Below are 72089 nucleotides of genomic sequence, written 5' to 3' on the forward strand. Positions count from 1 at the left end.
CTGAATGAGACTCTCTTCCAGGAATTGAATCTCATGACTGGGCAGAGCGTATCCTTGAAGAGGATTGAGGTCAAACTCCAATGGAAACTGCCACGCGGGCTCGGGATCCCAATAGTACTCCTCCTCAGGCAGAACGGGTTCAGGCTGTTGAAAAAGCATGTTCAAAGAGAATCCATCCAAAGGGTCAAGCATGTCTGCCTCATAATTAGCCATTCAGGCATCATACCAAGCATGGTTAAATGGGACATATTCGGGGTTCTGGGGGAAACCGTCTAACTCTAGCTCCATCCATTCATTGATTATGGGGGCTGCATAATCATCATTATCGGCGATAGCCCATCCTACCGCTTGCATATCAACCTGCCGTTCTGGTAGAAAAGGGGCAGCAGACCTAAAGCGGCTTATCAAATTCGGAGAGGAGTTTGGATCCGTCACGTCAAAATACGGGCTGTCCAAGGAAGAAGCAGAGTTGAGCTGCACAGAGGGGATGGACCGATGAAACAGGTCGCTGATGGAGGCATTGAACACAAACGTTCCATTCTGCAGGCGTGCGAGGGGCACATTAGGATTGGACGACTGTCCTTCTTCAAGATGGATGTAGAAGATCTCGGCCTCGGGCTGAGAAGGCATGGGCACGACCGGCCTGAGTTGGTCTGTTGAGGTTATATGGTCAGTGGGGTTGAATATAGTGGAGCTAGGGTTGATATAAGTGGAGCTGATGGATATTTGGTTGATGCGGGGAGCAGCATTGTGCTTTGGCAGGGAGTTGGAGAGGATGTTTGGTTTTTGGGTTGGTGGAGGTGGAGCGTGGAGAGTTCCTTCATCTATGAGATCCTGGATCGCATGTCGGAGACGAAAACAGGAGTCCGTAAGATGACCAGCCCCTTGGTGGTAGGCACAATAAAGGTTAGCTTTGAAGTTGGGTGAAGGGTTCTTAGGCAGAGGAGTCGGGTCAAGGGGTTTCAGATGCCCTGACTGGATTAACTTCTCCATGACAGATGACAGTGGAGCTTCAAACGCGGAGAAACTGCAGGACTGACCGCGGGGCCGGTTATTTTGTGGGGTTTGCACTTGGTTAATCTCAGCGACGCGATTGGTTGTATTGGAAGAGGAAGCATTAGTGCCGCTAGTTGCTGTGTTGGAAGATGTCCCACTGCCAAACAACGCATTGGTGTTTCCTGAGTAGACCTGAGGCTTTGGTTTCGAAGGGTTAGAAGACTCCCCTCTTGACAGAATCCCGCTTTGTAGCGCATCCTCGATGGCTAACCCAGATTCAAAGAAAGTATCGAAGTTAGAGGAAGCTTGGACAAGAACCAAATGCCTAGCGTAATCAGGTTGAAGATTGCGAGAGATGATTCGGAGCTGATCTCTCTCACTCGGGCGATCGGTCATCTGAGCAGCCTTCGTTCTCCATCTTTTGACAAAATCCGCAAAGGATTCCTTAGCTTCCATTTTCGTGGACTCAAGCTCTCGGGTTGTCATCTTGAGCTGGGAGTTGTAACTATACTGCGAAATAAACGCAGCACCGATATCCTCCCACGTCCTCCTTTTAGCGATGTCGAGCGACAAAAACCAGTGAAAAGCGGGTCCTGAGAGAGTCTGAGGGAACAGCTGGGACATGGCCTCGGGTTCAACAGCCAAGAGTTTCATGGCGGCATGGTAGCCATAGAGATGAGTCTTCGGGTCGCCACTCCCATCAAACTTGGCGAGATCAGTCATTTTGAACTTGTCGGGGAGCTTAGCATTGGGATACAAGCAAAGGCGATCTAAATCAATTCCCCCGCGCTGATCTTTTCAGACTTGGACACAGATTCCTCCAGCTTGACGATCTTCGCCATGAGAGCAGTCATGTTAGGATCCAGAATGGGTCTTGCCACAGCGAGATTCAGATTCGCTGCCTCCAGGTGAGCCTCTCTCGGGTTAGGCTGAATTATGATCCGCCCTGCATGGTTAGGGTCTTCAACAAAGATTGGTTCCGCATGGTCGTCCTCATCGACCTCGCCTCCCACTTCTGCAGCTGGCGGAAGACGAGTGTTGATAAGGTCATTGAGCCTAGTGAGATTCGCATCAGTCTGAGCACCCCTTTGCTGCATGGTGGTGATGCTGTTCTGGATGTTCATGAGTATGGTTTCGAGACTCAGTGGTTGCGGATGATCTGCCATAATGGAGGTTCCGGATGAACTTGACGAGGACGGGGAGGTTGGCGATGCCGGAGACTCAATTTCCTGGATGACTGACGGTGATCCTGATCGTAAAGCGGCCAAAAGGGAGCCCGGAGAGTCTTCCGTTGTGACTGACTGAGCTTGCAACCTGACTAGCCTTTGAACGGAATTCTGATGCAAACGTTCCCAAGTGGGTTTGGCTTTCTGCCTCGATACTTTCCTTGGCGGCGCAATGGTTCAGAATTCTGCTTTGCTTTGCTGTAAGAAAAGGTTCGATAAGGGCCCTGCAGCAACCTTACTCTAAGCAAAAGACTTTAAAGTGATAATGCAGCCATCGTCGTCAATGTCGCCCTTAGACTCTAAGACTACAGACGAGTCTGTCTCATGATGTTCGGACGCTGCCAAAATCCTCGGATTTCTTTTCGAGAGTGTATCCTCATTTGAATCGAATAATACTAAGAGATGTCAAAAATAGTCTAAGCCTTTGACTTTTCCGTTCTTGAAGTTTCAACTTTGAACTTGGAATAACTCGGGGTGGATGACGTGATACCTTAACCGGGGCGACGTAGGCAACACAGTGCCATAGCCTGAGCGGTGTACGTGCTGCGCACGATAACCAGGGTGGTGTGAGCATCACGGCATTCTCTTCGTCGTTCCTTGTTTTTTGTTTGAGACTTCAATCGGGATATAGACAAGGACTTAGAAAGTTTTGATTTCCCAAAGTCTTGTTGATCCTAGGACTTTTGAAAATCTAACAACATGCACCGCGAAGATGCATGACTCTTCATCGGACCTAGCAGCGTCCTAATAAACATAAAACAGACTCGAAAGAGAGACAACCTAGAAGCCGCCCTAAACATGCCCCTACGCAAAGCGGTATGTATGTACAGTGCATGCGATAGGGAAAGCAGTAACACGTAGACAGTATATATGGGGGTTAGATGCAAGTAGATCTTAACCTGTAGATACCTGTCCTAGTTTGGAGAGTTCTAATGCTTTGTATATGCAAAGGCTGGTTTTGGTTTGTAACGGGTTCCTCGGACTAGAGCCAAGATATACCTCCCGCTGCCCGCATAATCGCAGAGCAACAGTCAAACGGTAGAATGACTCATCATCGTCGAAGGTTGTTGGTCATTTGGGGTCCCCGAGCTTCGGTAAACCGTGCCGGATTGCCAAAACGATCCAACGAGGCTTTATCCCACATCGATGCAAATGAAGATGCTAAAGAAGTTGATTAATGAAAATAGAATCGCAAATTCGCAAATGCCCTTTTCAAATTCGGCTCACTTTATTTAGTCAATGCTTAGAAGAAACTACACAAGAGAACAAACGGAAAAGTTCCAGATTGATTTGGCCGGACACAAGGTCCCGTTAAATCACCACTCCAACCTTCGGCAGCGCGAAGCTCACCGTTTTGACAAACTTTTGTGGGATCGTTCTTCAAGTGTATTGAAATCTAAACATAGACAACTATTGGTTCGATCCCCAGCAGAGTCGCCACTGTGGGCAGCGTGCCCTTCGGAATTTCCGAATTCCGAGACGCGAGATGCCCGGGTCGAGGGAGCGCGAGCGGGGAAGCAAGCGCTCGCCAAAAATACAGAGTCGCCACTCGGGTTTGAAGGTCCGACACCCAAGGAACCGTATTTCGAAGCACTTGCTGCGCTGTTTGATTTGAAAAAGTTAAGGAACCAGTCCATCATAACCATATCTGGGTTCGGGAGCCAGGTTACGAGAGGGGAAGGGTTTTATGGCACCCCTCTCGCCCAATCCAGAGATCGGTCTCTATTAGGCATTTGCGAAAAATGTTTGTCTGCAATTCTGTTTGATTAGTCAATTCTTTAGCCATTTAGGGCGGGAGAACAGTTTAAGGGATTAAAACTGTAACAGTTTGCAAGATGTGATAGATAGCATGGATGAGTGAGATGACAAGTAATAAATGGAATGAAGTTCAAAACGTCGATCATACATCAAGACAGCGCTGTGTATGATTTTGGCACAAACAAATAGCCAGCTTGCATGCGTGAGTTCATCCGCATGCAAGCAAACCATCGCGCGACATAACCATATACTCGCGCGAGTATTGACGCTTCACCAATGGTTTGAATTTCACCCCCTTCTGGGCTCTGGAAGGACCAGTGCTCACCCAGGTGCAAACCAAGCAGTTTATAGGTACTTGAAAGTAAACAGTACTACAACAAACAGATGGAAATATTATAAAAATGCAACCCCTAAACAGTGGGGGTGTCTAAACAGAGGCCAAGGCCAAACTGCTCATGCAAGGGCAGTCCCTGGAAGACAGAGAACCATCACGCGACAGAGTGACACAGGCGCGCGATTGTTCAGACTGGACTTCCAGGAATTGCTTTGCATACTTAGGGCTCTGAGACATGTTCAGGAGCATCCCAAGAGCATTCCAAACCAAGAGGTGTTATAAACTAAGCTAAACAATGATTTTCAAAATGCAAAACAGCAAAGCAGTGAGCTAAAGCTCCTTAAAAGACTTTAAAAAGACTACAAACACAATAATAAACTTAAAGACCAGGGTCCCTTCCCCACGTGGTCCAATCTCACGCAGACAGAATTGTCGCGCGAGTATATGGGACCATCGCGCAAGGGTTTCCCAGGTAACAGCTCTTGAAACCCTGCTAGCTTTAGGGCCAGAACTGGTATCGATTACCAGCCTTGGCCCTGCCAGCCCCCCTCAGGGGTTCGAACAGTGAGCAGAAAGATATTATACCTTTGCTTGAGTGTCTTGGAGATGGCTTGAATGATGAGATGGTGAGATTTGGAGGGTGATTATGTGGGAGTGAGTGGGGTGTGAGATGTTTGTGCTTGAGTTTGCCTTCTTCTTTCTTGGAGAGAGATTGGTAACCCTTTGCAAGGAAGCATGGGGGGGTATTTATAGAAAAAGGGGTTAGTTGGTGGCTAGCCAAGGCCTTGTAACCAGCCAACAATGCTGGTTACAATTGCTTGGTGGAGGAGTGGGGTGGCAAAGGTGATGGGAGAATGGGGGGTGAGGTGGTGCAAGGGGAGCCCCCCCAGAACGCTGTTCAGCCGAGAAAACGGGGTCACATAGGCCTGTAGCCCCCTGACCACCACGCAATCTGGGTGAAAATGACAGGTGTTGACCATCGCGCGATGAAGTGAGAGCATCGCGCGAGGGTCTAGCCAACCCCGCGAGGGTCAATGGTCAAAGCTTTGACTTTGACCACCACCTGGCAAATGGACCATCGCGCGAGGATCCCAGTGTGTCACGCGACATTCAAACCCAAGGTCCAGGTTCTGATTCAAGGGTTTAAGGGCTAAGAATGGGTTCCTCACATGCCAGACTCAAGCCATTCCAAGTTCTCGAGACTGTTTTCGACCTGATTCATCATCGGGGAATCAAGAAACCGAAGAACAAAGTAAAACGATCGGGAAGTCAGATCGGGGTGTCTACAAATATATAGTTTAGAGGCTGAAAAGCCCTACAAACTAACAAAACACCCCATAAATAGTGTGGGGACAAAACAGAGGCCTAAGGCCAAGTTACCCATGTAAAGGCCACTCATTGGTCAGAGGTGGACTTGCGCACGTGGGTAATCCATTGTCGCGCGGGTATGAGCCTACAAACCAGTGTTTGGTTCTACACTTTTTTGGGTTCTGAGACATGTTCAGAAAGGCCCCAAGGGTATCCCAAAGCAGCAAATATGCATATTGAACTAAAACTAATAGTTTTAACAAAAGAAAGTAGTAAACTGGTTGTTAGCATGCTTGCAGTGGCCTATATGTTAGTAAATACATAAAACAACAAGACACCAATCCCCATGCAGACCTACGCGTGCAGCCACGAAGTGGCATGCACATACAGACGGCCTGTGCACGCTGGTTCCTACCATGACAGTTTTTGAAACCCTGCCAGCCCCTCTCAGGGATCAGAACAAAAAGCAGTACAAAGGTGTTATACCTTTGGTTTTTGAGTTTGAATGGTGTTTGAACTTTGAGGCTTGAGGTTGAATGAGGTGTTTGGTGATTGTTGAATGTTTAGAGGGGGAAGAACAAGCTATGTTCTTGGGATTTGGGTTTGTATGTCACCCAAAATGTGTATTTTTGTAACCTTTTGAAAAAAACTTGGAACCCAAGGTGTATGGATTTTTCTAACCAAGGTGCATGGATTTTTCTAACCCTTGAAATTTTTTGTCTCCTTGAGTGGAAGACCCATGGGGGGTATATATAGGAGGTGAGGTGGTAGATATGGTGGCAAAGAGAGGAGTTCAGCCAGTCCACGAGGCTGGCTTTGGGTTACTTGGTGGCTAAGCTTCCCAACCCATAAAGGTGATGGGGATAGGCTTTGATCGGCGCACGCGTGTCATACCAACACACGCTTGGGTCAACGGTCAAGCTTTGACTGTTGACCACCACCTATCCGTTTGATCGGCGCGCGTGGGTTTGGGTGAAGCACGCGCATGTACCACCTACTCACGTGTTGCTCAACGGTCAAGCTTTGACCATTGACCAACACTTGTCAAGTTGATATGTGCATGCCAGCTCCAAATCAGTGCATTTCGGTAGGGTTTTTGGCTAAGGGTAAGGGTTCAAGGGTTTTTCAAACACTCAAAGCTCAAATACTTTTCATTCCCGGGGTGTTCTTGATCCATTTCATCATTGGGGAATCAAATACCGAAAGTAAACTAATTTGGAAGCCCAGATTGAGGTGTCTACACAACCCTTCATTCTCCTTATTATAGGTAATGGGGTTAACACTTCCCTATGGTATGACCATTGGCACCCCCTAGGTCCATTGTTGAATAAGTTACGTCCATTGTTGAATGAGGTCAGACAATAACTTCCCCCACTGTATGGTACAAGGGACCAAGTTAGATGGGTTCTTACCTCAAATGGACAATTTAGCATTGCATCTCTATGGGAGGTATTGAGAGAACCATTTCCCAAAGTAACTTGGCATAAGGCTGTTTGGTTTTCTGGTCATATACCTAAGTGCAATTTTATAACATGGATTGCCATCCAGAGTAGGCTTTCCACTAAGGACAAATTCGTCCTTTTAGGATTAAATCTAATTCTCAATGCAGCTTCTGCATTGGTAGTGAAAGCCATGATCAGTCGTTTTTTAATTGTGTATTCTCCACACAAGTTTGGAATGCTATCTTAGCAAAAATTGATGAGAGGTGGTCCCCACAGTCTTGGGCAGCCTGGATTTCTCACTTCTCCAATTTTAGGGGGAAATCTCTTAAGTATGTTGTTACTAGATTGATATTCACTATTATAGTGTATCACATTTGGATTGAAAGAAACATGAGGAAGTTTCAAACTAAATCTAGCACTTGGGAAGTGGTAGTTCACAAAATATATAACATGGTTAAGAATATACTACTGTCCCTACACATGCTGCCCAAAGGCTCACATGATACTAGATTTATCAGAGAATGGGGTATAAATATGGAATAGTCATCTATGTTGCATGGTCATAATGTGCATGTGTGAGTGTGATTAGCTTGACTTGCATTTGTTTTCCAAATCCTCTATATATGTGTTTCGATTGGCGGGTTGTATTGGGCTGCTCCATCAGGCTTGGATTTGAGGGAGCTAGTTCTTCTAAATTCCATTGTGGTTCCATTGGCCATGAACCAAATTCTATTACCCTGAGTGTGCCACTGTATGTGTGAACCCGTGAGTTGTGGGATTGAGCTCAATCTTCTTGTGAGAGGAGGTAATAGATAGTTGGAGGCTTTTTGTAAGGGAGAGGCGAGGGAGTTGTGGTCCTTTTGCTTTTAGTGTGTTGGTGAATTAGGCTCCGAGGGAGGAGTAGTGTGAGGAGATATAAGCAATGCTTTTGAATGTTGGATGTCATTTGCCAAGAGTTTTGGTTTGTTCACTGTGTGTTCTGTCCAGACTCAGCTGCTACTTCTGTAGCTCGAATAGTACTGACTACCTAGTATTCATTCTGTTGTTAGTGCAGTTGGTTGCTGGATTGTCATTGTGTTGCTGACCAGTTTTGATGCTATATTTGTTCGACTAGTTGCTGTTTTTTGCAGTTCTTATGTCATTAAACTGGACTGTTCTATTATGGCTAGAATATTTGTTCGACTAGTTGCTGTTTCTCCTGGGGTATGCCCCTTGTAGGCTATACATTCGGTTAGCCTCTTTTTCAATTTCAAGCTATTTTACCCAAAAAAAAAAAAATTAACATGAATCAAGGTGATCTAAATAATATGAAATATATAAAATACTAACACCCCTATTCCCACACAGGTCTGCGTGCGCAGGTGTGCTAGCCACACGATTCTTGTAACCTTGCCAGCATTGGAACAAGGACTGGTATAGAATACTAGCCTCGGCCCTACCTGCCCCCTCAGGAATCAAAAACTGTAAACAGTAAGGTGTTTATACCTTTGCTTGAGATTTGAAAATAGATTTGAACTTGGATATTTGATGGCTGAAAATGTATGTAAAGGAAGTTTGTGTAGTAATGAGGAATGTGATTTTAGATGTAAAAGAACTAGGGCTTGTAAGTGATGATTTTTGCTTGGAAGTTGTTAACTTATAACTTAAGAAATTATAATTTTTGTAACCCTTTCAATGGAAGAGGAATGGGGGTATTTATAGGGGGGTTGGAAGGTGGTGAATAAGGTTGGGTTGCTTGATGGAGAGGATTGTTCCAAAAGGTGATGGGAGTGGTTGCGTGGGTGGTGCACCCCAAACCTGCTGGTATACTATTCAAGCAATGAATAAAAACAATAATGAAGTTAAGACAAACCCAGTTAGAAACAGTATTAACTACTTTGAGGATGACCTAACACACCCAATCTCAATATTAGGTAGCGAACTAGAGATTCCATTTTAAGGTCTACCTAACACATTCGAACTAGATATTAGGTGGCAATTCCAATTTTCAAATAAAATCTGAGTCTCAGCCGTCAAACTCCTAACTCCGTCGCATTTAAACTTCGAGATTTTGAAAGTGCAGCATTTCCGCCCTAAAAAGCGGGGAATCAATGGCTAGTAAAAATCGGAGCACAACGGCTGGCCTATATGGCTCCATACTACTTTTTCAATAGTGTGCTAGTAGCAGCGTAGCCAATGTAGCAATTTCCCCCAGACCACCAACTCAAAATCCATTACACTTCACTGTAAAACCCCAAGTCAAAGAACATTTGATTTCCGGAGAAATACTTTAAATCATGCCATCAAATTAACACTAAAAATCACCAAATGAAGCTCAAATGCTCTAGTTCCTTGCATTATCTGTACAATAGGTAGCAGTAGTACAAGCATCCTAATCAAGACCTTCCTCATCTTTACAGTTAAATGTCGAGAGTAAAATAAAGTACAAGTAAAATTAAAAGTATCACATCACCTAACCAATTAATCGCGCATCTGAGAAATCAATTCTTCTCTCCTGCATCCTTGGCCATATCCCTACCACCATGAGTAACTCCTGGCTATTTTCTTTACTTTTTTGAATGCGGAAACGTAGATAACTTAAGTTAATGAAACCACAGAACAAGAGAAGACTGCAATACTGAATTGCTTTCCCAAAAATTCAACCTAGACTAGAGCTAGCCCCTGATACATTCTTCAACATTGGATGACTGACAGAATTAGGCTGAGCATTCGCTACAGCATTGAACAGGACATTAGGAGCAACTGATGTGGATGGGTGTAAAGCTGAAAGAGGCAGACGGGGCCCAAGTCCATACATTTGTTGCCGTGCCATAAACTGGGGATGCATCTGTTGGTTACTTCCAAAACCAGATATAAACGGCTGTGAGGATGAACCAGTGATGATTGGTTGCCTGTTATTCAGAGAGTTGGTCACCATGGAAGGACCCACACCTGGTGGGTTCATCAATGAACTCACCCCGGCGGGTCCCATCTGAGCTGATACCGTGCGGGTCCGCTCATTAGCAATCCTCTGCCTAGCCTTTTCAACTTGTTCACATTCTTTCATTAACAGGGTTTCCACCTCGGCAAATTGCTTCAGCTTGAGTTCTAGTCTCTTCAACTGTATCAAACAGAGAACCAGAAAGTCGCCAAAAAAAATTGTCAAAGTTATTAAACCAGGGAAGGAGCCAATGCGCGATTAAGATAATGTTTCTACACAAACTGAGAATTGACAACAATGTGAAACTTTTGAAACTATGGGCAGTCAATCAGAACCAAATAAACTCTGAATGGAATAGGTTCCTTTGTCCAAATACACGGTTAAACAAATTATGAACAATTGAAACAAAATCATAACGAGGTTAGAATAAACCAGAAATTTTAGATGACACAATCTGTCAGCATACCCTATAAGCCAGAAGTAACATTCCCTCGGTACAACAAAGCTTGAACAAATTGTTATATGCATTCGAAGTTAATAGGAATCACTTGTGATATTCGTAAACTCTCTGGAAATATCTAAAAGATCCCTTCCTTGGACAAATACTCCCTCCGTGCCATGTTTGTCTGTCCCCAACTTTACATGCAATTGATGTAGTGAAATTCAAAATTGAAGGAATTTTTTCTAACATTGACTATTTATTTCTCACTTTCTCACATATAAGGAATGCTTATTTCAGGAATAGTTATTGAAAGCTTGCATACTTCATTCTTTACTTCTCAAACGGGGCAATCTTCCTCGGGAGCTGAACAAACAAAATGGTGGCGGAGGGAATATATCCTTGGTATCATCACCTTAACCTTAACCTTCGGAGGGGGGGGGGGGGGGGGGGGGGCTGAAGTCTTAAACCGTCTGATTCCCCTAAATGATAATTCAGAAGAAAATCAAGTTCCAGTGAGTAGTACGGAGTTTATCCAGAATCGTTATTATCTCGACACAAGAAGGATAAATTACGGGCCAGTCTAAGTAATTGGCCCATATTACCAAGAAATCCAGACCAATCTAAAAATGCACCATCAAGCAGAGGCCCATACTTTCCTACCTAGAATCACAAGTAAAAATGGGTCATACCCCTTAATGGAAATTAGGGAGCAGTTTTTGGACTGGCCCGTAATTTATCCACACAAGAAAGGGTTGTGGCATTGTGGCAAATTCCTTTTCTTTTGTTGAAGACTAAGAAGAAGAATAATCCCTCCCTCACACTTCCAACTCGGAATCTCTTCAGAACCCGCTCCCACCAAAGAATTAACCACAATCCCAACTACAGTTATACCCCTCATTGCTCTCAAGCACATGAATCTAAAAAAAAATTGAAAGAAGAGCTTACAAGTAAGAGAACTGTACAGAAACCATCAGATACTAGAAAAACATCAACTCAAATTCACTAGCGTCCTTAGTATAACCATAAATATCATATGGTAATAACGAAAAAAATTGGTAGTTGACACCAATTCAAAAACAGTTCATGCTTTAATATATGTAGTAGAAGCAATCAGAAAATATAAAATTGTTACGAAATCATATTTCTATTCACCGAATATATAAGCTTCTATAGACGCTCCCAAACTTTTCTATCTGTTGCTCCCCACCTCTGCTCCTGCTTCGTGCAATTAAGTTATAAAATCAACAAAAAAGATAACCTACTACTTAAAACTGATTCTAAAGACAACATGGCCCACCTACAAGAGTTCAGGTCAATGTATATAGAGTCACAAACTCGGTCATGGTTGTCAAAATCGCACCATTCACGATTCACGCAAAAACGATACGAATCTATAGGTGAATCAAGATTTGTATAGAATCGGTGGTGAATCGCACGATTCACAATTTGATTCACGATTCACACATAAACGATATGAATCTATAGGTTAATCAAGGTTTGTCACAATTGTTGCGTTCGATTTACATGTAACCACATTTGCAATTTGCCTTAATTTTTCTTATAGGAAAGCAAGAATAGATAATAGACTGTTAAGTATGAAAATTCTTATTCCCATGCAAAAAATTTTAATATTGTTATTTATTCTGCTCTGGAGCATGTTAACCATTTTTTCCTCATTCTTCTTGAAGATTAAAATAGTCATTCTAAAGATGTTTACAACTAAGATAACCTTATATTGATGAGTTATTCATTTTATTTTGGTTAATTTTTCATATTTACTTATAATGTGAGTCAATAGATGCGATCAATGTCTTTAAAATGTTATTATTTTAATTTGCTAGATGGTAATTATACAAATAATTGTAAACAGGGGAGGACCCACCTTGGGGCACGTGGGGTCACGAGCCCCCATGCCCTTTAATTTTTTTTTGATTTTGTATATATATTATATATGTCGAATACATGCAAGTAGGCATTAACAGTGGTAAGGTGCTAGCTTTGAGAACAAGAGTGTGGGTTCGAGTCTCCTGTACATGTTTTTTTGGTTTTTTTTCCCAAAATCCTGGCAGTAATGCATACCTTGTTTTTTTTCCCAAAATCCTAGCAGTAGAAAATAGTAGTGCGTACCTTGGGAGGAAACGAAAAAACATAAATCTTTCAAACAAGCCACACCACTTCTCCAACCTATCCTAACCAAGGTTTCCCCCCGAATCCCCGATCATTTGTGTAGTACACAATATGAACCCGTACATGGCATTTGTATACTTTTGGTCCCCAAAACTTGTACTCGTTAGAGTTAATAATAGGAAAATAGATGATGAACATGTGATAATGTTGTTTTAACACAGATAGTCGAGGTGCGCAAGTTTGCCCAAGTAGCTGGTTCTTAAAATACATATATACTTTAAAATTGTTAATTTATTATGAATGCTAAAATTATTTTGGAGTAAATGTGCTTTAACTGTAACTCATATATTACGGTTACAAAGAAAATTGGTGCCCCCACTATGTCAAATTCCTGGGTCCGCCACTGACTGTGAATATTGTTGAGGATAATATCTATGTGGATGCGTTGTCTCACAGATCTATCTATTTAATTCGTATATCCTACAAACCCACATATGTTGCCATACAAGCTAGTTTAGTTTCGTACCTATCAGGGTACGAACTTTTATTGTGTTAAAACTAAGCTTTTATTTTTTATAATGAATCTTCAACATCTATATGCACATATCCATTTTACTATAGTATTTATTTTCCTACTAATTACTACTCCATGTACAAGTGTCTTTCCCATTAGATCATGTGATCATCAACTAATAATAGAAAACAAACTTTAATGTAGATAAGCTTAAATTTCTTTTAATTTTACAATGTATCCTTATTGTGAAGGTGCGTAGATACATTTTCCATTGTATTTTCAAAATTTGGACCGAATAGTTATGATTCACGATTCGAGAAAGGATCAATTGTTTCTCAGTTTGTTTCACGATTTGACAACCTTGGACTCAATTCGTAGCAGGGCCCCACATAGTCACTTTTCCATTACAACAAACATCCATTTAAGTCAGCATACATGTCTAGGAAAAAACAACCGAATCAGTACATGAGACGCAAATTTAAATGATAAAATGTTAGTCTTGAAAATGACAAAACTAGGATACACCATTTCCAAACAGTTCATGCTCTAGCATATATTAGAACCAATCAGAGAGTATCAATTTAAGAGAATCATTCCTATGTGTTTATATAGTTGCTCTCAACCTTAAACTATATCCTCTAGCTCCACTGCCCCAACTCCTCCTTCGTGCAACTAAGGTTTGTAGTCAACAAAAAAGACAACTACTAGTTAAACTGGTTCTGCAGACACCCCCGCCTAACAGTTCAGGTATAATGACCAGAGTGACAAACTTGATCAATCATGGGGTACCACATCTAAAATCACATTATTGTTACAAAACAGGCATTTAAGTCATTAAACACATTTAAGAAAAAGTACCTCAATCATCAGTAAATGAAACGCGAGTTAAACATTAAACATCAGTCCTGAAAGTAGCATAAATAATTCACACGGGGGCATTTCAAAACCATCTGATACATGAAATCCATAAACTTCTCATATATCTCCTTTCAAAAAAATATTTAACTTCTGAACCAAGATGGCCTATGCGGCTATTAGGGCTGCAAACGAACAAAGCCACTCGCGAGAGGCTCTTAGCTCGGCTTGGAAATGGCTTGACAATTAGAAGCTCCCGCTTCTTCCGCTTGGTTGGCTACAAGTCTAGTCTAGCTTTCTCTGTCAAATAGTTTGTTCCAGTTTAGGCTTTCCTCGAGCTAAGATTTTCAGCTTGTTTCGTTAACGAGCAGAGCTCGAGCCAGCTAAAGCTTGGCTCGAGTTGGCTCGCAAGCCAAGCTTATATATATTTAATTTTATCTGTTTTATATCTCCCCTCTTTCATCTATATTCCCTTTTTTCCCCTGTGTAACTTATACTCGAAATGAGAGTTCATGGGTCAGAGGATGAGGGATGAACGGTGATTGCAATCTCCACCAAAGGTTTTATAGAGCTTCAGAAGTCTCAGCAACTTACTTTTGTCGATGTGGGACAAATGCAAAACTTCCCTTTCTCCTTTAGTCCACTTCTTTGAGTCCCACATTGCTCCTGAAGGTAAAAGGGAAGTGTGAACTTCTCTATAAAACCCAACATTCACCGTCTCTTCCAGTGTTAACGTCGTTGCTTTTGCTCCCGAGCCATATGCGAGCCGAGCTCGAGCTGAGGACTTTTTGCTCAAGCCGAGCTCGAGCCGAGCTTGAACACTTCAAAACTCGGCTCAGCTCGGCTCGTTTGCAGCCCAAGCGGCTATGCAATCAGTCCTGAACCTATTTGAGCCACTTCAATGAACCTTACGAACCCAAAGCCGAACCAGCATGGGACTAGTTTGCTGGGAGAAAATTGACCATTTAATATTAAAAAAGGAAAATCTAAGAAGTAAAGACATACATACAATGATATAAAATAATTTCATTCGTATTGGCAATACAATTTAATGACTCATCAAAATTAGGTAACATGGAGTCCGATTAAATTGAGTCGTTACCTAATTTTAAAAGCAGATGATTTGCCTTCAACATGTTGGTTCTCCTTCAATGAACATTGCGCAGCCTGCCTAAAATGTTGGTATCACATGTTGAAGGCAAATCATCTGCTTTAGCCAGAAATTTAAACGAAGAACACAACACTATAACAGTGGAAGTTGCAACACCACCAGAAACCTAATGCCGTGCCAATTAAATTGTTTTGATCAGGTAAAATGCCGACGCAATTAAAACAATTGACTATTTATTGAAAACCTTCAAATTTTTAAGAAGCATAGGATAAGAAATTAAGAATTTCCTAAAATATACACCTGATGATTTATGATATTAGCAGATAGCCTTTGGATTTCACGCTCTTCGTGGTCTGCAAAAAGTTTTGCCTTTGTTGCAGCAGCAGCAAGACCAGCTTTAGCAGCAGATCTAACCTTTTCATCAGATAAGGGAGCAACCACACCATTCCGAGTCACTTCAGAGTTATCTTCTGAAAAATTATATTGCAGGAACCGTTACCGTTAGGGAGGAAATAGTTAAGGCCAAGGCAACAAAATTGGTCGTGTAGCTCCCTTTGGGAGTGAGAGGTCACAAGTTCGATTCCTATGGATAGGAGATCGACCCCTTGTGGTAATACTAACTTCTAACACACCACCACCCCCCCCCCCCCCCCCCCCCCCCCCCCCCCCACAAACCTCCGCTGATATATACAATGTTGACCCAAAAAAAAAGGCAACATAATTGTCCTTCTACCTTTTCGTTGACTTGAGTTTGTATTGTCCCCATGAGAACTTGCTTCATTAGTATGTGTACGGTCCAAATTCATCCTTCATAATGTCAAACAAGAAAATTGTAAGTTTGTTTTCAAAATTTCAAGCTGTGGACTACATAAATGCAGCATTTCCAATCCAGAGGCTTGTAAGAAGCTTGTGAGTTATGACAATGAGGTTTTCTCCATACTTCCAAATCACTTTGAAAATCTCCCTAAAGAAATTGGCATCAGAAAAACATTCTTTGAAGAATTACTTAGCAGACCAGCGTAATAAAACTGCCAGAAAAAAAGGTGTAAATGTTTGCCTTTGAAATCTTCTGCTATGTGCTTCCTTCCCTGCAAATTTATGATGATAAATAGACACTGAAACGTAGTCCGTAAATGTTGAGGCCAAAACACTTACCTATTACCCAGCCTAGGTGCTTCCATCTGCCCAGAAGCCTTCTGAGAATCCTCAGACAATACTGTCAAGGCTGCATGGGCACATGCTGCAGCAACTCTAGGTCCCACGGCACAGGCCAGAAAGGAAACCTGGTGAAATTTCCCAACCGTTAGATTTGCAGAAGTCAAATGGAGTGAAAAAGCAAATAACATTTGTCTACGTTAACAAAAACAATCGACTTTCGGAAGGGACAAAAATAAAAGAAAACATCACCCTTAAGCATACTGTTCCATTACTTCAATGGGCACCATTCCAGAAAGAACATAAAATTGGAATTCTAAAATGTTCTAGTAATAAGATAATAATCTGGTACACAAGATTGACAAAAAGACCTAAGGAAATAGCTTATTGCACCAAGCAAAATAGGACAGCAAATCAACATAGCTGGGCTCAGCAGGCTAAGAGGCTTCTTCAATTTCATTTTTCAAAAACAAGTCAAGGTAATTGAAAGGGCAAAGTCCACTTTCACCCCCTGTGGTTATCGCCATGTGCGAATACCACCTCATGGTTCAAAACTGACCACATAACCTACCTGTGGTTTTGAAAATGTGCGGATAGACCCCCTGCCATCATGTTTTCCATCCATATTAACGGAGGTGTATCTCACACACCTCTAGAATGTAATCTGAGTCGTTCATAATGTATTAAATAAAGAATAGAGTACCTCTGTAAAAAATCATCTCGATCAGGCATCAATAACCCAGTGATCTAATTTTTAGTAAATTCTAATTTGAAATTCTAATTTCATAAAAAATCGATTCGACCATGAGCTTTTCATTTTTTGATTGATTTGAATTATGGCATAGATGTAATACTCGTCAAAATTTACAATATCAACGGTTTGGATTCAATTTTTAGTATAGGGGATGGTATGGTTAGATTTTAAAAAGAAGAATCAAAGGACATGATGAGGGTATATCGGTCTTTTAATATTGTGTCCGTTAATATGGATGGAAAACATGACGGCAGAGGGTCTATCCGCACATTTTCAAAACCACAAGTAGATTATGTGGTCAGTCTTGAACCATGAGGGGGGTATCCGCACATGGCGATAACCACAGTGGGTCAAAGTGAACTTTGCCCTTATTGAAATCTCGTCCTAGAAAAGAGCCAAGGTTAAGCAAGGCCTAAGCTCCAAGCTATGATGCACGGACACGGGAATTCTAAAAAAATGGGGACACGGGCACGGCGGGGGACATGCCACGTGTATATTTATTTATATTTGTTTTTCAATTTTTCCCAAGTTTAAATGGCAAACTGTGGACTACGAAAAATCCATAGTTCCAATACCATTCAAACAAAACAAGTCATCCATAAGTTCAATACAACCCAATTGAAAAAACACAGTTTGACCCCTAAATTTTTAAAAAATAACGATGACCACCAAAATTTTAAAAAAAAGTACACTTCGACCCCCACCGTGTCCCCAATCCCCATCGGTGTCCCCAGCCGTGTCCCTCTCAAAAATTTAAATTATGGGACGTGTCCCATGTCCGACACTACAATATATCGACCTCTACAGGTATCGGTGTTTCATAGGCTCCAAGAAATTAAGCATGTTTCTTTACAACAAAAGTTAATCATAAAGCCTAGTGTTGATAGTTGTCAGCGATCTTTAACGATACACAGTTTGACCCCCAAAAATTTTAAAAAATATAGTTTGACCCCAAAATTTTAAAAAATTACACTTTGAGCCCGCAATGTTCCCCCCCCCCCCCAAAAAAAAAAAAATTAAATTAAATTATGGGACACGCCACGTGGTGTGTCCCATATCATACGTATCCCCGCTGTGTCCCCGTATCCGACACTGCAATACGTTGACCTCTAGAGATGTCAATGCTTCATAGGCTCCAAGAAATTAAGCATTTTTCTATACAACAGAAGTTAATCATAAAGCCTAGTGTTGATAGTTGTCAGCGATCTTTAACGATACTATCAATGGAAAACATTCTTACTCTATTACTCTACCGTCCGCAACATGATTATTGAGAACCAAGTCAGATATGAGGTGTTTGACAAGGCAACTCCTACAAATTGAGATAGGGACATAACTTGATATGCATGTGTATACTACTCTGCAAATCTACGTGAGATAGACTTGTCAAAATACATAAAGTACCAAGCACATCAAGTACACTTGTCGAACACTTGACACCTAAATAAAGGCTTGGGATGTGTCTGATATTCATCTTAAGACACAAATTGTATAAATGTATTTGACGCTATCACATAAACGGGAAAGGTTCCTTCGTTGACACCATGTTGCACATCACAAAAAACATGTATACATATATACATACATACATACATATGTTATACATCCCTTTTCTTTTTGTCGATTCAGTATACCCTTCATCTGGAGATTAGATGGGCCAGACCCCTAGACATGCAACCGCATCCAACAGGGCCAACACACATAGCTGCAGATAAGGGTAACTTTTTTACAAATCACACTATTTCCTCAACAGCAAAATTGCAGAAATGGAGGTGAATTTTGTCATTAGCATCAGATTAAATGAAAGCATTGTATCTGAAAGCACTGAAATACAGAAGGATCACTTGTAGCATCATATTAAAGCTAGAGGGGTACTCAAGAAATCCAACTCTTGGTTCAAGGCAAGCTAGCAAAATGACGAATGCCTCCCTCCTCCCTTCTTCTCCATTCCTCTTTTCCTATCTAGAGACACCCTGTGATGTAGGGCGGTTTAGAACACTCAGAATATTGCCGCCTACAATAAGAATCGTGGTGGTTTTGGGTGGGGAAATAAGATTATTATTTGAATAAGTGTGCTTAGAAGAAGGAGAAGGAGAAGAGTGTGCGCAAAGAAGAAGAGAGATAAGAGGTGCTTCACCCTCGCAAGGGTTACACGGTTTCTGCAAGGACTGCAGCCCAAACCCCAATTACAATGGCCTCAACCTCGTAAAACTCAATTCATTAATAAACTCTGTTCCAAAAGAAAGATTACATCTCAATTTTTAATCCATGAGAAAGACTCTTCGAATTCCTAGAACTCTAAATAAAATGAACCTAATTAATGAATACATTCGAAAAGATGTGTGAATGAACCTAGATATAAATGCATACATTGAATCTACTAACATGTGTTTAATGCATCTCGATGAATATTAATGCAAGCACTAAATTAATGATCACCCTTTAACTACCAAACTACTATGGATGATCCTTGATCTACCAATCCTTGTACGAATCATGCAGCTCTTGATTAGAGTCTCAGCAACTACCAAAATACCCTCATCTAGCAATTTATTAGCTTTTGTCATCTTCATCATTCTCCCTTGGTTGGAGAAAACTCGACCTCAAGTTTTGTAGTGTCTCGGTATGAAAATTGAGGAGTGTTCGAGTTTCAACCATTCAAATCGATCCTTCTAAAACAACAAAGAGAAGACCCACGATGCCAAACTTTTTCATCTGCCCATTGGCTCCATCGAACTTATGTGGGATAACAAACTCAATGTGAACATTTTTCATTCCCTAAAAAGCATACACTGCAGAAGTATTATTGACTCTTATGACTTCCTTCAGCGGGCAAATCTTCGCCACTATGCTCGCTCATGCCTTCTTTGACTGCAATATCAAATTCTGCCTTTGTTTGTTGAATGCCCTCATGAACAGCAGTATGCTCATAGTCTATTTGCATAACTTCTTCAAGTACATGATCAACTTTATAAGCTTCATAAGCTCCTCCTAGAAGTGCAACCATCAATTTCTCTAGTAATGCTTTTATCTCCCGCACATCACTTTGTATAGTTGCAATATCTTCCTGAGTAGCCTGAAGCACCTTGGAAAGAGCGTCAACCTTGGAATTAAGTTCGCTATTTGTCACCATTGTAAATAGATCAACTTTGAAGATGCAGGAGCAGAAGCTCTGATACCAAACTGATGTAGGATGGTTTTAGAACACTGAAAATATTGCCGCCTACAATAAGAATCGTGGTGGTTTTGGGTGGGGAAATAAGAATATTATTTGAATAAGTGCGCTTAGAAGAAGAAAGGAAGAATGAGAAGGAGAAGAGAGTGCGCAAAGAAGAAAAGAGATAAGAGGTGTTTCACCCTCGCAAGGGTTCGGCGGTTTCTGCAAGGAAGGACCGCAGCCCAAACCCCAATTACAATGGCTTCAGCCTCGTAAAACTCAATTCATTGATCAACTCTGTTCCAAAAGAAAGATTAAATCTCAATTTATCATCCATTGGAAAGACTCTTTGAATTCCTAAAACTCTAAATGAAATGAACCTGATTAATGAATACATTCAAAAAGATGTGTGAATGAACCTATATATCAATGCATAAATGCATACATTGAACCTACTAACATGAACAATATCTACCTTTCAGAAAAAAAAAACCTACTAACATGTGCTTAATGCATCTAGATGAATATTAATGCAAGCACTAAATTAATGATGACCCTTTAAACTACCAAACTACTATGGATGATCCTTGATCTACCAATCCTTGTACGAACCATGCAGCCCTTGATTAGAGTCTCGGAAACTACCAAAATACCCTCATCTATCAATTTATTAGTTTTTATCGTCCTCACCACCCTGACCATGTTCGTTTTGGGTTTTGAGGTAGTTTTTTGGGGTAATGAGTGGAGAGAGATAGATATAGAGAAATGAGAGTTAAAATTTATTAGGTACCATGCGCAAAGGGAAAAGTTTGAGTCTAGAGTCCCAAAACAACCATGGCCCCTAAGATTCTTCTGTTTTTTTCTTTTTCCCCAAGTCAAAGGAGAGACACTGAATCAAATGGTGCACCAAAACATGTTAGCATGCAATCTGAGCATGATGAAATCACACCAACAGCCCAGCCCCCCAGCCCCCGTTAGATAGCTTCATTCAAGTCTCTTTGTTTGCATTTGTTCTCCGTTTGCATTCTATTTCTCCCCTTATTCTATTTCACTCTATCTATGAAAACTTGCATCTTTGCGTGCAAGACAGGGTTGCATGTGAGGGAGGGTGTTAGATGGTTTGATATACATTGTTGGGCCTGTTTCCGAACTTAAGCTTTTGGGACTACTAGTAACTTGACAACCCCACCCAACCAAAAAAAATATCCCTAAAAATATCATAGCTTTTTTATCAATGTTAATATATGAAGGATCGATACACTGCGAGATTGTTTAGATTTTTCATTTCATGTTTACTTAGTTTTCCAACTTTAGGTTCCCTAAATGTCAAATTACAGTTGCTTTACACACGAATTTCTCTCGTTCAATGGCTTAGTGTTGCAGTTGGAGTTGGTTGGGGATTACCAGCAGAAAATGAAGCAAGGTAGAGAATGAAAGTCGCAGTTAACTATCTCTATATAATCTTGAGAAGGGGGATCAGACCGAAGTTTTCAAAGGCGAAAACGCAAGACAAGGTGATGACATCTCATGAGGAGGCATAAGGCTCAAGGCATCGAATCGTCAGCCTTTTGATTTTTTATTTTTTGTTCAAATAAAAAAGAGGGGATGGTGTTTACACACAAAGGTGCCTTATTAAAAAACATCATAAGGCATAAAGACCTAGTGCATTAATGGATCCAACCTTTAAAAGCACTACAAGTTGTCTTGCAAATACGCGAATACCCTTCTTCGCCCCAACATCTTATAATGAACCTACTCTACAATTGCCAAATAAGAAAAGAACCGACACTTCTAATGCGTTCACCTCCGTCATCTACGCGAAAAGGTGTGAAAAACGTACGTCTCCACAGGCCTCTGATGAATGGGCCAATGCCTTTGCGGTTCTCTCCTCAAAGCCTAGGAGCGTTTTTACCGTGCCTCGCCTCAAGACGTGCCTCAATGCAAACCCCAAAATCGCATTTGAAAACATTAGATCAAACAGTTGCAAAGGAGGTCGACCTGTGGAGGTGACATCGAAGCCAATGACGAGGGTTCCTCTTTCGCTCTTAGGTAGGAGTTTGTAGAGAAACGTCCATCTGCACAGCTATGTGAAGCAGTTGTGGGTTCAACTTCAACAGGGGTACAATAAAAGAGGGATTTACCATCGTTGAAAATTTTCAAACAACGGGTATCGAGAGAGGTTGATAATTTTGCCGGAGGACAGGAGGGTCCTGATTGGGCTCATTGAAGCATCTATGGCAGAGAGAAATCAAAGGTCCAGTAAAGCCTCTCTTCCTGCAAGTGATGACAATCAAATACTAGTCTAACAAACCACAAAGGTTAGACACAAAAGTAGTGGTGATTGCCTGGTGGAGAGGTTGTAGGAGACCTAGTAAACGAGGTTCATTTCTTGAAACTATGATGTTGAGAGGACAATACTACCAACATTATTTTCTAAAGCAAAAAGAGAGAAGAAAATGATGACACTTTGAGGCACACTGACATCATTAACTACTGAACAGTGGCAGTAACCAGTTTAGTTGTCTAGTTAGTAGACTATAATAGAAAGCTTCTGATGCAAACCAAAATATCAAAGGAAATCAAGGATTCAAAGAAAAGAGCAAAATCCCATTCAAGGGAATAAACCCCAAAGGGTAGAGAGAGAAACTATGTCTCAATCAATATAAATATTCTTAATAATAATAAAGCTACCTAATGAGCAGTCTAGACTCCTATTTATAGACCCTCTACTACAAAGGACTCAAAATGACATACATACCCTTAAACCTACTGCATCAGACTCACCCTCTTAAAAAAAAAAAAAAAAACTTGTCCTCAAGTTGGACAACAAAACACAAGACACTAAATAAAGAAAACATAGAACTATAGAAGTATTTATTATGCAGCTCTGAAGTAGGCATGTGGCTGCATTTCTTTGATCCACGTCACCCTCATGCAATAACCCATCTTCAATACGAGCTTTCGTTTGTGTACATCCACCGCATCCATCCTTGTGTGCAAGTAGATCACCCACTTGGCATGCCTCTTGTATAGAAACACATCAGAGTAATAGACCATGACTCTTGTTCCCGACGCACACCAAGAATCAAAATCATCTAACACAAAGTGCCAAAAATCCAACTTCACTTCATACACAAGGCTTGATCGAGTTAAAACCATACCCAAAGGATCTTCAAGCACCAAGTAGTCTACACCCTCTTTCGGCAACTTTGGAACTTGTTCGGGCACCACAACAATACAAACTTGTGCATCTTGCATCTCTTGTTCTACCATTAACTTGGAAGACAGGTGTTGGAAGTAATCATTAATCTCAAAGTCATAACTTTCCTCTACATCATGGCTTGCCTCCAAAACTTGCCAACTATCTTCCAAAGGTGTCAAGAAAGGCTCATTGATCTATAGGATAAGTCCTCCTTTCTCTTCATCCTCACCAAACTCTTCTTCAAACTTGTCATACATGGGAACGCCATCTAAATCACCTCTAATCCCATAGACAGGATCCTCAATATCTACATGTGAGGATTCATCGAAGATAGAAACATGAATATCCTCACATCTACATGAGAGGTAAGGGAAAGATTAGAGAATGGGGTAAGATGAAGAAGAAGCTCAAGGAGGAATTCTTACATTTCAATCAACATCCCAATGCCAATTCCTTAACTAGTTTTGGTGAGAGCAAGTCCTTAGGGGTTGTCCCAACTGAAAATCAATCTTTAATCGACACGTTGGAGGCTAGAAATCTGTCACCTAACGGAGTATTCAAATGCTTCAAGCTTGGAGAACCATTTCTTGAGTTGAAAGTTGGTGAAAAGGCTTGTGAGCCCGTTCTTGATGCTCTCTTTGTCGACGAGGTGAAACAACCAAGTTGTAATGATGATTATGAGTACACAAACATTCCAATCATCAAGAATGGGCTCACAAGCCTTTTCACCAACTTTCAACTCAAGAAATGGTTCTCCAAGCTTGAAGCATTTGAATACTCCGTTAGGTGACAGATTTCTAGCCTCCAACGTGCCGATTAAAGATTGATTTTCAGTTGGGACAGCCCCTAAGGACTTGCTCTCACCAAAACTAGTCAAGGAATCTGCATTGGGATGTTGATTGAATTGTAAGAATTCCTCCTTGAGCTTTCTTCTTCATCTTACCCCATTCTCTAATCTTTCCCTTACCTCGCTTTTTCTTACTATCTTGTAATTGGTCAGAGGCTCTTCCTCGAAGGTGTTTAGAAACTAACTTTACTTTCATTTCATCCGAGATAACACGGCATTCAAATACTCTCTCAAGAGTATTCAACCAATCGACAAACTCCTTAGGAGTGAAGCTTCCATCAAACTTAGGGAGTTCATGGTCGATGTCGTTCGAACATGCTCTACGCCAATGCGGAGCACCATAACGATTTTCCAATGGAATGCAATCCATTCTTTTGGTCGGATGTTGCAAACACCACACCCTTTCAACCAAGGAAGCAACTTCTTCACCACTCAACTCTTTAATCTCATTCCTCTTGTGATTTGAATTGCCATAAGTATCAATTTCATCACCAAAATTGCCCATAACATCTCTACCTTTACCTCCTCTCTTTTCCCTTACTCTATGATCCATTTCACAAGCTAATCACCCAAATCAACTACAAAATCAAAACCAGTCACAGTCACCGAAATCAGTCAACTCAGTGATTTTAGACCCAAACTCAGTCAAATAAGTGATTCTAAACCCAAACCCAGTCAACTCAGCAAACTCAGCCACAAACTAGATCTTTCACACCCAAACGGTCTGATTAACCCAAAACAATGCACACCCAGTGAACTCGACACCCAAAACAGCTGAATCAGCAATTTCGAGTAAGAGGCTGAAGCAAAATAGGTTGCAAAGTCCAGGGAAGACCTTGCACAAGCCCAACGAAAGGTTGCAGGAGCTCGATTCACGCTGCTAGTCACTCACGAGCTCAGATCTTTTGAAAACGAGGTCTGGGGAGCACGAAACTGTTTTTCTCTTATCTGAATCAGTGCTGGAGGGTCCGAAAATGAAAGAATCAAGGTCTGAATGCGCGATTAGGGTTCGAAATTGGGTTTTCTAGCATTTTTTACCATGGGTCAGTGGATTTAAGGCTTCGAACAAGGTCAACAATCTGTTCACAGACCCAAACAACTCAGATCTGGGTTCGAACAAGCTTTGATTGGGGTTTAATAGGTCGATTGGAACTCAATCTGTGGGATTTGGGTTCGAAAATGGTTGAGAAATCAGATCTGAGTGAAAATGGGATTCCGACAAGGTTAGATTTCCAGCAACAATTCAGGCAAGATGAATGGATAGGATAGAGCCTAGAAGCTCTTATACCAAATGATGCAAACCAAAATATCAAAGGGAATCAAGGATTCAAAGAAAAGAGCAAAATCCCATTCAAGGGGATAAACCCCAAAGGGTAGAGAGAGAAACTATGTCTCAATCAATATATTCAATATTCTTAATATTAATAAAGCTACCTAATGAGCACTCAAGACTCCTATTTGTAGATCCTCTACTACAAAGGACTCAAAAATGACATACATGCCCTTAAACCTATTGCATCAGCTTCCTTGCAGAAACTTTATTTGGTAGGAAGAAATGACTAAAATTCATTCTTTTGAGGAGAGAGATAGAAGTCAAACTGAATTTCATGAAATTCAAATGGGTAACTCAAGTAAGATTCTACATCATTCCAATACCCTAGGAGTCCCGGCCTAGATACGATTGATCTGCTCATGATCTTCAATACTAAACTGTTCACTGTTATACGAGGATCCTAGGAAAGCATGTTTCCATTTTTTTAGTTTGCACTCTTCATCTTAAGCATTGTTGATATGCCTTTGATTCATAGGAATAAAATATTTTAAACAGTAGAGTTTAAAAAAATTATCAAATCCAACCGTGCATTTTTTATTTTTTCCATTTAAACCATATACTTCCTAGTGCATCACAATAAAAACCATCCGTTTGCAAGTTTTCTAATGCTAGCAGAAGGTGGACAACTTTTTCAATTAACCAACCTTCTCAATACACCCTTTCACGCATTTACAATACCTACATTTTTCCCACACACACACCCCACCAGCTACCCATTGCCTCCGCCGCTAACTTCCTTTTGTTACGCCAAACCCACGTAATCAAGCCACTCCATACCCCTTCTTCTTCCTCCTCGTCATAATTACAGTTGAGTTTCCTATGGTTTGGGCCCCCAAACTTTGTGGTCAATAAAGGATGATGTCTCTCCCAGCCTGTGACTACCATCCCAGAATTGCCGGACATTGCCTAATAGATCGCTCAATGGCTGTGCTTTCGAGCACTACTTCCGGTGCATTCAAAGTAACAAAAGCCTAATATCGTTAGTGAGATGTTTGAGTTCACTTCTTTCATTTTGTTACTTGAATTCTGAAATTCCTCGAAAAGAATCTCAACATGAAAATGAGCCCTCAAATCAAGTGCAGCAAGTGAGGCAATTGTGGGGTGGTGTTCAGGTTGGATCTTTTCTTTTGGATCTCCTGAATTGGATCTGGACTGAGCTCCTTCTTCACAACCAAGCTCTGCAAAACAGGGAACCACTGTAGTGCCTAGCCAGCCAGAGACGACCAATAGGCACTCCAATGTCTAAGTCCCAGTTCAAGGAAGGGCGGTACAGAGCTAGAGTGAGTATGGCATACCTCTATAGGGTTTAGTATTGTGCTTTACATAGGGAATTACTTGGACTCCAAGATAGCTCGTGCTGAGTTCGTGCCTCTACTGACGTCACGGATAACCACTTCTTGGTCTGATGTCATATGCATGACGATTGCTGAGGTGCCACGTTGTTAGGTAGTCCGTGATCGAGCCACATGGCCGAGCCAAGACTGACGCAAATAGCCGAACCAGACAACTAGGCACTGACATGTCATCGCCTCATTTACAAATCTCCCCGCAGGATCCGATCAGGCACCTCGGCCCGCCCACGAAGCTCCGGCTGTCGGTGGGGTTGGGCTTTCCCCAAGATGGGCCCATTGGGATGGTCTAGATGGACGACCCGCTATCCAGCCCACAACAGGCATCATGTCCTCGAAAATTGGGTTCATTAGCAGCTGCAAATTGGGTTTCTGAGAACGAAATCAGTCACCGCGTACCCAAGCATGTCAGGATTAACATTAAATTCATCATTTATGTTTAGAAGTCTGATTTCTTGGTTTAATTAATGGATATGTATAGCTTCATGTAGAATGTATAATTTTTTGACTGTAAATGCATGAGTAAATTTCATGTGATTTGGGTCTAGAATGGAGAGAGAGAGAGAGAGAGACCTATGTGAAGAAGTGGAGGAAGGAAGAAGGCGCCAGAGTTAGCAGACAGTAGTGGTTCTAAATGGAAGAGATTCTAAATGGAAGAGAGAGGTAATTTATGCTATCGTTTGAAGCGCATAGAAACTTCTGTAATTTTTTTTTGATAAGTAGCGCATGGGAACTTCTATAATGAATGGTGATTATTTATGCCTTTATGGCATCTTGATAAGAGTTATGATTTGGTGCGGGAAAGTGCAAAGTAACAAAGTGCCATGTGTAATATCTTCATTATGTTGAGGTAACTTAACAGAGAGTGACGAAAGGTTATAATTGATCCAAATCTATAATCTAAGATTCAAATTGAGGAAAATAATAAATGCAGGGTTGGAGTTGGGAATTGGGTAAAACTCTATGGTTAACAAGTACTTTTCCCTTGATTCTTTAACCAGAATTCGGATAACATATTTACTGTGAACTAAAAGTTTTATACAGGTCCACAGGCATACAGAACGAACTTATGGATACCACTAAGCTTATTCTCAATACTATAGGGTCCTTAAACTGCTCTAGAAAGATATCACTCATGTTTTCTGAAAGGCCTCCCTTTTAAGGATCAACTGCCTAGTGAACAAGCACCATTTTTAACTTTTGATAGGTCAAGGAACAATTCCAAAAAGAAAAGCACCAAGGAAGCACCACCACCACACACAACAAAGACACAAAAGACTAAAGAACAATAAGAAACCCTACAGCACCATGAATATTCCTATATGAAAATAACACCATGCATGTGCGCATGAGGCCTGTAAACTGACACAAAAAACCTTACTAAAGTATCACCATCCGATTAAAAGTACTATGGGAAGGGCTACACCCACAAAATTTTCTAAAACCATTCCCCATAAGAAGATAGAAGGTTCAGGAACAATGGGAATATGGAGTTAATGAGAAAAGTTAGTGAATTTAGCTCTAACTAGATGAAACTAACGAATGACATTTCCACTAAAAATAAACCATCGCTAAAAGCCTCAAAATGATGTTGAGCTCACAAAACTCATCGCTAAAAGCCTCAAGGAAATAATGTTGACTACTAGTTTGTCAGGTCTTTTCTTGGTCGGCTTGTTCAAAAATCCTGCCACTACAGCATGATTGAATTTCTAGTGGGATACCACAAGTGGACAACTCAAAGAGAAAAAAAATAGAAAGGCATAACTAAGAAAAAATAGAAAGGCATGACCGTGAGCAAATTGCATGTTACCTTTTTATGATGTAGATGTTGAGTTTGATGAAAGCTCACATGTAGAGAGAGAAAAAGGTCCCAATCACTAACTAGCATTGCTAGTGATTGAATTTATAAGATCAATTAGAACACAAATAATCTATTTCATCATGTAGAAACCTTTTCTAACCAGTTTTCAAAACATACAAAACAAACAAACAAGGTACAAGAAACTACGTCAGATGCAGATGGACAAAGATAAAACATATTTAACCTAGGACGGAAATGATAAAATAATCAAACAAAGCACAGGACTTAGAAAACAACCAAGGTACAGGAAACCACGCCAGATACAGATGGAAGAAGATAAAATAATCACGTAAAGCACAGTATAAATATTCCACCTACCAGGGCCATAACCGGATTAGAAGAATTTGCAAAAGGAAGCCTACTCTCAGAATCAGGATCTTGAAGACATAATCCTAGAGCAATGAATGAAAAGTTAAAATCACATCACTTTAATTAAAACAAGGACAAATATAGAAAGTTAAAATCACATCATTGTCATTCAATAACAAACAGTAAGTGCATAATTATACCCGCTGCATCTCCATTTGAACCTGAATGGGGTAGTCCTGAATCATCTCTGGTTAACAAACTTGAAGAGAGGGACCTTCTTGGAACTTCAATGTTTTCCAGTGGGCCTTCCTCCATTGGAAGACGGATAAAATGGAGGATGCACTGTGCTTTTGATTTGCTACCAACATGCTCAGCTATCTCGTTCCAGTTTTCATTGTAGATTTCCATTGCTTCAAGCAACAGTAGAGTTTCTTGATTATTCCAACTTTCGCCGTCCATATCACCATAATCTTTTGTAGTATCAACCCTTATAAAGTCTATACTCGAATGACCGATAACAAATCTTCCATTGTGGAAGCAATCCAAGCATAGCAGCGTATCAACCTATTGAAGAGGCATTGATCAATCATAGCAGAAGATCAGAGCATGAGTAAACAAAAGAAAGTAATCTTGACAAATGAGAAAAGAACAAATGATAAGATTTGAAAATATAACTGAAGGAACAAAACCAAAACCAAAATCAGAATGATGTAGGCTCAAGAGAACACTTGAGTAATTCAGAATTTATTTCAAAATTTATGGCAAGATACAGCAGACATTTGTAGTCAGAGCTTTGTCAGGTAACGGTATGGTGAGAACTCAAATTAGGCAGCAATAGCTATAAGAAGCCATAAAAGTAAAAGCTTCCACCTTTTCCATTCCAAGCCAGGAAAGCATTAGGTTAGAGCCTTGTACTACAATCTATTTATGAACTACAACCTGACCCACTCTTTGAGACCTTTCTCAACTGCAATGGCACACTCAGTGATTGACACAAGACATTATCAAACAAAAAAATGCACCTAAGCTCAGCTCACTCAACTTAAGTTAAATTGAAATGAATGAAGTTCCTCTGTAGATCGAAATGAATGAAGTTCCTCTATTATATGAATGCCCGGTCACATGAGCATACTCATACAAATAGAGAGTTAGAAGATGTGTGCAATTTTGATGGGCAACAACAGCTTACAGAACATGCATGCAAAGAAAAACAATAAAAACAAAGAAACAACCATGTAAGACCACCATTAACCAATGAGTCCCAGCATAAGTTTCACAGAGTACAAACTGGTTTCTATACCCATATAACGTGAAATCGAATATGCAAGTATAATATGGGTAGGGTACAGAAGCAGCCTTAGTAATCTATGCCGTGTGTCAAACGGGTTCCTATCATATCACGCACACATGAAATCCTTAATTTCCACTTTCTTGTGCTGTCAACCCACCACCTAAATCCTCGTAGAACAATAACAAAAGGTAGCACTTGCTCTAGGAGTAAATTAGACGTTTCACTCATTTCCTGCATATGTTAAACCAGATAAAAAACAAAGATAACAGTGACACATGAGCTAAACCAAAAGACCCAATCAATGACAGGTGGTGCCATGGTGGCATGAGGTCCGTGGGAGAGAGTTAAGATAGAACTGTCAGGTTGCCAATTTTTCCAAAAGCTTAAGTTGTTGAGAAGCGGGCCCAACATGTATATCAAGGTATCTAACACTCCCCCATGTGCAACCTTGTCTGAGCTTTGAGACCATGTTAAGTTACCCTATGTAGCACCGACACGGAAACTTTAACACGCAAATTCTAAACATTTGGTGGACATAACACGTTGGGGACACATGACAAATAGTGTTTATGTATTCCATTAATTCTATTTATCATCACATCATTCACAATGTGTCTTTATAATCAATAAAGTATCATGTCACACAAAGAGGAAGGACCGAAGGACTGTTCTAAGCTTCAGCAAGGGCCCTAACTATTATGTTAATACTTAATACACCCAACATGTCTTTCGAGTGCCCAGCGAGTGTCCGGAGCATTTTTTAGAATGTCCCCCAGACCCAAAGAGTCCAAACCAAAAACGTTGAGGAAAAATAGGACACTTCGGATTTGCGTGCCAGACACGTTCGGAGAGTGTTGGTGTCCTAAAAGTGTCCAACGCTGCTATGTGGACACCCAAGTAGTGTTTGTGCTACATAGAAGTTACCAATTGTCCTAAAAGCAAAAGCTGTCAAGAAAGGGCCCAACAAAGTATATCAAGCTACCTAACAAGAATATGTAAAGAAACAAAACCGCATGGCAAATTGTAGAGCCCCAAAATATTCTCTTAACCCAATTTCTTTAACATGTTTAAAATTATTTGCCAATCCCAAAATATCATCGTCTCGAACAAATCTTAACACACAAATTACTACAACATTTAAACACCATCAATTGAAGTAAATCTCAAGTTTATAAAGAAACCCATTTGAACAATACTTCCCAACCAAGTTCTTCCCCAATACGTTTGAACAATTATGTCTTTTATTTCTTTCCCAATGAAAAAACAGATTATTTCAAGAACAAATGTTTTATTCGTGGAAATATTCATTTGTCCTAGGAAATGTATAACTCAAAGTTATGCTCCCCTAGGAGAAGTACCAGATTCATGCCGTCACGAACTTACGGTTTAGAGTGCAGGTATGCTAGTTCTGGGGTGATTGATGACAACATTTAGAGAAACATTAGATGTAGAAATTTGTCAAAGATAAGGACATTTTGGGCATAGAGTAGTTGATTAAATGGCTGTTTGAGAAAAATGGGGCAAGGAGAGAATTTTTATTTGTCTAAATAGAATCACTCCAAATCGTATGCTTGTATCTTTAATTAGGTCATGATGGATTTGAATCCTCAAGTGTTTCCCAACGCGAGGACCATTATAAGTTTCATTGCCTTCGGAGGTTCAGTCTAATTGTACAGTGACCAAAACCGTATATTTAAAATACATCTTCTCTCTTTGAGGTAAGACGCAACAACGAATATGGAGGTAAGGCGCAACAATGAGTACGGGCTTCAATTGAAAAAGATAAAGTAGAATAAAAGGTTTGTAACCAGTACGAAATTACCTCCTTCTGCGATTGATAATAGACAATGGGCAGGGGGCAGGAACAATAATTGCATCGGTTATCAGATAAGCGCTCCCGGATTCTGCTGTCCAAATCAGAATCCTCGCCATCATGACACGACAATGATGGATAAACATCTGCCGCCTTGAGCCTACATTTAGGCTTGTCAAACTGAATTAAGCTATCAATGGACTTCAGAGCAGCTGATGGCACATGAACCTCACCATTTGAATCCTCCCTCAAATACGACCCATCACGCTGAGTCTCATAACTGGGTGCAGCTGCACAGTAGTTAATGATTCCCCAGTGATCAAGAAACCTAAAGATTCGGCTTAAGTCATCAACAACAATACCAGGTACCAGTCCCTGGCAATCCCCAACGGACAGTCTCCTCTCTGGGTTTTTCATGTACCCTGCAACAATTGTGTTCCGACATTCCATGTATTTTTCAGGAGGGTGGTCAGCTGACTTCCCTGAGAAAAAATGTGGCACTACTTGTCTCTCCAATCTATGCACAGTAATAGGCGAAAACCAATCTGCTTTGAAAGAGAACAATGTGAACAATAGTAGAGTGTATCTAATAACGCAAAACTGAAGCAGAACGGCATACAAAAACCCAGAAGTATAATCAAAGGGGAACAATTATGGAGAGTGAGAGCAATGCGACTGATGCAAAGCACCAATCAACAGCCCAAAACTTATTATGTTCTATTCTTCATTAAAACTCGGAAAGCAATACTAAAAGAGCAACGAGAGAGCCAAACACATAAGAATTTTATACCGCTTATTCTAAACAAAAACAATATATATATATATATATATATATATATAATGTATTTCTGATGAATATTCTCTCTTTCTCATTTAGAAAAATGTTATATTTCTGATACCATATTAGATTGTTAACAACCAACTCATCTAAAAGCTTAAGCTGTTAGAGAGAGGGGCAGCTTTATTATTGTATTTATACCTTCAACACGCCCCCTCACGTGTAGCCAGGCTCTCCTCCACAAGCGGGCTAAACACGTGTCAACATTTTAACATTAGGTAGGCGTTGAGGTTCGAACACAGGATCTATTGTCTTGTCTGCTCTGATACCATATTAAAATGTATTTCTCATTAAGAAAAATGAATACAACTACACTTATATAGGAAAAAGATACAATCAATTAGGAAAGAAAAGTATGGAAGGAGAATAATTATCCTAGAATTATGGAATAGATTTGATCCTAATTGATTGTTGCCGAGTATAGGAGATCAGCCCTTGACTTCTGCTAATAAAAAAAAATCAATTCACATATAGAGACACAACAATATGAAAAATCTAGGCTTGCTACATTAGCTACTTGGGCGTAACTCTCTGCAACCCATTAAACCAAACTTGAACCTAGACAAAGAAAATCAATGCACATATAGAGACACAACAATAAGAAAAATCTAGGCGCTACTTGAGCTTAACTCTCTGCAATTCGTTAAAGACCAAACTAAAACACTTTTTTAGTTTGTTACGTTCAAGAAAAACAAGCCCGAACAACCCCAACTCCTGCTAAGCTTATATTATCAGAAAACCACTGCTACATAACCCGAGCTCATCCTAATGAGAGTGTTTTGAGAGAGTGAGTGAGAGAGAGAGAGACCTGCGTGCATAGGCACAACATGAACTCGATTACTCCCAAAACGCTTCACAACCCCACATCCCTCCATAATCGGAGGAGGCGTAATGACATACGCAGCAGCGGCGGAAGAAGAAGACCCTTCCCCTCTCTCCTGATCACCGGCCGCCAACAGAGCCGGACTATCAGCCGGCACGGCAGACAGCGCCTGGAGCTGCCCATGCGATATGTTCTCTAAAACGGCACCGTGATTGAGCAAACCCTTCCCCTCGCCCCCGCACTGAATCGCCCTTTCTAGGGCCACAATCCCCAGCACTGACGGGTGGGGCCGGTTCACTGTGTGCTTGACTACCGGAGGGAAATCGGAGACTCGGACGCCACCTTCCGACAAGACTTCGGCTGCCGGAGCCGGATCGGAGCCCGATTGAGGGTTTCGTTGCTGCTGCTGCTGATGTCGGTCTTCGTCGGATTCGGATTCGGGTTTCAATTCCTCGTCTTCTTCTTCCTCTTCGTCGTCATAGACGTCGTCGTTTTGGAGCTTGGATCGTCGGCCGATTTGGGGCTCTCTCTTGCGCTTCTTCCTCCACCTATTGCGGGTATCTGTCGTTGACGATTATTATTAAGAAAATGCAAAATCGAGACATTTAATCCAAGAAATAAGACACAAAGTAGTGAGTGATGTAAGCGTTAGAGGGAGTGAGGGGTGGTTAGGTTTTTGGGTTTACCTGAGGAGGAAGCTGGCATTGTTGGATGAGAAATTTCAGAGAGGGAGAAAATCAGACGTAATGAGTGTGTGTGTGTGTGAGAGAAAGAGAGAGAGAGAGGAGGGTTTTGTGTGGAGAGATTTGTGGGGTCTGATGCCACTGGTGCTCTTCTGGTAGTTTAGGGGGCGGGCGGGTTTTTGCAGCCCAGAAAGTCTAATGCTACATCTGTATGGTGGGTACAAATTCTTTTTTGGGACCGTTCTGGGTTTCAAAAAATGATCGGAATCGCTCATGTTATTTATAAAATACTTTGTTTCTGGTTTTTGTAAAAAAAATAAGCTCAACTCAATATTGGCGAGAGCTTTTACAAAACATTCAACTTTGCTATAAAATTTAGACTTAAATTCTGGAACAAAGTTGGACATTTCGTATACATCCTAACCGATACCGGATTGAGCTTATTTTTTTGTAAAAGCCAAATATAAAGTATTTTAAATAAAATGAGCGGTTCCGATCATTTTTTGAGACTCAAAACGGGACCAAAAAGAGATTTTTACACTGGCACAGATATAGCACCTCTCTTTGCAGTCCCTGCTATGCTTTGCTTTAGCTATTGTGTGTGTGCACACAGATTTTTCTCACACAAATTGCGCACAAATTTGTGTGTGGGTCTATTACGGGTGTCATGCAAACGATTCTAGTTGTTCATTAAATGTAAAACACTTCTTTTTTAAGGGTCCCGCAAAAAATCAGCTCAATCCAATATTTTATAGGTGTTCGACTCAATCATCTAACTTTTTATTATCCTAAAATCTAAATGAAAAGTTAAATGATTAAATCGAACATCTATAAGTATCGAATTGAGCTAACTTTTCGTGGAGGCTTTTGAAAAAATATTTTATAGTTATAATGAATGGCTTGAATTATTTATATGGGACCGGTAGTGGCTCCACAACAAATCTGTGCATTTTTGCTGTGTGTACCATTACTGCTTGGGGAAATTGCAACCCCCAAACTACCACCGGTCACACATTGCCCCTTCATACTACAAAATCCAACATTTAACCCCCTCTAACTACCATAAATTGAAAACATGACTTGCTCTATTAACAGAAGTCACGAAGTTACCTTAATACCGCTCTTTCTTTTGCAGTATACACACACATATGTGGGACCGGTTTACAAGCAGTACTAATGTTTTCAAACCCAAGTCATAGCCAAACTTTCATTATATTAGAGAATTCTTTTCTTCAGTCTCAACATGAGACTATTAATAAAATCCAATATCCCAAAGGTTTTCCTTATGGTGGAGCTGATAGGTATTATTATCCTAGACCTACTCCACAAGATATGCTTTATGAAGAATCTGGTTTTCAAAAACAGATGTCTTATAGTGGCAGGACTATCTATGAATGGAACATAGATGGTATGACTGAATATCAAATTTTTGGTGTTGCACATCAAATGATGATGTATAGCACAATTTGTACTAATAATAAAAATGAGGATAAGGAAGTCGCCGGTTGGATCACAGTTGGATTCACTGGTATGCTTAAAGGTTGGTGGGATAATATTTTAACCATAGATCAAAGACAAGAAATTTTAAATGCAGTTAAGACAACTGAGACTGGCACAATAAGGCAAGATGCTGTTTACACTCTTGTCCAGTCAATTATTTTACATTTTGTTGGTCATTGGGATAACCAACGAGAAAGGAGTAGAGAGCTACCTCAAAATTTAAAATGTCCAACGCTAACTCATTTTCGTTGGTATAAAGATGTTTTCCTTGCAAAAGTTATGCAGAGAATTGATGCTAATAGCGAGCATTGGAAGTCAAAATTTGTTGATGGTTTGCCTTATTTCTTTGCTGAGAAAATTAGGAAGAAATTGCGTGACCAAAATAATGGTCTATCCATTGATTATAATAGATACACTTATGACCAGCTTATAGCCATAATTATCCAGGAAGGATTGACTTTGTGTAATGACATAAAGTTGCATAATCAATTGAAAAAGCAGAACCTAACCGGTAAACAAGAGTTAGGACAATTTTGTGACCAATTTGGTTATGATCTTCCCCAGTATTCTAAACCTCATAAGAATAAGAGTAGTAATAAGACTACTCGAAAATATTCTAAAAAGAAATATGGGAAGAAGAAACATAAGGATAGGGATGAGCCATCGAGCTCAAAAAATTCTAAGAATACTGTTAGAAAGCAGAAAAATGAAGGAAAAAAGAGGGTCTCTGCCAAATGTTATAAATGTGGCAGAATAGGTCATTATGCAAACAAATGCAAGACCAAAAAGAAATTAGAAGAACTTCAATTGGATGAAGGGTTAAAGCAGACCCTTTACAAACTTCTAATTGATTCTAGTGATTCTGATTCCGAAGATCAGATTAATGATCTTTCTGAGGATGAAGATACCTCTTCCACTTCAGAAGAGGAGGAGATCACTGATAATTGCAATTGCAATGGTATTGAATGTTCGACTTCTGATGATTATTGGAAGGCAATAGTAGAAATGAATGGTCTCAGTGTGAATGTTCTAACTGAGAAACAGCAGGGTCTTCTAGAAGTTATCGATCAAATTGATGATCCCCAACTTAAGATGAAAGTAATAGAAACTTGTATATCTTCAATGAAAGAAGAAGAGGAAGAAAGACCCCAGCTTCCTAATGAAAATTATAGTTTGAAAATTATTCTGGATCGTCTAGAACAAGTAGATAATTTTAAACCTGTTACAATTCCTGATCTAAAGAGTGAAATAAATACTCTGAAGGCCGAGATTCGGTCATTAAAGACCTTCCAGAGCAAAGCTGCTCAAGAATTTTATGATATCAAGACAAGATTGGTTGTCTTGGAAAATAAGGGCGAATCAAGCAAGGTTGATGATTTAGCCTATTTGAATTCCATAAACAAAGTGGTTTACCAAAAATGGCATATTAAGATTAATTTGGTAATCCATAAGGAATACACTATCAACAATATTATTGCTTTGGTTGATAGTGGTGCGGATATGAATTGTATCCAAGAAGGGATTATTCTAACCCAATACTTTGAGAAAACTTCTCAAAGTCTCACTAATGCTAGTGGGGAAAAAATGATGATTAAATACAAACTCAATAATGTTTACATTTGTAATAAGGGAGTTTGTTTAGAAACAACATTTCTATGTATTAGGAATCTTCAACAGGAGTTAATCCTTGGAACTCCTTTTTTATCAATGTTGCTTCCCATGAAGACTAGCACAGCTGGAATATCTGCTCATATAGGTGATCATGAGATATTTTTTGAATTTGTATCTCCACCTGTTTACAAAGAAATCAATGATATAATGAGAAAAATTTCTCATAAAGATAAACAAATAAATTTTCTCAAAAAAGAGATTCAAATAATGAATATTGAAGAGGTTTTACAAAAACCCTTTTTAAAAGAGAAAATTTCTCAAATAGAAGAAAGTTTTAAAAAAGAAATTTGTAGTGATATCCCTAATGCGTTCTGGGATAGGAAACAGCATGTTGTTTCATTACCTTATGAGAAGGATTTTAATGAAAAAAGAATTCCTACAAAGGCTAGACCTTCTCAAATGAAACAAGAATATTTGAAATTATGTCAAAATGAGATTGACAGTTTATTTCAAAAACAATTAATTAGAAAAAGCTATTCTCCTTGGAGTTGCACAGCTTTCTATGTTAATAAAAATGCTGAAAAGGAACGAGGTGTTCCTAGATTGGTTATTAATTATAAACCATTACATGAAGTCTTAATGTGGATTAGGTATCCTATTCCTAATAAAAAAGACTTGTTGGATCGACTGAATAAGGCAGTCATTTTTTCTAAATTTGATTTAAAATCAGGTTATTGGCAGATTCAAATACAGGAATCTGATCGATATAAGACTGCATTTACTGTTCCATTTGGTCATTTCGAATGGAATGTTATGCCTTTTGGTCTGAAGAATGCACCTTCAGAATTTCAAAATATTATGAATGATATTTTTTATCCCCATTCTGATTTTGCAATTTGTTATATTGATGATGTTCTAATATTTTCTGAGAACATAGATCAACATGTTAAACATCTTAGAATTTTTAAAGATGTGATAAAAAGAAATGGCTTAGTTGTATCTGCACCTAAGATGAAATTATTTCAGACTAAGGTCAGATTCTTAGGTCACAACATTCACCAAGGGAAAATTATCCCTATTGATAGAAGTATAGAATTTGCTTCTAAATTTCCGGATGAAATTAGAGATAAAACCCAATTGCAAAGATTTTTAGGAAGTCTCAATTATATAGGAGACTATTATAAAGAGTTGGCTCAGGATTCTGCACCATTATATGATAGGCTTAAGAAGAATCCTCCTCCTTGGTCTGAACAGCATACTAGGGCTGTTCAAAAAATTAAATTAAAAGCAAAGCAATTGCCTTGTCTAGCAATAGCTAATCCTAATTGGAAGAAAATTGTAGAGACAGATGCTTCGAATTTAGGATATGGAGGTATTTTGAAACAATATAATACTAATTCTAATAAAGAAGAATTAGTAAGATTTACTTCTGGTTTGTTTAAAAATGCTCAAACCAACTATAGTACAATAAAGAAAGAAATTCTTTCTATTGTTAAATGCATAAATAAATTTCAAGATGATTTACTCAATCAACAATTTTTAATCAAAGTTGATTGCAGTGCAGCTAAACAAATATTGAAACAGGATATTAAAAATCTTGCTTCAAAACAAATTTTTGCCCGTTGGCAGTCCGAATTATTTGCCTTTGATTTTGAAATTGAATACATTAAGGGAGAAAATAATTCTCTACCTGATTTCCTTACCCGTGAATTTTTGCAGGGATGAATCACAATAATTTTGTTTTGCAAAGAACAATATTTTTGCAATATCTGAAATTGCAAAGGGCTGTTTTCAACTCCCATGTTGAAATGACAATTTTAAAATGGCCTCATACTCGTAGTAATGTTCTACGATGGGTTCATACCAGAGAGGCATTATTGAGACATTATCAAAAATATGGAACTGATGATGATGAAGACTGGGATATGGAATTTCTCCAGTTGACAATTGACAGGCTTCAATCGGAGCTAATATTATTATCTACTGCTTAATTTTGCAGAATGAACAGGCCACCAGACAGAGGTCGTGGTCAAGGAAATTCTCCTCGTGGCAGGGGTCGTCCGAAGGTGACCCAAGCAGAAGTAGAAGCCTACTTGAAGGCTCAGAGATTGCAATATCCATCTCTGCAAGAGGCTAATTTCGCCTCACCATCATCACCTTCAATGGCGGAGGTTGTTCAAACTGAAGAAGTCTTCAGAACCTCAGAATTAACTGAGACAATTATGATCCTGGAATCTCAGGATGAACAATTCAAAGATGATCCTTGGGAAATTAGGTCCCGATACATGGATATAATGGGATATCCAGTTCCTGAAGGGAAATATCGTCCTTGCTATGAGCAAATGTTAATTCAAACAGGATCTGTGGAATTTAGCCACACTTACGAAAAGGTGGATCAAAAGAATGGTCCAATCAGTTATAGCAAAGCCATAATAAAGATGGTTATTCCAGTCCACAGATGGGGAATTCACCCACAAAAGTCAAGAATATTGACTATGAAAAAGGATAATATAACATCCACAGTCCAATATAATTATTGGGATTATATTGAGGCTTGGACTAAAGCTTTTTATTATCAAATTCCCAAGAAGAAGCATTCTTGGTTTTTTAAGATATGTCCAAAATCTGTTGGACAAAATGATTTTCCAAATTGGTTTATATCTTGGTGGAACAAATTTGGACCACATCCGGATTATCTTCCACAAGATTTACAAGAGGAAATAGAGTCCTTCATGAAGTTTCAGTCTCAATTATGGGGACCCAATATTCCAAAAGGAAAATTATTCCTTCAAGCTATGGCATGTTGCGGAATCCCATGGATCTGGAGATGGGATATTCAAGTTGCCAAAGACAATTTTGGATTTCCAATGTTAGAACGATTCTACCAGTACAAATGGTGGAAAGGGCTCCAAATTGAGGAGCAACTATCAATAATAAAATTGAAAAATCAAGAGCTAGCCAAGCAGGTTCAGCAGAGGGAAAAACCCTCAATCAAGAATCCGTTCTTGGAAATTTCTGCTCAAATAAGGGCCAAAAATTCATCCCTTTCTGATGAAGAAATTGTTATTAAAACGATGGATTATATGAAGGATCAATTTTTACAGTCGGTCAATCAAGCTTCCGATGATGCATCCATGACATCACCCACCAGCAATGAGGCTGACAGCAATCTTTTTACTTGTCTTGCTGGTGAATCTCAAGACCCTTATGAAGAAGATCAGCATGAGCCCACATTGGGCGACTTTTGGGACAGCATGGTGGAAATTGTGACCACTCAAACCCGTAAAGGAAAAGAAAAGCGGGACCAATAATGGTTGCTTAGCTTCAAATCAAATTTTGCTCAATAATAGAGTACATTATAAGTGTTACTTGAAAGCTCAATAATGGAGTATTTTCAAAGTTACTCAATTATAGGGTAAGTTTCGGTGGAAAAGTTGGTCTGTCAATTATTTCCACAGTTATACAGTTGTATTGTAATAATTTCTTTTCCTGTAGAGTCCTTTATATAAAGGACGCGTCTGCTTTTGTTTAGGCAGGTTTTTGGTTTTACCCTCTCTCTCTGTAAAAACCAAGCACTCCGCCTCTCTCTCTCCCTTATAATATTTGCAGTCTCTTTCCCTTAATAAGAAGGTTAGTTCTTTTCCGATCCTCTGTATTGTTTTCATTTCATTACATATTTGGTAAGCCAAACTTTCATTATATTTACACTGAATTTGCAATACAAGATGATTATAGGCAGAGCCAAGTCACTGCATGAACTGCAAGTTATGTACATGTACCACATAAAACAGGGGGGAAAAAAACAAACAAACAAACCAACAAAATAAATTCCAATTCATTTTCCCCCATTCCTCATCAAATCCACCTTTTATATCTTCCTTCTTAAAACATCACCCAATCACCCAATTATAAATCCATCATTCTTAAGAAATGGGACTACCATTCTTAACATATCACCCTCGTTACATATCCACCTTCAAATGGACGCGGGGGCTGTTGTGCCCATTTATGGGCCCACTCCGGTCTCGCTCAGATGATCGGAAGCGTTCACTTCGTAGAGCTCGTCGAGTAGAACAATTATGCCAAAAAATCAGCTTAATTGGATATCATTAAGTGCATGATCGGAACTCATATAACTCTCAGTCCATGGGTTACCATGGATTTGATCCAGTGTTTTGGATCCATTCTTTTCCAGATAAAAAAGTTCCGATCAGACACTTAATAATATTCAATTAAGCTAATTTTTTACACAGTTATTATACTCGACAAACTCTACGAAATGAACACTTCTGATCACCGGAGCAAAATCGAAATAAACCCCAAAGCTGCTAGGGGCAGCCACTCCCCAGCTCCCTCTTCAAATCTACCCTCGTTCTATATTCTCCCAAAAACAATGTTAAACAATCTTCCATCAAACAGGCCGTTAGCCTCCTTTCCAATTTGAAAAGCCTCTTCCGAGTAGAAACACCGACTGTGCAGAAAACTCTCTCTCTCTCTCTCTCTCTCTCTCTCTCTCATTGGGACTGAGAAATGCTCGGAAGGGATGCAAAAGCTGTTGCGTCGAAGCCCTTCTCCTCCCATCCTTTTCTCTGCTGCGGGTAGTAATAATACCCCCATTCTCCCCTCTTTCTCTTTGCCCTTCACCACCACCACCACCACTTTTCTCCCTCTAGGGTTCAATAAAAAGACCAGGGCCTCCATCACACCCATCCCCCCGCCTCCGCCGCCTGCAATGCCCTCCGCCGCAACCTACAACGCCGTCGCCGCCTTCTGCAAAACCCCCGTCAGTCCTCGAACGTCGCCCGCCTACTGCTGCCGCATGTGCCGTTTCAGAATCGTCAGTACGGATTCCTCTAGGGTTTGGGTCGTGCAAAAGGAGGCGCGAGCCGCGTGGTTTCACACGGCTTCCGACAAGGGTTTGCCAGGTTCTTTTTCTCGGGCCGTGGTGGCTACTGTTTCTGCTGCTGCCGAGGGTTCGGAAGAGAAGCCTCAGAGATTGCATAGGAGGCAGAAGGGTTCGGCTGTTGGAGAAGGGATGGCTGGAAATCCAGATTTGTTGACGATTCCGGGCGTGGGACAGAGGAATTTGAGGAAGCTAGTTGGAAAGGGTATTGCTGGTGTGGCTGACCTTAAACAACTCTACAAAGACAAGGTATTATGCTATGGTAGTATCATGGGGCATTGTGGTTTTTTCCCTTTTTTTGGGGGGGTCATTTATGGTGCTTGCCTTGTATGTTTGTGTGTAATTTACTTTTAGTTCTAGGCCGTTTTGTTGGCTGGATAGAACATGGGGTTGTTGATGCGCTTTTGCAGTGTTTGATTGCAATAATTTGTGGGGTGAAATCCAATTGTTGGCACATTTTTGGTGTGTAATCCATACGGAGGCCCTCTGCTAGTGGAGTGGGATTGGTCCCAATGATAAGTCAAGGTGCATGTAGGCTGACCCATATAGCTGAGTATTGTACTCGTTGGGCTGGCAATAGAACAAACTCTGCTACTCATTATGCTGGGGTATGTGGTATTGTATATAAGGTTAATTGCTGTTTGTTTCGCTGGATTAGACGTGGGTTTGAATTGAAAATCTCGTGGGAGGTCATTTCTGGCATTTGGTGGAGGGATTATGTGTCAACTGGCAAACCAATCTTGCAAAACATGATACGCACAACACCTTGGGCATGTGGAACAGTGGAAGTAGTCTGGTCCTATGGGGTTATATATCTTTTGACTAGTTGGTCAATGAATCATATCATATAATTTTTTAGCTGATTTTAGGTACATTACCTTGTATTGAGAGTAGGACTGGTCTGAGATTAAATGGTTTTCTGAACTTTCTATGTTGGCCTCCAGCATGCTCCTATGGTGGGTCATTGTTGGGGTTGAGATGCTACTTTATTTGGGTTGTCGGGTTACATTACTGACTCTGCTTGTCCACTCTATTTGTTTTAAATAGTGCTTGGTGGGTTATAATTTGCTACAACCGAGCTTTTAGTTACTTGTTCGAGCTTCATTTGTATTCAATTTCTCCCACCTTTTCCATTCCACATATGGGAAGTTTGAACACACACCCCGAAATTTTTCTCTGCATGTTAGAGCTAGCTATTTGTTGAATTTACAATAATGGGTTTATTGAGGTGATTTAACTAAAGCTAAGAGTCAGGCTCATTTTTCATGGTAATTCTATTTGTGGGTGATTTAAGCTTTTATCTTGTATTTTGAGTATGAACTGTGCATTCCAAACTGAATGGGATTTTCTTTACTCTCTTGCAGTTTTCCAGGAGGTCCAGTCAGGAGATGGTTGAGTTTTTACAAAGCTCAGTTGGAATTATTCACAGAAACCATGCTGAGAGTATAACCACTTTTATCAAAAAGAGTGTAGATGAAGAGTTAAAGGAGGACAGTTCTGATTCGGATGTGCAGAAAACTCCTAAAAAAAGGCTCACTTTCTGTGTTGAAGGAAATATCAGTGTTGGGAAGACTACTTTCCTGCAGAGAATTGCTAATGAAACCCTTGAGCTGCAAGACCTTGTAGAAATTGTTCCGGAACCTATTCACAAGTGGCAGGATGTTGGAGAAAATCACCATAATGTATTGGATGCTTTTTATGCTGAGCCGCACCGATATGCATATACGTTCCAAAACTATGTGTTTGTTACGAGAGTTATGCAGGAGAGGGAGTCGTCTGGTGGCATTAAGCCTCTCAGATTGATGGAGAGAAGTGTTTTCAGTGATAGGATGGTAGGCCTCATATCTTTCTTGGTGTTCTTATGTATTATTAGGGTGGGGTCTGGTGTGTTTAATATTAAGCATGTTGATACCTCCATATTGTCCACATATCATTTTGAGCGGAGTTCACAAAATAGAGTGAAACGGAAAATTATTCAGTACTATCTTCTGAACTTCTGCATGACTGTAACTAGTTCAATATACTGTGGCAGTTCTTTCAGTTTTTCTCTGTTTTATTGATACCAAATGTAATGCTGATGCATTTTATCTAATTACGTGATTAAAGGTCTTTGTGCGAGCTGTTCATGAAGCAAACTGGATGAGTGAGATGGAGATAAGCATCTATGACTCATGGTTTAATCCAGCTATTTCTTGGTGGCCTGGGCTTATTCCAGATGCTTTTATCTATCTTAGAGCAAGCCCTGATACCTGCCACAAGCGGATGATGCTACGCAAAAGAGCAGAGGAAGGTGGCATCTCCTTGGACTATCTTCGCGACTTGCACGAAAAGCATGAGAACTGGCTCTTCCCTTCTGAAAGTGGAAATCACGGGGTATTGTCTGTCAGTAAGCTACCCCACCATGTGGACTGCTCTCTGCATCCTGATATAAGGGACCGTGTGTTCTATTTGGAGGGTGATCATATGCATTCAAGCATTCAAAAGGTAATATTCATTTTTAGCTTAAAATGCATCCTAACCAGCATCAAGACTTGTAGCTCCAGTCTCACTAAATCACTTTACTTGACTCTTGTGATAATTTGTAAAATGTTCTTGTGTTTGTTATGGATAGGTTCCTGCCTTGGTTCTAGACTGCGAACCGAACATTGATTTTGGCAGAGATATTGAAGCAAAGCGGGAGTAAGATCCTTCAATGCCTAGAAAATTATATTTACTAAAGTTTATATCTTCCGTTGCTACATTGTTTGGTCCTATTTCTGACTATCTACAAACTATGTAGAGATTACTATTTGCTTTGTTTGAATAGCATTATACTTTGGCTAAGCTTTGTGAGATGCTTTGTGTAACATATGACCTTTGTTTTCCTTCTAGCGTCATTTTACATCATCCCTTGGGAGGACTCAGACTTAAGAGCTAATTTTATTCAATTGCCAGATCCATGGTGAGACTTGAACATAGTCTTGGGGACAGTTATGAATCCAGGATCAGGAAGTGTTCTGTCGTATCATTGGTGCTGTATATATGCACTAGTGTTTGCCCGTGCCTATGGCACTACGCACCCCGGTTGAAATTGTCTGTGCCCACGACACTTGCTAGCTAGTGGCTCAAACACTAAATCGATTCATTAGTGTGTAATTAGCAAATAATGCCCTATTTCGTACTGCCCTAATATTTTTCCAGTAGGTTATACTCCACATTCTCCCAAATCATAAAAAACACACCCAAGATCATTCCTCTTCTTTAGCTCGATGCCAGATAGGGAAGTCCTTTTCTGAATGGTACAAACGTTGAGAAGAACTTTTTTCTCTAGATTTGAAGTGCCGAATATATGTATGTGCCTTTTTTTTTTTTTTTTCAAACCTCAATGTATTCAGGTTGGAGGCGGCAGGGTGGTGAGATGAAGCCCCGACAGGCTGCAGAGGAAGGGGAGGGGATTAGAAGTCAACGGGGACGAAAGTCTAGTTCTTGGCGGGGGGAGCAACGTTGTTGGCATGAGAGAGAGAGAGAGAGAGAGAGAGAGAGAGAGAGAGATGAAATGGCGTAGTGGGTTTCAAAATTTGAAAGCACAGAAATGTTTTGGAATGTGCAAACCGGTGGCTGGCTAGGGCAAAAGTGATTTGATGGCAGCTTTGTAATATATGTATAGAACATGGGCACTTTAATTTCTTGGGGAGATTGCATTGCCAGCCCTTAGATCAAATGAATCTCAGCCCTTCTTTCAACTTGTATTTGTGTGGTCCCCACACCCTTGTGTTTTATTAGGTAGATGGTGCATTCCAGAATAGCATTTCAAGTTTAGTACATAGAAAAACATATACATTGGGCAGTGTACTCACTAACTAAACAACACAGTGGTGAAACCATGATCAGTAAATTGAGCAACTTTATTACATTGTAAGCGAAAGTATTCACCTCTCAAATCACACCTAAACTTAGCAATATTTTTTTATGAAAATAGTTGTCATATTTAGTAACTATACTAATGCTATTTATTTTTTCGGTACAACGAGAATGTAGAAGAGTCAAAACAAGACATAACAGAAACTAAGCAATAACGTTAGGGCTAATCCTATAGAAACCCATGCCTGTCTTCAATAATGAAATGCCTCAACGATAGCAAAGGAAAATTCTCACGACCTGCACTAGCTGACCTGCTTAACTCTTAGCCTAACCACGGGACTTAAAAGGTTAACCTCGAGTTATACAGTAGTTGCTCGCGATTCATTATATACCACATCAACTTCCATTACCAAGCTGATGTGGGATTCCATCCCAAGTGGGTTCTCACAAAAATAGCCCAAGAAAGATCAGTTTTCCATGGAGGAGCAAAAGAAGTAACCCAAGGGTGCTTGATGTGGTTGTCTGGTGGAGGCCAGAAATTAAATTTGGACCAATACGACGAAAATCATAGCATTACTGTCCTGTAATGGTACTTTCTGGGCCATGAAAGGTGATATGGTGCGAGATTATTAAATACGGTCGGGAGTATTAGGCTATTAGCACTAGGTGACTTTACCACGTAGTAACTCTGTGCCGATATGGATATGGCAGCATGACACATGCACACAATGTCTTAAGTTACCATGAAAGCTAATGTAAAGAGCTAGAAGACCAGTAAACAACTTTTTGTTTGGCTGGTGAGTCGTGACTATGCTAAGAAATTCCCAGTTCTTTTCTATGCATATTGGAGGTTTGCTACTGTGCGTATTGTAGTATAACTTATGTGGCTGGGGATCACTTGTATTACACTTATATCTTTGCAGTTCGCACTGTTTATATCAAACTAGAGACATGGTTTTGGAAAAGGTTTCCTTGTTGGCTTCTATGAGTAGTGATATGTGTTTGTCCTGTTATTTAGGCTTCCACTCGTCTTAATTTCATACTGGTTTAAATGCCAAATGATGCTTCAATACTGACCATGCATGTGTCATTTAATAAGCTCAGAGCAAGGATTGCGGTATGCAACTGGGCGCCAGTGCAGTTGGCACGGCTCTTACCCCTTCCATGAGGTGCGGGGTTCAAGTCCCACCCTCCCCCCTCCCTCCCTCCTAACATTGACATCTAACATCTATCCACTTCTCCAAAAGTATGGCAAAAAACAAAAGGATTGCGGTATGGACTATGGAGCCTGAGTGATATCTTCCTGAGCTATTATTGCCATTTAGAGAGAGCAGTAAGACGATTCTGGCAAGCCTGAAAATCTTGAACTGGTGTTAAAGTACCGACAAAATGTGTTCATAAGACCAACTCTAGAGTGGTGTTCTCTTCCAAGTTGACGGCTACCAGGACATGAAGGAGGTTATAGCCTTTAAATTTAATGAGACTTGGATATCTGATTAAACTGCATGGTAAAACCAATTCATATGTCAGCTGCTAATTTTTTTAGTACTTATTATCGCTGTCAGATTGGAGAAATATCTTCAACCATGAGGTTGATATTTTATTGGTTCCTCAATGGTTTGGTCAATGATATATACATTTTGGTCTCAAAGTGCAATCACCAGGGTCAAATTTTCTTTTTCATCTGTTTTCCACTTGGAATGTTTTGTTTCTTCTGCATTTTTGTCTGGTTATTATAGAAAATGGGTGTTGATTATGCGTTCTTGTCAATGTGTTTGTCCCAATATCCAGACATCCAATTTAAATTGACCCTTTTCAACTTAAATTTTGCGAAGGTATGCACGCCAAGTTGCGGAGTTCTTTGAATTCGTGAAGAAGAAGAAGGAAGACCCGGCTGAGCAAAAATTTGGCGAAACGGCAAAGACTACCCAACAACCACAGTTGTTGGTGCCCCATAAAGGAGGGCTGTGGGTACCCAATGGGAAGCATTTCCCAGAATCCGCGCTCAAGTCTATGGACTTCCGGCAAGCAATGACATTCATGTCTTGATAGTCCCTGTCTTGTGTATCATTGGTTAGGTTCTTTGCATGTAAAAATGTTTGTGACTTGAAGCTTTGAACTTCTAGATGTGTCATATGTAGAGTAAGTTTTTGTTATGCCTGAACACTGGCAGTTGATTGCTGTTTCTCTTTTGAAGGACAAGGGGCTCTTAGTTAAATTTTGTCTGCAGAAGTGGGATTAGGTAAATATCACTAACACCCACGAGTTTTTTCTTAACTACAGATATCCCCTCCACATTTGCAAAATTAGTTCAGCCCTTGAGGTCTGGTGGTGTATTTCAATTACACCCCAACCGAGTCAACAGTTAGCTTTTCAAGTTGTGGCATCAGTTATGTTACACTAACTCTAGTACGAGTTCTGGGTGCGTCTCCAACCTTATGCTTTCTTAACAATATTCAACGATAAAATTACTTCTGAACGCATATTTAATTTCTGCATTATTAAATTACATGGGTGAATGAAACTTTGCAGGCTTAGAATATTATAAATCGTCAATTTGTGTGCGCTTGGAACAATGCTGAGCTTAATGCACATTGTTTTAGGGGAAGGAGTTTTGAATTTTTGTGGTTGTGTGTGGTACGTATAATGTGAATATATGAGAGAGAGAGAGAGAGAGAGAGAGAGAGAGAGAGAGAGTTTTTCCATCTCCTTACTCCATGAGAGAGAGAGAGAGAGAGAGAGAGAGTTTTTCCATCTCCTTACTCCATGTGTAGACACCTCAATTTGGGTCACCCAATTGATTTACTTCGTTTTTCGGTTTCTTATTTCCCCGATGATGAATTGGACAAAAAACAGTCTTAAGTATGGAAATGATTTGAACTTGGAATGTTTGGAACCCTTTTTGAACCTTAAACCCTGGCCGAAGATTTGACCAACGTGCGTTAGTCTAGAACCTGAGCGTGCCAGTCAACTTGCCAGGTGTTGGTCAAAGGTCAAACTTTGACCGTTGACCAGTGTGGTGGTTGGTTTGACACACGCGCGCGGGTCTGCAACGTGCGCACGCCGGTCAGCACCTGTCCCTTTCACCTTTTTGCCAGCCAAATTTTGTGATCATTAGGGGTCTATTACTCGTAGTACCTCTGATTTCGTCGCCTGAACAGTATTCCAGCAGGTTTTGGGGTGTCTCCCCACTCAAACTCTCCCATCACCTTTTGAGAAGGCTTAACCACCAAGTAACCACAACTAGCCTTGTTGGCTGGTTGTATCTCCACCATTTCCACCTTCTCTTTGCTTATAAGTAGCCCCTTGGTCTTCCATTATAAAGGGTTACAAAAAAATTCTCAAAACCCTAAGGTGATCAAGTCACAAGTTCTCAAATCCAAAATTCTATTACATTAAAGTTCACATTCCTCATTACAACTAAAACACTCTCTACATCTATTTTCAACCGTCAAACACCAAAACTTCAAATCCATTTTCAAAGCCTCAAGCAAAGTTATAACCTTACAGTCTTACTGTTTTGATCCCTGAGGGGAGCTGGCAAGGCAAATCTGGTAATCTATACTAGTCCTGGTCCTAATACTGGCAGGGTTACAAAAGCCATGTTGACCTTCACACCTGCACACGCTGGTTGTCAGTACGCATGCAGACCGGCGTGCGGATAGGGGTGTTGGTATTTTATGTTTTTAATAGTATATAGAGCACCTTGATGCATGTTAAAACTTATTTATTGTTTTATGTGTTAAAAGTTGTTAGTAGTTATTCAATATGCATGTTTGCTGCTTTGGTTTACTCCTGGGTTGCTTCTGAACATGTCTCCATGCATGCAACACCAAATACTGGAAGTCCAGTCAGAACAAGCGCGTGCCTATCCCTGATTTGCGCACATAGGTTGATAACTGACCCCAGTAGTTGGCTTTGCATGGGTAACTTGGCCTTTGGCCTCTGCTTTATTCCCCACACTATTTATGGGGTGCATTTCATTTAATATCTATTCTGTTTGTAGTTCTATAGTCCCCTTGTACATATAAAACTGCTTAGTTTGGTTCTGGGTGAGTACTGGTTATTCCAGAGCCTAGAAAAGGATAAAAATCAGAACTGTTAAAAGGACAATACACGCGTGCTCGTTTGGGTTTGATGCGCGCAGGTCGGCTTGCATGCACGTAGATCATTGCATGCAAGTTGTCCCCTGTTCTCGCCAACTTTCAAATAGTGTACTGTTTTGACTTTTTGGGCAGTACTTGGTTTTTTTCCCATTTATTACATTTTGTATCATCCATGCAAGTTATGTTATCACATCCTGCAATATGTTACAGTTTAAATCCCCATTTTAACTGTTTCCCTGCCCTAATTGACTAAGAAATTGACTAATAAAGAAGAATCTCGAAACTTTTTAATAAAATGCCTAAGTACAGACCGATCTCTAGATTGGGTGAGAGGGGTGCCTTAAAACCCTTTCCCTCTCATAACCTGGCTCCCAAACCCAGATATGGTTATGACGGACTGGTGCTTTCACTTTTTCAAATCAAATAGTGTATAAGGTGTTTCAAGTTTGGTTCCTTGGGTGTCGAACCTTCAAACCCAAGTGACAACTCTGAATTGAGCGCTTGTCCCGCTAGCACTCCCTCAATCCGGGCCTTGCTTTAGAAAACTGAATTTCTAAGGGCATGTTGCCCACACCATGCCTCCTTGTTGATGGTCAACTTTCGATTTGGCACTGAATTTCTGATAGAAACCAATAATCATCTGATTTACTGAGAGCCTGAGGGACGTTTTGGCGGATAAAATAAAAAATAAAAAACTGATTTACTGAGAACTAGCCAATAAATGTGTAGAGACCCGTAAATTTTTTTCTATTTTCTTTAATCGTTTAATATGTAAAAGATCATATTTACATTAAATTACATGTTTATTAATGAGGTTATATGGATATGCCTATCGTTGTGTACCAGACACTCGGAGAATAGCTAAACTACGAGTTTTGATGTTGTAATGATGTGCGAAAGTGTCGGTAGCAATCGGGGTTTGATTTGTTGAACGTTGGCAAACATTTCAAATCTGTCCATGGTGTACATGTACAGCTTTTCCTAGTACAGGTACACCTCGACCAGAAACTGTGCAATGTTGAATCTTTTGGGTACCTGTACCGGTACTGTCACAGTACCGGTACACCCTATTAAAATTCTAAAATTTCAGCACGAGATTCAAACCACTATAAATACACGCCTTTACCATTTTTCACACCCAAACACACGAAATAACCCTAGAAACACCCTCTCTCACCAACCCCACTCCAATCTCACTCAAATCCTTTGATTTCTACCTTAAATCTTCAAGATCCAAGAGTTTTCTAGCTCAAGCTCACTTGATTCTTACATTTGGTGAACAAGTGGTAAGTTTTGTATTCTTGTTTTTACTCCTTGACTCTCAATCATGTTTTTTCTCTCTTTCCTCTCAATTACTTGTCGATCAATGCTTGTTTATCTTGTTTTTTGGTTATATACATTCTAGATTTTGTAGCAAAGCTTGGGAGGAGTTGTTCTTGGTAGATTCAAGCTTGTTGCACTTGGTGTACTTAGGGTTTTGCTCAAAACCCATTGTGGTAGGGATTTCTTACTCTTGTTATATGTTTATATGATGTTTATGTACCTAGATCGTGCTTTATTTTGTGCTTGATGTTGGGTTTTGTATTTCGGTCAAATCTGGAAATTCTGCCCGTTTTTTGGGTTTCAGCCAACTTTAAACGGCCATAACTTCTTCATCCGATGTCTATTCATGCAAACTTTATATCGATTCGAAGGTCTTGAAGTCAGCTTTCATTTTCCATAAGAATCACCTTAAAACTCTTAGTACACAGAAAGTTATAACTATTTGAGTAGAGGTGTGTCAGTCTGCCGATGTCTGTAGCTACTCCTATGGTTGTTTTCGTTCCGTGTTATGACTCCCTATATGATTAGAACATGTTTAAGTCACTCTCGAGTATGATTGCTTGTGTTCTAATAACTCGTTGTTCGATATTGTCTCTGGACGATAAGGGGTAATGTGGTGAGTGTTATGGGTGGACATGAACTTGTCTAGTGATCCGATGAGTAATATTGTGACTCGTATCTTCATGCATCATTTTGTTGAGCTCCTAGGTCCCTTTGGCACTCGTTCTATAAGATTCTCGTTTAGAACCTAGCCGGTGATGTGTCGTGGAATCGTTGTGAGTTCGGTACGTGACGTAGGGCGTCATGATAGACTTAGAGAAATAACATGGACTTAAAGTATTTACCAATGTGCAATGGGATATGCTTATGAGTTTGTAATACATTGTTGATGATGTATTATATACGGATTGATAATGCTTTTATGTTTACGTGAGTTGTGAATTCTAAATTGAAGGTCCTGCAACGCAAAGTGTGGTAATGCAGAGACTCTAGGGGGCCCGTAACGCAAGGTGTGGTAATGCGAAAACTCAGGTGGAGAGAATTCAATGTGACGCAAGGGGTGGTAACACAGTTGAATATCTCGCATGATGAAGAGAATTTTGATTGACTTCAGAAGTCTATGTTGATATTTGAATTGTTTGTTGCTTGGGATTGTGGTTGTGGTTGTCAAAAAAAGAGAATGAAAGGTTGGTTTTATCAAGGTTTTATTAAAGAAAGAAATTTAGATTTTTAAAAGAGGATTTTTATCAGAAATCATCCGGTATTCTTAAGCGAATCAACGGATCCGGTATTTAGGCACAAATCAACGGACTCTGGTATTCAAGCTCGAATCAACAGAGTTTGACCTATAATAGTCTTGAGTTTTCTCTAAATTGTTTTGGAAATCAAAAAGTAAAGTTTTATGAAATGAGGCTCTATGGTGAATGGTATGAGTTTAAATGTTGCTTCTAGTTGATGTATGAATGGTTAGGGACATCTGTAGGACGTCCAGGATTCTCCAGTCTTAGTCAGTCTGTTCGTAGTGGTAGCTCTTGTATCTCACATTCGTTTGTTGAAATTCATTCACTCTAGTTGCATGCTTCATCGCATTTTCATATAACTTGAGTATAGATTTCTCTATTGGGCTAGTATAGCTCAACCTATCATTTTCAGGTACAAAATAAGGAAGTTGGCATGGCGTGCATTGCGTGCTTGTTGATCATGAGATTTGGAGGTATAAAAGAAGCGACAATTGACATTTGTTTTGAAAGCAATAATTGGAAGAATGACAAATGTAAAAAGTGTAATATTATTTTGGTATTGATAACTTGGGGCTTCGAGCCAAGCTTGTATCTTTTAAATTTAAATTCATGAACATGGAAAAGAATGTCATTTGGGTATTATCGGTGTTTCAGTAGAGATTCTATTTATTGTAAATATTATTATTTATGTTAAAAATCGAGGACGTGACAAAATGGGCCTGCCTCTCATTTTAAAAGTTCAACCAGGTTTTAAAACTTATTTGTATGTCCAGCAGTAGTACTCTCATTCTGAAGTTTCCGATTCAATAAGCCTCCTCATCAGTTATATCCTGTTCTGCGATGTTTTGATTGATACATTATCTCCAACATTATCCATAAAGTGTAAGTGTTAGACGTAGTATGTAGTAAGTGTATTTATGTCTTTTGTGTTGGGTCTATATACATGAGTTGGAGTCCTTTCATTTAGTAGCTTCATTTTGAAGAATATATACTATCAAGAGTCAGTCTCTTTTGCATCCCTTTTGAGAGATTTTCTCTTAGTTAATCTATGGGTATTTTTGTTTGCATCATTTGGTATCAGAGCATCTAGGCTCGATCTGTGATGTTTTGATTGATACATTATCTCCAACATTATCCATAAAGTGTAAGTGTTAGACGTAGTATGTAGTAAGTGTATTTATGTCTTTTGTGTTGGGTCTATATACATGAGTTGGAGTCCTTTCATTTAGTAGCTTCATTTTGAAGAATATATACTATCAAGAGTTAGTCTCTTTTGTATCCCTTTTGAGAGATTTTCTCTTAGTTAATCTATGGGTATTTTTGTTTGCATCATTTGGTATCAGAGCATCTAGGCTCGATCCTAACTATTCATCTCGCCGGAAACTTCGCCAGAAACCTGAACCTTACAGGAAAATCTCGTTGGAAACCTAAAATGGCACTGGAAAACCTCGTCGGAGCCCCTACCCCCCCCTCCCCCTATATATATATATATGTGTGTGTGTGTGTGTGTGTTATGATTTGATTTAGTGAATTTTTTTTGTTTCACTTAGCTGTCACTCTCTATTTGCACCTTTTTGTCCAGTACACGTTCACATGTTTTGATTGATGGTTTGACCTTCTTCTCCATTTAGCTTCAATAGTTTCAAAAGAAGTGTTCTCTCTCTCTCTGTAACAACTCTGATTTTTAGTAAGTAAAAATTTCGTTAAAAATTTGAATTTTAATACTTGGATTCGCTTCCAAAAATTCATTTTGTATTTCTAATAATCCGTCATAATTAGATTTTAGTCTTTTAAAATTATATTTCTTGGCTAGAGATTCTACTTGGCAAGTGTAGTTAGACTCTGACCAATTAGTTAGAGGGACCTAACTACCAATTCATCTAGTTACTTTCTCATAACCCTAGATGAGCCTTTTGAACCTCCTTGAACCTTCCAAACCCTAGTGGAACCCTTTGGACCTTTAACCTTTACCCATTGGACGATAAAAGTTAGGGAAACTTTCCATTGGACAATAGATCTTTCATCCAAGATCTTTTGATAGATTTGTTAAAGTACAAGGATATAGTTATATATAGGTATATATACAAATGCCTAAAAGGACATATGGTATTATTCTAATGTATATAGTATCTCACCCTTTTATCCATTGGTCAATAACCGCTAGGAAAATTATTACTCATTAGATAATAGAATTAGTAAGTACTAGGGTTGTATTTAATAATCATTTTCTAGATTTCTCATGTGATGATATATTTGTATAAATATATATGTGTGTACTTTACAATATATGCCCTAGATTTCCCTAGGATTTCCTAAGTACAAAATCGATTTTTTTAATAAGAAACATGTGCCAAATTGGATTAGTTTAATGGGGAATTTTGATCTTGTAATTTTTTATTGGATTTGAAAATCTCCCTAGATTTCATAGTACTTATTTATACATATACATATATATATATATATATATATATATGTACTTGGATTTATATATACATATTTTATTACAAAGTACACATGTGGTTATTTGTATTGTTTAATTGAAAATCTTGACTTGTAAATCTAGTAAGATTACATAGTACTTATGTACTTATATTTATATATACTTGGTCATACTAATTAATATATATATACATATATATTTATATTGTACAAGAGAGAGAGAGAGAGGGAGAGAGAGAGAGAGGGGCCGAAGGAGAGAGGAGGGAGAGAGAGAGAAGGAGATTTGGTTGTACCTTGTATTGATCTTCCTTGATCTTCCATTGTACCTTGACTTGATATCAATCCATGGTTATTTACTTCTTTCAAACAAAATCTACCTTCCAATGTCCTTTGATGTCCTTTATTCATAAAATCTTTGTACAACCCTCCACCAATCTTTCCATAATCCTATTCAAAATACCAAATCTAGCCATGCAAGCCTAGAACAAGGTCTTGATCTTTCAAAGATAGCATGACAAGTTGAATAAAAAAATAGATATGGAGAGGGAGAGATATTCAGGTGAGAGGGAGAGAGAGGGCAAGCCTTGGCCTATAAATAGCAAGCCATTCCAAGCTTAAACTCAAACCTTCACTCATTGCTCCAACTTCTCTCTAGAATTTCTAAGCTTTTCAAAGTTTCAAAGTTCAAGTTTCTTGAGTTTTCATGAAGTTCTTGAGGAATACCTCCAAACCATCTCCAAAACCACCCTTAGATCTTTAAAGTAGCCTAGTTTAGTTAGCAAAGTTGTTTCTAGGAAGAGAAAATCCATCTCTCTTCCTTTCCAAGCACTTTGGAGCCGTTAGGCCGCCGATTCGCAAAATCGACGACCAATTCTCAAAACCGACCTACCTCCGAGAAGAACGGTAGATTCTCCCTATCTACTACCCCTAAGTATATGTAGAATATCCTTAACCGTTTTCTATAAGTATATAAGGTTATCTATTGCTTGTAATGTTTGGAATGAATGATAGTTAGTAAACTCGTTTTGCTAATGGTGGTATGAACATGTTGAATAATTGACTTTTACTTCAATAAACATATGTTGTTTTGAATTTCCCATAAAGGAAGAAAGAACGGTTTTCGAAAGATAAGACTTTATATTTGATAGAAGTATTCGTATTTTGATCTTTAGGATGGTTATGAGCATGAATTGCTTGTATTACTTGTGGTATAATATTAAGTTGGATGATCTTGCTAGTTTAGTTCCAAGATTGCAATGAATGATTTATGATTGTGAAAAGTCCTACCGTGGAGTCTATGCATGAAAACGAGACACGAAAATCGAGAAAGTAGAAACATGACACCTAGGGTGTGGTTAACGAAAAGGTGTGTTTTGACTTGGATAAAATATTTTTGAAACTACATAATGGCCGGACGTAGTAGCCATTGTGTGGGTGTGTTTTTCGAAAACCCAATGGGAACCCGGAGCGGTGGAACCATTGTGGGATACTCGAAAACCCGGATTGGCGGGACCGAGGGTTTTGAATTGTAGATTGGTTATCCATGGAGAGGAGCCAATGCCAAATTCAATGATTTTGTGTGCCAATGGGAACCCGGAGCAGCAGAACCATTGTGAGGTTGTGTGCGTTCCCATGGGAACCTAGAGCGGCGGAACCATGGTGAGAATCCTCGGGAACCCGAAGCGGCGGAACCGAGGTATGGCTTGGTTATCCGTGGAGAGGAGCCAATGCAACATTTGTGTGCCAATGGGAACCCGGAGCGGCGGAACCATTGTGTGGATACTCGGAAACCCGGAGCGGCGGAACCAAGGTTGGGTGTGTAAAAACGATTTTGGAAATGATGATTTGGTTTATGAGAAACGGAAAATGGTGACACGGTCCACGACGAGTCACGTAGGAGAAACTCAGAAAAAACCATGGACACAAACGATAGTTGATTAACGAATGTGGATGTGTCATTGCGAACTGTTTTGTTAAATATGCATGTATTATGCGGAAATCGTTAGTACTATGATCTCTGCTTGTAAGTTAAGGGTTGGTGGGTATGGGTTATTCTATTGAGCTTTTGTAGCTCATGGTGTTATCTTTGGTGACCCTGACATATTATATCGGTGGCGACGCTGGTATAATGTGTCAGACTTTGTAGATGAACAGGGTGAGCTGTACACCTTGGAGGCTTTTGAAGCCGAAGAGCTGGCTAAGATGGAAGAAAAGGCGGAGCTGTAGTTAGGAACCTTAGTTTCCCTTCCCTTGTGTAATGAAAGTACTCTTACGGAGGTTGTGATGTAATAAAGAGCCAGACTCCATTTGGTTTTATCAATAAAATGTTTATTTAACGTACCCAAAATTGGGGGCGTTATACTCTCTCTCTCTCTCTCTCTCTCCAAAATTGGGGGCGTTATACTCTCGCTCTCTCTCTCTCTCTCTCTCTCTCTCTCTCTCTTCAAGCTGCCGTTGAGAATATTATTCGTTCGTTACTTTAGGCCACACACCAGACATTCTAGTTGGGGTGAATAATCGTTATTCACTTAATACATTAAGGGATACATGTTTACTAGCTTTTTACCCAATCTCTCCCTTTCAACTGAAAATATTAAATTGTTCTACATTTTAATATCCCGTCTACTTAAATTGCATGGGCCTATACGAGATAAATTGTTTTATTTTTCTTAAAGTTAACTTATAAAAATAAATTTATTTTGGAAAGAATAAGGTGGTTTGGCCATAGTCTTCCATACCCAATAGCAGGACAAGTTGAGGTTGTTGATTTAGATTGGGATTAACTTTTCGCGATATTCCTTACAGTATTAAGTTATTCTCGTTAACGATTTCTACTGCTTCATGTTTCTGGGATTGCACTCACTCTTGCATTTTTCAAATTCTTGTTGTATAGGTTTGTATGCTTTTTTGTCCTATTGAAAAGGCGTTTCTTCTGTTTGGTTTTAAGTCATTTAACGTTGACTCTCTCTCTCTCTCTCTCTCTCTCTCTCTCTCTCTCTCTCTCTCTCACTCATGTTACTACATAGAATATTATTAGATTTTCACTTTAGGCCACACACCGGACATTCTAGTTGGGATGAATGATCGGTAATCACTTAGGACATTAATGGATACATGTTTGTTATATTTTTACCCAATCTCTCAGTTTCAATTGAAGATATTAGATTGTTCTATATTTTAATATCCCATTTACTTAAATTGCATGGGCCCATGCGAGATAAATTATTTTATTTTTCTTAAAATTTACTTACAAAAAGTTATTTTGTAAAGAATAAGGTTTGTTTGGTCATAGTTTTTCATACTGTTAAGGAAATAGAGTCACACATTGCTTGGAAGTGGAATGAGTAATCACTTAATAATATTTGGGGCCTCTCCACTCATTGCCAATAGGTTTTAAGATGGATATAAAGTTTTCACATGGTATCAGCGGGGCCCGTTCTACCCCACATTTTATAAAATTCACAATCCACACCCTACGATGACTGACTAGTAAAAAGACTGCACGATTTTAAGATCCAAAAGTGAGTGGCCACACGTGACAGACCTTAAAACGCGGCTGCACATGAGGGGGGATGTTAAGGAAATAAAGTGCCACATTACTTGGGAGTGGAATGGGTGATCACTTAAAAATATTCAGGACCTCTCCACTCATTGCCAATTAGTTTTGAGATGGGTATAAAGTTTCCACACATACCCAATAGCAGGACAAGCTGAGATTGTTTATTTAGATTGAGATTAATTTTTCGCGATATTCCTTACGATATTAAGTAATTCTCATTTACGATTTCTATTGCTTCGCGTTTTTGGGATTGCGCTCACTCTTGTATTTTTTAAATTCTTGTTGTGCAGGTTTGTACGTTTTTTTGTCCTATTGAAAAGACGGTTTTTTTGTTTGGTCTTAAGTCATTTCACATTGAAATTCTCTCTCTCCCTCTCTTTCGATATGGTTCATGTAATGTATTGTGGGTTGGTTTGGTATGTTTTTACTTGCACTTCTTTTTTCTAGATTGTCCTTTCTTCGTCGTCTCCGATATAAAGGAATAACATCCAAAGCGTAGGGTTTAATACGTCGAAATAAGCATAATAATCCGAAAGACTGGGTATCGTACCCAAGGGAATATTTTTTACTGCTTGGATGAATTTGTAGATGTAAGCAAGATTTTTCGGCCTTTAAGCAGCCAACTTTGTTTTACCTTAAGCAGTGGAAAATAAATGGCTAAATTAAACGAAGATTAAACTAGAATAAAACGGAAGTCTAGGTCTAGGAGATCTTAACACCCATGACTCAAGTCAAACCACTTTTCTCATCTAATTACTCGGTTTGAGATACACAACTAAGGTTCTTAACCCAGAAGAAATGTGGTTTGAATATTGAGCGAGTTCTATAATTCATTTGACAAATGCCTTGAGCGACAGAGCTCCAAGCATCATGTGTGGCAAGTAGCATGCTCTTGCCTACACATGATCAAGGAGGTTAACACCTTAGCAATTTGACAAACGAACCCGAACTAACTTGGTTTTCCGAACCAAAGATTGAAACTTTATGATGAGAAAAACAATATCAACTTAAGCCATGAGGTGCTAATCACCCCATGACCAAGCCTTATGAAACTATTCACTCATATCTAGAGAGATAGAAGCAAGACAAAATCTAGAAAACATATTTTGTAATGCCCCCAATTTTGGGTACGTTAAATAAACATTGTTATTGCAACTTCAAAATGAAGTCTGGCTCTTATTACATCATAATACTCACAAGAGTACTTTTATTACACAAGGGTGGGTAACTAAGGTTCCTAACTACAGCTCCGCCTGCTCTTCCATCCTTGCCAGTTCTTCGGCTCCGAAAGCCTCTAAGGTGCATAACTTACCCTGTTCATCTACAAAGTCTAACACATTATACCGACGTCGCCATCAGTATAATATGTCAGGGTCACCAAAGGTAACACCATGAGCTACGAAAGCTCAGCAGAACAAACTCATACCCGCTAACCCATAACTTACAAACAATAGATCATATACAACAGAGAGTAACAATAACACATCCACATTCGCTATTCAAACTATCGTTGGTGTCAATGATTTTTTGAGTTTCTCCTACGCGACTCGTCATAGACCGTGTCACCATTTTCCATTTCTCGTATACCATATCATCATTTCCAAAAATCATTTTTACACACCCAACCTCGGTTCCGCCGTTCCGGTCTCTCGAGTATCGTCACAATGGTTCCGCCGCATCGGGTTCCCATTGGCACACAAAACTTGCATTGGCTCCTCTCCGCGGATAACTAAGCCATATTACCAATGAGGCTACCACGTCCGGCTCCATTGGCAATCTTCACAATGGGCTACCAAGTCCGGCCACATTATGATTTTCACAATCCACGCAATGGGCTACCAAGTCCGGCCACATTACAAGTTTTCATACACACAACGGGCTACCAAGTTCGGCCACGTTGCGGTTTTCACAACCCACACGATGGGCTACCAAGTCCGGCCTCATCGCATGTTTCTATGCACACAATGGGCTACCAAGTCCGGCCACATTGCGGTTTCAAAACACATCTCATCATTATCCACACCCTAGGTGCCATGTTTCTACTTCCTTGATTTTTGTGTCTCGTTCTCATGCATAGACTCCGCGGTAGGACGTTCACATACGTACTCATAAATCATTCATTGAAATCTTGAAACTAAACTAGCAAGATCATTCAACTCAATATTACTAATCGTGCTTAAGCATAACGCCACATGTACGGACGCCTTTGGAGTGAAAATCACTTATGCTTTATCACACCACAAGTAATACAAGCAATTCACATATGCATGCTCATAATCATCTTAAAGATCAAAATACAAATACTTCTAAACAAATGATAAGTTCTATCCTTCGAAATCCGTTAAAGATAATCTACTTATACTTAGGGAAGTGAGTAGAGGTATTCTACTGTTCTTCTTGGCGGTAGTGACGACTACGAAATGTAAGTTGATAATCGGACGGAGTGACTTCCTATGGTAGGCTTCCGATAGCTTCGAAAGAGAAAGATTTCTTTTGAAACTAGATCTTAACTAAACTACTTAAACTTTTTAGATCGAAGGGTGGTTGAGGGGTGGTTTAATGGTGGTCTTGGATGAGTTTCTTGAAGAACACAAGAAGAACTCAAGAACACCAAGAGCAAGGAAGAACAACACAAGCTTTCTAGAGAGAGATGTTGGAGAATGGAAGGTGTGAGTTGAATGCTTGGACAATGGTGCTATTTATAGGTAAAGTCTTGGCTATTACCCAATGGGTAAAATTTTCCCTAACAATTATTGTCCAATGGGTAAAAGGCCTTGAATGACTAGATTTGTACTTGGTGATCTTTAGGAAGATTTTTGGTGGAAGAAAGGAGGGGTTGTACAAGATTTGGTGATTAAAATATTATAATAGGACATTGGAAGATAGATTTTTGCATAGATTGATAGGATGCAAGAAGATCATGGAAGATCATGGCAAGGACAACCAAATCTCATACTCTTTTCCTCTCTCTCTCTCTCTCTCTTTCTCTCTCTCGGCCCTCCTTTCTCTCTCTCTCTCCCTCCTAGTACAAGTACATATATATATATATATATTCATCTATGTACAAATATATATATATACAATAATGTACTTAGAGTACTATGGGATTTTAAAACTAAGATTTTCCTAATAAACAATGCAATTAAACACATGTGTACATATATATATATATATATATATATAAATAAGTTCAAGTATACAAATATATAGAATAGTATGTACTATGCAATCTATGAAGATTTCCAAATCCAAATAAAAAATTATAAGATCAAAATTTCCTATTAAACTAATCCAATTTAGCACATGTCTCCCATTAAAATAATAACCTAGTGTACCTAGGAAATCTTAGGGCAATATATAAAGTACATGCATATATGTATATAAATATGGCTAAGGGTACAAAGTACTAGATTTCCAAATCCAATATCCCATTAAAGAATTCCAATTAAATAAAAGGCTAGGATTCCCTTACTAAAATAATCATAAAGTACTAGTGCTATTATATTACAAAAAGTACTTAGAATCTAGGATTTAGATTTACCCAATATTTTAATGCACAAAATCACAAGGGAAATCCAAAACTTGATTATTTAATAAAAATCTTGTACCTTGTTGGAAGATTAGTGCTATTATCCAATAGATAACAATTCCCCTAGTAGTTATTATCCAATGGGCAATAGTTTTCCTAGCGGTTAATAACCAATGGATAATGGGGGAAAAGATATCTAATAAACTATGCATATTTGTCATTTGCACATGTGAATATACACCAATATATTACTATATCTTTGTACTAATCAAATTATTCTAATGAAAGGTCTATTGTCCAATGGACAAAGATTACCCTAACATTTATTGACCAATGGATAAAGGTTAAAGGTCCAAAGGGTTCCACTAGGGTTTGAAAGGTTCAAAAGGTTCAAGGAGGTTCAAAAGGCTCATCTAGGGTTAGGAGAACATAACTAAGTGAATTGGTAGTTAGATCCCTCTAACTAATTGGTTAAAATCTAACTATACTTGCCAAGTAGAATCTCTAGCCAAGAAATATAATTTTAAAAGACTAAAATTCTAATTATGACAGATTTTTAGAAATACAAAAGGAATTTTTCGGAAGCAAATCCAAGTATTAAAATAAAATTGAAATTTTTAACGAAATTTTTATTTACTAAAAATCAGGGTTGTTACATATTTAAGCAACAAAACTTGAAATAAACTAGAGATTTCCATTGATCGAGAGTGTAGCTACAACCTTAATGAAGACAGAAATCACAAACTAAAATTAACAAAGGCAGAAATGCAGGTTTTTAGCTAAGAAAATGAAAAACAATGATAAGAGTAAGCAACAATAAAAGAAAACCAAGTCTAGATCTAAAAATGCAATAAAATCTAGTTGTTTTGATTTGTGACATCCCAATGAATTTATATCGCGCCCAATTTTCATACAAAATATTCTCAAAGATGCCCTAAAAATTCTGCTCTAAAGGCCCTCGGTACCAATACCTCTGCTGCTTTGGTATTGGTACCGAGCTCACTAAGCTGGCTCTTCTATCCCTCTCAGTACCGATACCTTTGCTGACTTGGTACCGGTACCGAGGCTCTTAGTGGCTTCATTCTGATCCACTCGATACCAATACCTTTGCTGCCTTGGTATCAGTACCGAAACCTTTAGCTCCAACACTTGCTCTTTGGTCCTTGTCTTGGCCTTTCATGCCATTGGGTCACCTCCGGCCTTCCCGGCTTCAGCTTTTGGGGCTTGGCTACCCTCGAGGGTCATCTATGGCATTGAAAATAGCTTATTTGCATGATTTTCCCTAAAGTATCTTAAAACAACCTTACGTGCAAAAGTAAATAAAAACGACTAATTTAATGATGAAATTAAACTAAACTAAGGGCCTAGCGCACCCTTAATGGCATTATCGGGTACTTATCAGTCCTCTCATCCGTTATTTTTTTCCTATTGTCTTGTACAAGGTACTATGTTTTAAGGGACGTTTTTTTTCTCTATTTTAGCTTCAACGGTTTCAATGAAAGTGCTCTGTGTTTGTGTGTGTTATATGATTTGATTTGGTGATTTTTTTTTTGTTTCACTTACTGTCTTCAATATTGCCATCATTCTCTATTTTCTCCTTTTTGTCTGTTACAAGTTCGCATATTTTGATGGATGGTTTGGTCATTTTATCCATTCAGCTTCAACAGTTTCAAGAGAAGTGTTCTCTGTGTATGTGCGTGTGTGTGTGTGTGTGTGTGTGTGTGTGTTTCTCCTTTCATGTTATTGCTTCGAATATTATTCGATTGTCACTTTGGTTTGAACCAAGCACAGAGGAGACGATCAAGCATGAGAGGATATCATAAATCATCCCCATCTTCCAGGTGTGCTATGATAGTGGACATCATGAAAGCATATGATAATGTTAGATGGGAATTTCTTTGGGATGTTATATCCTCCATGAATTTCCATCCTACAATGATCAGTTGGCTTCAAGCCTGTGCTACTACTACTAATTACTCCTTGAGCATCAATGGTGAAGTCACTGGATACATATTAGGGCAAAAAGGTCTTAGGCAAGGAGACCCTTTGTCCTTCTATCTTTTTGTGATTGTCATGGAAGTTCTCACTTGCCTTCTAAGGGAGAAATCCCTTCTTCCTGATTTCCACTTCCATTGGAGGTGTGGCAGGAATTAGCTTATCAACCTCTGCTTTGCTGATGACTTGATGATATTTTGCAAAGGAGAATTGACCTCAATCAATCATATACAATATGCACTCTCTGAATTTCAAACCCTGTCTGGTTTTTCGCCTAGTCCTAGTAAGAGTAGTATTTACTTTTCTGGGGTTAGCACTACCACTAGACTAGCCATTTTAGATGTCCTAAAATTTAAAGAGGGTAGTCTACCTGTTAGATATCTTAGAGTTCTTCTCCTTTCTACCAAGCTCAAAGCTTCTGATTGTAAGAGTTTGGTAGATAACATAACAACCAAATCAAAGTCCTGGACCAATAGGGACCTTACATATGTTGGAAGGGTCCAGTTGATCCAAAATGTTCTATTTTCCATCCAAACCTACTGGTCATCCTTGTTTATCATCCCTAAAAAGGTGATTAAGGAGGTTGAGTCAATCCTCAAAGCCTTTCTCTGGACTGGTCCTGATCTTAAAAAAACTGGTGCAAAGGTCTCTTAGGAACATCTATGTTCTCCAAAATAGGAGGGAAGTTTAGGGTTCAAGTCCATGCAAATTTGGAACCAGGCAGCTATGCCAAGCACATATGGTTCCTTATTTCAAGAGAAGAACAGTCAATGTGGTGCCAATGGGTCAAATCATACTTAATAAAAAGGAACAATTTCTGGAACCTGAAGATACCAGGTAATTGCTCTTGGGTTTGGAGGAAACTTTTGAATCTTAGACCCAAAATGCTACCCTATATTCTTAGTGTGATAGGTGATGGTCACTCTACCTCATTGTGGTATGGCAATTGGCATCCATTAGGCCCTCTGATTGGCAAATGTGGTCCTAGAGTTGCCTATGATTCTAGAATACCAAAAGAGGCTATTGTATCTCACATTATTCATAACTCAAGATGGGCATTTCCAATCACTCAAACTCTTGAGCTTAATGAGGTAGGGAGTGCATTGCCTATCCTCTTACCCTCCAGGGTCAATGAGAATGATCAATTCAGATGGTCCCTCACTCCTAATGGCCAATTCACAATCACCTTTCTTTGGGACAAATTGAGAAATTCCTTCCCCAAGGTGTTGTAGCACAAATTAGTGTGGTTCTCATGTCATGTTCCCAAATGTAGTTTTATCACCTGGCTAGCTATTCAATATAGGCTTTCCACAGCTGATAGACTAGTGTCATTTGGTCTTCCTCTCTCAACTCAATGTAGTTTTTGTCAAGGAAGTGAAAGCCACGATCACCTCTTCTTTAATTGTTCATTTTCCAAACATGTGTGGGGCTTTATTTAGTCCAAGCTTCATGTTTCTTGGACCCCTAGAACTTGGGCTAATTGGGTCTCCTTACTCTCTAATACAAAAGGGAAATCTCTTTAAGTTGTTATCACTAAATTGGGTTTTACAATCACTATCTACCAGTTGTGGATTGAAAGGAATGTGAGGAAATTCAAGGGGAATCCTTCTACCTGGGAGGTAGTTGTTCATAAAATTTGTTCAATGGTTAGAGCAAGAATTCTATCATTACCCAATCTTCCACAAGTTCAAGCAAATCGGGTTGTTAATGCATGGAACTTGTAGGAAGTTAGTTGTCATCCATGTTACATGTTGATATTCAATTGACACTTGCTTCATTTATTTTCCAATTGTCCAATATGCTATCTACAAGACGTGTTGTCTTAAACTTTTACAGGTTACAAAGGAGAAGCTGGAAAGGTTCTTGGTTAATAGTACTTCTATGTATGAGGTATATATCTTGTAAACTCTGTGCCATTTTATGCCTAATCCATCTCTTGCTTTTAGTTTTGGAGGCCTTGGGTTGGGCTATCTAAGGTCTTTGGAAGAGTTGAGTGAGCCAACATATGTGTGAACCGTGAGTTGTGTATTTGAGCCCCAATCTTCTTGTGATTGGAGATAATAACTAATGGGAGGCATTTTGTGAGGGAGAGTCGAGGGAGTAGAGGTCCGTCCTTTTGCCTTTAGATTATTGGTGAGATAAGCTTTGAGGGAGTAGTGGGGTAAGCAGATAAGGCAATAGGCTCTTCTAGTTCCTCGAAGTAAGCTCTTTTGATCTGGTTTCAAGTTGTGTCCCATTTTCTTCTCGGCTGCTAATGTTTTATAGAAGTCTTGTTTGTGTTGGCCTATGATCTGTCTGCTATCACTAGTATGGAAATTCTATCTTGTTGTACTATATGTTCACCTGCTACTATGTCATCTTAAGCTCGAACTGTATTTCTGCTATGATTATAGTAGCTTGTGCTAGCTAGTTATGTAACTTCTCTAATGTTTTGACTTATCCTTGGGAGGTTGTCCCTTGGAGCGTTTAAGCTTTTCTAAGAGGCATGTCTCTAGTGGTTACTGTTGATGTTCCAATGGATTATGGCTGTCTTGCAATTGCTGCTGTTACTGTCTTGTTACTGCTGTTGCTACTCCAAACAATTGCTGCTGCTCTGCTACCTTTTACAGTAGCTGCTACTACGATTACAAGGGTTATGTTACTGTATCTGTATTGGCTGGTGCTGTTCTGACAATGCTTTTATTACTATTTTGGTTATGGCTGCTGCTTCAAACCAAGATGGTTTATCCTATGGCAGCAAGCTGCTGCTACTGTTCTGCTGTTCTATTGTGTTCAAATCAACAATTGAAATGTTTTGTTGCTGTAGTTTGAAGTTGAACATTGTTCCGAGAGGTGCAACTCTTCCAAGTTACTCCACCACTCTCACGTGGAGTTGAAGTTCAACCAGATTGCAACTAGGCATTCAAAAGCTCATCTGAGGCTCTCGAAATGTTTTAGCGTTATATTTGGTTGTATTTCAATAGTTTCTAAGATATCTGCTCATATTGTCATGTAGGTTTTTCCTATTAGTCAGGTTACACTAAATGTATTCCTTTTGCAATCTGTTTCGTATCCCTCTATTAGATGGATAGGAAACAGATCTTCCATTTTCATCGAGTCCATTGTAGCCGGTGGGCTTAGGCTTTCTCTTTTATTTTTGTTTTTTTTTCTTTTTCTTTTCCTCATGGGGTATGCCCCTTGTAGGTTGTATATTTGGTTATCCTTTTTTTAAATTCAAGTTGATTTAACCAAAAAAAAAAGTTAGTTCGAAATCCCTACCTCAAGGGTTTTTAGCAAAACCTCAAGATCAAACAAAGCCCTAACTCCAAGTTTTGAAATCCAAAAAGAACTCTTCCAATGAGCTCCACCCACGTGAATCGAGAGACAAAGACACTTGAACAATGGTCAAATACATTTGGGTTTCACGGATTTATGGTGGTGTTGCAAGAATTTCGAGTGGGATATGGGGAGAGAGAGTGAGCCATGTGTGTGAGGGAGAGGAGAGAGAGAGAGGTAGGTGAGAGAGAGGAAAGGGGAAAGTGATTTTCTTTCCCTGACTGTGGCAGACATACACACACATACGTACATACACCAAATCACACCATAAGCCCCTCTAACATATAAACACTTCACCAATTTTCACAACTGTCATGCCATTACACTTGGGCCCTAACACACATGCACGTTATTATTCAAATTTGAACACTCATGCTCATATCAAATATTTAAATTTCAGAAATTTATCTCGGGTCTCTACACTCTCCCTTTCAACTGAAGATATTAAATTGTTCAAGATTTTAATATCCCGTCTACTTAAATTGCATGGGCCATGCGAGATAAATTGTTTTATTTTTCTTAAAGTTTACTTACAAAAAGAAATTTATTTTGGAAAGAAATAAAGTTGGTTTGACCATATTCTTCGATACCCATTAGCAGGTAGATTGGAATTAATTTTTCATGATATTCCTTACGGTATTAAGTAATTCTCGTTTTCGATTTCTACTGCTTCCCGTTTCCGTGAATGCGCTCACTCTTGCATTTTTCAAATTCTTGTTGTGCAAGTTTGTATGCCTTTTTATCCTATTGAAAAGGCGTTTCTTCAGTTTGGTCTTAAGTCGTTTCACATTGAGTTTCTTTCTCCCTCTCTTTTGATATGGTTCAGGTAATGTATTGTGGGTTGGTTTGGTATGTTTTTACTTGCACATCTTTTTTCTGGATTGTTCTCTCATCCATTATTTTTTTCTTATTGTCTTATACAAGGTACAATGTTTTAAGGGATGTTTTTTTCTTTATTACAGTTTCAACAATTTCAAGGAAAGTGTGCTCTCTCTCTGGTTATGATTTGACTTGGTGAATTTTTTTGTTTCACTTACTTTCTTCAATATTGTCCTCACTCTCTATTTTCACCTTTTTGTCCGGTACAAGTTCACATGTTTTGATGGATAGTTTGGCCTTTTTCTCCATTCAGCTTCAACAGTGCTCTCTCTCTCTCTCTCTCTCTCTCTCTCTCTCTCTCTCTCTCTCTCTCTCTCTCTCTCTCTCTCCTTCCTTTCATGTTATAACTTAGAATATTATTCAATTGTCACTTTAGGCGACACACCGAACATTCTAGTTGGGGTGAATGATCATTATTCACTTAAAGACATTAAGGGATTTATGTTTACTAGCTTTTTACCCATTCTCTCCTTTTCAACTGAAGATATTAAATTGTTCTACATTTTAATATCCCGTCTATTTAAATTGCATGGGCCATGCGAGATAAATTGTTTTATTTTTCTTAAAGTTTAATTACAAAAAAAAAAATATTTTGGAAAGAATAAAGTTGGTTTGACCGTAGTAGTCCATACCCAATAGCAGGACAAGATGAGGTTGTGAATATAGATTGGGATTAACTTTTCGTGATATTCCTTACGGAATTAATTAATTCTCGTTTACGATTTTTACTGCTTTGCGTTTCTGAGATTGAGTTGTAAATTTGAAATTGTTGTTTTGCAGGTTTGTATGTTTTTTTGTCCTATTGAAAAGTTATTTTTTCCGTTTGGTCTTAAGTCATTTCACGTTGAAATTCTCTCTCTCTATATGGTTCATGTAATGTGTTGTGGGTTGGTTTGGTATATTTTTACTCTGCACTTCTTGTTTCTAGATTGTCTTCCCATCTTTTATTTTTTCTTATCCATCTTTTATTTTTTTTCTTATTGTCTTGTACAAGGTACTATGTTTTACGGGAATTTTTTTTTTTCTATTTCAGCTTCAACGGTTTCAAGGAGGAAAAAATTATGACCGGAGGGCAAGGCGATTTGGGCGATTCCTATGGCGATTTGGGCGAGTCCTTCTCTGGCGTTGCAATAATCTCCCATGGCTTTAGGTACGTTCTCTACTATGGATGGACTAGGGTCCAAAACCGTAGACTCCAATGAAGTCAGGCGTAAACATCGGGCTACCAACTCCTTTGCGGATGGCCATCTAGTTCCATGGCAGATGGTAGATGGAGCTATATCTTTCTTAGATAGATTATCTAGGGAATGAAGGGCACAAATTCTCGGTCTCTACCATGACGTAGAAGAGGGGAAATGCAACGTGTAGGTACGAGCATGGAAGATCGTGAGGCAATACTCATGAGTATTTGCGATGCTGGAATATCAACCAAGGAATCAACTCCAAGTGACATCATGGCAGTAGAGTCTGTACAAAGGTCAGTCACTGCTACTACCCACCAAATCACTCCTACATCTTCTGATTTGGGAACCCATTCACCGAAAGCTCAAAATTACTCGTAGAGGTCTCCCAAATCTAATGGTGAATCTTTATATGGTCCCTATAGCCCAAAAACCCCTAGCTCAACTAGGAATCTGCAGAAGGTATTTCGACCATTGATACGCCAATCTTCAGTTTCGGGCAATCCTAACCCTGAAGTCAATCAATCCCAACCATTGGTACCCCAATCTTCAAGTTATGAAGTCTACAGCCCTAAATCTGTAAGCCCTTCAAGGAATCTATAAGAAGTTCATCAAGAAAGGGCTTTGGAAGATAGCAATCACTCATTGCCAATTCACTCGGGAAAAAAAGGCTTGCAGATACATTTTCAGTCTTCTACAATAGGTACGTATGTTCCATCTATTCATAATAATACTTATGGAAATCCCTATGCTGAAGGTGACCCCCATTTGGGTTACTTGAAATTGGAGAATCACACCCCTCCCAAAATCAAGCCCAATCAGCATTTCAATCGAAACTAGAGTAAACCAAAAGATTGGGCATCCCTTTTTAGTGCCCAATGTCCTTCAAAATCGATGAAAGCAGAACACTTCCTTGAACTTCAACAAGGTAAGAGGGCAGCTGTAGAAATAAATGAATCTGACTTAGATGACAGAAATTGGAAGCACTGTCTGATTGGACATTTTTCGGATGGTCCAATGCCATTTCATTTATTGAAAGCTACTGCTCATGTTGCTTGGAAAGATCACGGACCTCTCTCAATCAGGCAAGTTGGTTCTTATTTCTTCTTTGAATTTCATGATGAAGCTACTAAATTACGGGTTCTTGAAGGTGGTCCCTATTTTTTGTCACGTCGATATCTGGTTCTTAAAGATTGGATCGAATGATGATTCCATCCACTGATTATCCTTCTTCAATTCCAGCCTGGATTAAGATCCATAAGCTTCCCTTTGAGTTTTGGACTGCTGAGAGTTTTAGCAAGATTGCTAGCACTATTGGGAAGCCCCTACACGTAGATAAAACCATAGAAAAAAGACAACGTCTTGACTTCGCTAGGGTGTGTATGGAGATTGAGGCTGGGGTTGAGCTTCCAAGTGAAGTTTAGATCAGAGTTAATGGGCAGTCCATGGTGGAGGCAGTGGAATACCAATGGCTGCCTCCCAAATGCTCGGATTGTAAGGTATTTGGCCATGCTATTGGTTCATGTGGTAATAAACCTACCACAAAGCCTCCTAACTCTGTACCCAAATGGCAACAACAACAACCAAAATGGCAAGTGGTTTTTTTTTTTTGATAAATTAGCTTGAAATTAAAAAAAGGTTAACCGAATGTACTGCCTACAAGGGGCATACCCCAGGAGGAAAAAAAAGAAAAAAGACAAAAAAGGAGAAGAGTGAAAAATGTGCGATACCCATGCACAACCCGCAGGGAAAGTAGGGTAGAGTAAGGTAAATAACGAAAGTGCAAATTGTTTTGTTATCATACCCCGTTGCATTATCCATCTATGAGAAAAGATAGCACAACGGGGTATGAAACGAAGTGATGCAAGTAGTAAATAACATGAAACTAATTACATCTTGGCACATCCCGCTAGGCTAGGATATAAGATGAATAGTCACAATCGAATAACTATCGGCTGAAGAACCATCACTGAGAACTTCTAGCAAAATAGCAACTCGGCATCGAGATGAGGCTGAACAGCTACTACAGAGGAACTAGGCACCAAGAGAGGCTCGAACCGGAGATGTCAGCATCCGACAGGGGGCCCAACCCTGCGCACCACGCCTATTCCATTGAGTCTACTACTCTCTCATCCCAATTCCCAAGGCTCTCCAGAAAACAACCTGCCCTCAGCCAAATACCAAACACCACTAGTCTCCAGAAATGGGATAAGAAGACCA

At 39.5% G+C, this 72089-nt stretch overlaps 2 protein-coding genes across 2 annotated transcripts; one reads left to right on the forward strand and one right to left on the reverse strand.

The window, feature by feature from the left end:
- Positions 1 to 9372: 9372 nt before the first annotated feature.
- On the reverse strand, positions 9373 to 34615 carry LOC131329086 (SWI/SNF complex subunit SWI3C). Its single transcript, XM_058362153.1, has 9 exons — positions 34452 to 34615; positions 33751 to 34326; positions 32114 to 32649; positions 29201 to 29564; positions 29010 to 29083; positions 16189 to 16316; positions 15767 to 15840; positions 15334 to 15503; positions 9373 to 10164 (listed from the first exon to the last, which is right to left on the reverse strand). The coding sequence occupies exons 1-9, from the start codon at positions 34468 to 34470 to the stop codon at positions 9703 to 9705; spliced, it is 2403 nt and encodes an 800-aa protein (XP_058218136.1). The 5' UTR covers positions 34471 to 34615; the 3' UTR covers positions 9373 to 9702.
- Positions 34616 to 41981: 7366 nt separating this feature from the next.
- On the forward strand, positions 41982 to 48520 carry LOC131329087 (uncharacterized). The gene is made up of 5 exons (XM_058362154.1): positions 41982 to 42711; positions 43827 to 44294; positions 44569 to 44946; positions 45074 to 45141; positions 48138 to 48520. Exons 1-5 carry the CDS (start codon positions 42103 to 42105, stop codon positions 48349 to 48351), a joined length of 1737 nt encoding a protein of 578 aa, XP_058218137.1. The 5' UTR covers positions 41982 to 42102; the 3' UTR covers positions 48352 to 48520.
- The last annotated feature ends 23569 nt before the right edge of the window (positions 48521 to 72089 follow it).

This window comes from Rhododendron vialii, chromosome 6a (assembly GCF_030253575.1).
Source record: "Rhododendron vialii isolate Sample 1 chromosome 6a, ASM3025357v1".
NCBI classification, from domain to species: Eukaryota; Viridiplantae; Streptophyta; class Magnoliopsida; order Ericales; family Ericaceae; genus Rhododendron; species Rhododendron vialii.

Bases quoted from the DNA above. Each gene is read 5' to 3' on its own strand.
- LOC131329086 (XM_058362153.1), bottom strand. The intron at 32,650-33,750 runs GTCTCTCTCTCT...CTTTCAAAGCAG, and splicing joins TGTTGTGCCTATGCACGCAG to ATTGGTTTTCGCCTATTACT. The intron at 29,565-32,113 runs GTAATTTCGTAC...CCTCTTCAATAG, and splicing joins ATTATCAATCGCAGAAGGAG to GTTGATACGCTGCTATGCTT.
- LOC131329087 (XM_058362154.1), top strand. From the start codon at position 42,103: ATGCAAAAGCTGTTGCGTCGAAGCCCTTCTCCTCCCATCCTTTTCTCT. The intron at 44,295-44,568 runs GTAGGCCTCATA...ACGTGATTAAAG, and splicing joins GTGTTTTCAGTGATAGGATG to GTCTTTGTGCGAGCTGTTCA. The intron at 45,142-48,137 runs GTAAGATCCTTC...AATTTTGCGAAG, and splicing joins GATATTGAAGCAAAGCGGGA to GTATGCACGCCAAGTTGCGG.